Source organism: Gracilinanus agilis, chromosome 4, assembly GCF_016433145.1.
Source record: "Gracilinanus agilis isolate LMUSP501 chromosome 4, AgileGrace, whole genome shotgun sequence".
Lineage (NCBI taxonomy): Eukaryota > Metazoa > Chordata > Mammalia > Didelphimorphia > Didelphidae > Gracilinanus > Gracilinanus agilis.
Genome location: NC_058133.1, coordinates 231,283,225 through 231,355,313, shown reverse-complemented (window position 1 = coordinate 231,355,313; position 72,089 = coordinate 231,283,225).

Genomic DNA, 72,089 nt, shown 5'->3' with positions numbered 1-72,089 from the left:
TGCAGAGGCATATCTCAGTCTGCACCTAGAAGTACAAAAACATCCCTTTTCCGTGCTCCTGTCTAGTCCAGCAGTGTACAAGTAAATAAAAGGGTTTTTTTGTTTGTTTGTTTTGTTTGTCCTCTGGGCTGATTATGCCTGTGTCAATGTGGGTGTGTGCATATGTAAACATAGGGTGTCCACCTATGCTTGCACACATAAATGAGTTTGAGACCACAGAGTGTTGGAATGGGGATAAATTGTGGAAACTGAACTGAGGATTCCCCTCTGAAACTTATTCTTTTACCTCTTAAAGCATATTTTGAGTCTGAAAGTATAAAAGAGTACTTCCTTTTCCTTTCTTTCCCCATTACATTTTCTTCAGATTTTGATTAGGAGACTGAGAAAGTCCATGGAGTTGTAGGACTACAGAAGTCAAAGAGAAAAGCCATGAGTCGCTCCCCCCTCCCCCCAAAAAAAGTGAAGTATACGCTTCAGATGATTGGGAGAAGCATGAAAGGATAGTGCTACTCACTTCCTTCCCCTTGGGCCTCCGCCCACAGTGATGAAGAACTAGTTTTCCTGGAGCAGTTGAGGATTGTCTTCGGATTCAGATAGAGCTTAAAAATTGGGGTAGGAGTTGATTCAAATCCAGACTGGATAGCTGTCTTCAGGAAGACCCAATTCAGGCGGGGCATGGAGAGGGAGGAAAGCGAGGGACAAACTGTTAAAATGTATGTCAGGAAATGGAAGTAAGGGAAGTCTGAGGAAGACTAGTAGAAGTAGAAAGTACATCAGCAAAAAGATTCTCTCATTGGGAAATGAAATGCCTGGTTCTGTGACTTCAGTTGGTGTTTGAATCTGTATAGCATTTACTTTCCTCTGAGCTAGTTCAAGTATAGGTGTAAAAAGTATACATTCTAACATAGTTGAATCCTGGTATATGCTAGTTAGCCTAGAGCATAGGCAAAACTTAATTGCATTGCCATAAACTTCATACCCACATGAGACAGTGGCCAGTGACACTAACTACTGGAGAAACAACTTAACAAAAAGTGTCTCGCCTCCCCTAGGTAAGTCTGATGGAGTGCTGAGAGTCTTGGAAGTCGGATAATAAGGTTTTAAGCCCAACCTTGGATATCTGGGACTACGGCACTATAAATTACTTTAGCCCATATGAGATTCAATCACTTATTCAAAATAGAAGTGAACATACTTCACGCTAATTTGTCGTGTTGTTGTAGGAAGTAGAGAATGCTGCATAGTTGTAAACAAATATTACGGTTCCATCATATCTACAATACTTGTATACGGAGGTGAATGGATAGTTTGTATAGATAATTGTTTGCATATTGTGTCTCATAAGAATGTGAGCTTCTAGAGAGGGTAGGGACGTGGTTTTGCCTCTTTGTATTACTACCAGAGCTTAACATGGAGCTTAGCCTATAGTAAGGGCTTAATAAATACTTGCTATTATGTGGATTCTTTAGAACTGAAGAGTCTGGAAGACCAGGGACTGCCTCACTTACCACTCCTATGGGTGCACCTATGAGTCTCAGAACTATCAAGTAGAGTTCAGTCAGCTAGCCTTAAGCTACCAGAATCCTTCTTGGGAAGGTTGAGGTGAATAAAATGGAAGAGTTGACTGAATGAGAAATGAGCTTCTAGGGAGGACAGCTGAAGGCACTTTCTCAGCTGCCTCCATCTCATCTCTTGCAAACCTTGCAGCCATTCTAGGGGCTTTAATGAGAAGTTCGGCCGGCATTCGCAACACCCCCAGGGAGTTCAAAGCACTCTTATCAGTTCTTCACACTCACCTCTCCGCTCCTCTCTCTCCCCTCCCCTACCAAAGAAATTGGAAATGACTTATTCTACAGACACTATTAGCCACGAAATGAGTCACAAATTGGAGGTCCTTTTCCACTAGTTTTCTTAGGATGCGGAGAACAGAGGCAAAGTTTATACTCTCTCCTCCTTTGAGGTTAGGTAAACAGATTCTGGGTAAGAGTTATCAGTCTACTATCACACAGGATTAATGATAGAAAAGTAATCTACTAAGCTCCTTGGTTAGTAGTTTGCTTTCGTTCCCGCTATCTCTGCAAATGATACCTAGAAGGAGCTTCCCTCGACGGGGAGGGTACCATTCAAATATAGTGTCTTCCCTACAGCTTGAGAGATTGCAGTTAGAGAGAGGTAATGCTTTCCAGGGCAGATTTCAGAATCCTTGAAGGACTCTGATTGCCTCTGGCAAGTGTGAGTGAGTTGGGAGAATCTTCTGAAGAACAAGTAAAAAGAGAGTTAACTTATTTCAGAAGCGTATGGGATTGTCTTCTCATCTCTGACCTAGATAGCCCACTCTGGGGAAAAAGCAACCCCTCCTCCCTATCCAGCACCTTCTTCCTTTCGGTAACACGTTTTCCTTTGGCGGACTGGAGTTTTCCCTGGATCCACGAGGGACCAAGTTTGGGGCTTTTCTCCTTGAAATCTCCCTAGAGAGAGGAACCCTACCAAACATTGGACGCCTGTGACAGAAAATAAGGCGTCCAGCCACAGTCAGGGTGCTGGGGTTCGGGCTGGCTCCGCGCACGCCCAGAAGTTTTGTTGACGGTTCAGAGGCTGCCGGGAAAGGGACAGAGAAGCCGCCAGCTCCAGACTTGCGCAAGCGCTCACTCCCCACATCGGAAACGAAGATCTCTTTCCCAGAAGCTTGTTAGACTTTCTAAGACCATCAAGGTTACCTACCTAGCCCCAGCCCAGAGAGGAAGACAGAGTAGCCACAGTCAGTCAATCAAGCCTGATTTGCTCTAAATCGAACTTAGGGGTTTCTTTTCTCAGTCTAAGTTTGCTTCACCAGCCGTCCTTTGCGAAATCGAATTAAGTGAAAATTGGTACCGTATTTACTCGCGAAATTTCCACCTTTACCCTCATTTTTCGCAGTCTAAAATAGGTAGTGATGGGGATTAAAGGGAGGGTAGAAATTATGCAGTCTTCTGAAACCAAATTCACCTTCACTAATTTGCATTAACCTTTCCATCCCCACTTACATAGAAGTAGTATTGATAGGTCTAGGGTTGCGCAGCAATCGGATGGGAACTGGATCTGTGGATTCACTGAGATAGGGAACTCCCAGGTGAAGAACTAACTAACTACTAACTACTAACGCAGGTTGGCACCTTTAGAGCAACTTATAAGTTTAGATACAGCTAGATGGCCCAGAATGTTGAACTTGAAGTCAGGAAGATAAACTGTCTCATAATCTTACTAGCTGAGTGACCATAGTCAAGTCACTTACCCTCTCTCACCCTCGGTTTCTTCATATGTAAAATGGTGGCAATAATAGCACCTAACTCACTGAGCTGTTGTTGAAGATAAAAGAGATGTCATATGTAAAGGTTTTGTAACTCTTAGAGGACCATATAAATACTAACTACTGAGTTTTACTTAGATTAAATTACTTTCTTAGAGTCACACTGTTAGCATTTGCCAGAGGGTAGAACTTGAATCCCCTTTACTTCTTGGCTCTTAGGCTAGCTGAATTTCCACTGTGCCAATCTGCTCACTCTTCCTGAAAAAGTGAAGCTTAATAACCAAAGATTGTGTTAAGGGGTAGCAATGTGTGTGTGTGTGTGTTTCTGATAGGAGACATGAAGATAATTTCTAAAATGATCGAATGTAATGTTTACACTTGGTTTTTCCTTTCCCTTCAAGTTATAGGTGGTTTACAACTTAAGCACTTCATTCAAGATGAAGAGGGACTAGATAGCAACTGAAATCCTAGATTCAACATTGTAAGTCCTCTCTGGGCTGACACTTCTCACCGAGGCACTGGAAATCCAGAAATCCTAAATCAGAGCATGATAGAACAGGGAGGATGATAAGATAGGGGAAGGATTTCAAAGGAACTAAGTAGGGGTAGAGAAAAGACTATTGCTTTTTTCCTTTCTTCCAGTCTAATTAAGGTCAAAATTGGTTCTTTCTTTAATTTAACCCAATCATCTGTCTTGGTATATCTGCCACCACAGCTGTTTTCAAAAGTGAAGGAGGAGGCAATGGAAGAAGAATCTTAAGAAAATATCTTTTTGGGTGTTCCCCCCTTCCCCTCCTTGATTGCCCTCCACACACACATCCTTTCTCCCTCCCAAGTCTCCTCTATGGACTGGTGGAGTGTAGAAAATACTCTACAAGAAGAAATCATGAATACATTTGGCAAAAGAATTTGTCTGGATCTTTTATACTGGGAGAAAACTTTTAGCAAGACTTGAAACTCACTTCAGACCTGATTAAAAATCGTCTTCATTCTTCAAGGCTGCTGTTAACATGAGTAAAGTGGACTAGCCAAGTAAAGTATTCACACAGTGTGAACATCTTCCCAGAGTCTTCTGGAGCAACCCATTTAGAAAGAGTTATCCTCTCAGAAAGGTAAAGCATTGAGGTTTGTGTAAAAGAAATGGAGCCAGCATAACAACGTAGTACTGATAGCCATGGTCTCTTTTTTGGAATCTACCCCTCCCTCACTCCCACTCCTTTCAAAACCAGTACAGCAAAAGTCCTGAGAAGCGAATTCCAGGAGAGAGAGTAATAGACAATTTTTTAAAAGGGGAGTTGGAGGGGAGATATAGGTTATTTTAGCAAGTAGATAGGATGAACTTCCGAAGCCCTGTGACATGAAAGAAAAGAGAAAAAGAACAGCAAGATAGTGGCATTTTCCTACTCGCCGGAGGGAAGATATTAAAAGGTTTTTTCTCTACTTTCTTCCTTTTTCATCTGTCCGGAAATAGCTCCTCTTTTGAATCCAGTACCTAACGCAGTCAGGGCTAGGAACAAATAAGTACACACACAACGAGGATCATCTTTTTAATCTCTACGGCCAGGTACTCTGGTTTGTGATGACAAATCTCTTGTGCTGCTCGAAACCTTAGCATACGAAGGGAGGCAGTTTCCAAGCCTCGCCCAGGGAACACAAAAACCTAGTCCTTTTACCTTTGAACCAAGAGTCTTCCCTACCTCAGGCTTTCAGGTTCCCAAGCGATTTTCGGTTCCTAGAACTTCAGGAACTCCATTGTCCTAGCTCATCCTTCAACCTAGCTCAGATAACTTCACATCCTTTGACCCTGTCCCTCTGCACACACTGAGAGCTCTTCTCCTAGAATGCGACCCTATCACTTTTGCTACTACGGAGAGCTCCAAAGTACAGTAGCTTTTTAAAAAAGTTAAGCGCCTTAGCTTCTTTGCACTTCCCAGTTTTGTCACAAACCCAAGAACGCCTCATTTCCCCCCCCCCCCTTTATACCGGCCAGTGCCAATAAGTAGAAGAGATTAAAATCGAGAGTTGTTTAGCCGAATTGCCCAGCGATTTGGCTTGTTGATCTCGAATTCTTCTGTTCCTTCTCTTTCCTCTAAGTTTCCAGCAGGAAAACTAGGTTTGGAATCAATCTCTTTATAAGCGTACTAGAGGACCCCTTCCTCTTGAGATCTCGCAAGGCGCTGATGGAAAGATTGTTTCTCTGGTGCCCCTGAATTTGAAAGAGTAGGACTTCTGGGCTAAATCTGGCGCGGGTCCGAAAGAAAGGTCTGGTTTCTGAAGTGCATGTTTCCCACTTCACCTATTATGCCTCTTCTAGGATTCTCCGCATCCAGTCCCGTCCCAACCCCAACTCCAACCCAACAAATACTACCAGGGGGTTGTTTGCTCCAGAGTTGCAAGCAAATTTGTATCAAAACCCGAATAAAAGCAAAAGAACTTCGATGCCGGGATCGAAAGTGAGGAGGCTCGAGACCTTTGGATAGCTCCAGCGGCTCAGTCTACAGAAGATAAAGGGATCAGAGCTCAAATACCAGGATCAGCTGACCCGATAGTCTTAGGCTGTTCCTCGGAGCTCTCTGTCACCCTCTGACCACTCTCCTAGGCAGGCCCTTCAAACCTTACCATTTGGGAAAACTGGGCAGCCGGTCCTTGGTTCCTTCGTAACGAAATGATCTGTTATAACCTTACACGTTTTTATAGGATCCTGTATGTGCCTGGTCGTGTGAATAATGCATTTGAAGAATTCTGTTCTGTGAATGCTCGAGAAGACGTTTCAGAGAATAAACCCCGTATAATTGACACTCCACTGAACTCTTGAGTTCAACGATAAGCCATAGGAGGTATGTACTCCTATAAGGAACCAAATATAGAAGCTAAAATGAATGTATGGGATATGACCATGTAAAGAATTCGCTGATAAGCAGCAAAGAAGTGATGAAATATGAAAGGGGTTCACGGGGACCCTCCCAAGTTCTCCATTCCTACTGATCTAAGAGATCTAGGATTTCTTGCCCATTGTTAACTATGCACCAACTAGTTTCTCTCCCCCAGTGCTAACTCATAGCCTCTGAAACATACCTTGCCCAGTGTCATTCATTGTATCCTATCTTCTAGAATTCACTCATTCAGAAATATGGCAGACTTTCCTTTGATAAGCTATATAGTGGGGCATCAAGTTTTTCTTGGGCCTCAGTGTTCACATAAGGAGAATATAAGAGATCTTGTGACTGGAGCACTTTGAGACAATAGAGACTGTTCTCAAAATGAAGAAATGAATCCCAGGATGGGTTCCAGAATAGAAGAGAGACAATATGATTCAAGTGGTCCTTTACGTTAACTAGAGACTTCCTCTTTGCTTCTTTCCTAGGGCTAGCAAATGAAAGAAACTGTTACACACAAAAACAAGGGAAAGCTCTTCCGCAGGGCATAATCTATTCAAGAGCCTCTTACATTTTGGCAGAGGTTCAGGGTCCAACATGGTTCTCAGCTATGGGTGGGACTGAGCAGATCGATGGGGGGTTGGGAGGGGAAGCCTAAAGCAGTTACCTCAATCCCTCAGCTAGCAAGATCCTACCAGTTAAGAATTAACAAGGCAAAGAAAAGAAACAAAGCAGTCTAAATGAATTACTGGGGAGGATGAGAGGAGGCTGTCCTAGGCCCATAAAAGTTCCAGAATCTCAGCTCTCAGCCAGTATTCATGGGAAATCTTAAGGCTTCAGAGCATATATGCATGCAGAAAAAAAATCACACAAGCGCAGAATATATGTATGCCTTTGGACAGACATACAAAGAGATTCAGGCAACCCATCAGTTTGTATGGCTCTTCCCCACAAGGTTCTCTCTAATCCTTTCACATTCTGTCTGAACAGTGTGATAGATATATAAAGAGGAATTCCATCAGTCTAAGACAGGAAGAATTGAATCTTGCTTGCTTTCTAGGGCACTGAGGATCGTATTCTGACGGGGCAAAAAAAAAGGAGCATCTTGCTACTCTAATGGTCCATATTCTTTAGATCTTTCTAGGATTCAGGAGTATGAGTCTATGGGGGGTGGGGAGAGAAAGTAAGGGGTGAGGAATACTATTCATATTCACCGATTTGCCCTAATTCTGCTGAATATATTCTAAAATGTCAGCAAGAGAATTCAGACATATTGATTGGAACATCAGCACTGGTGAGAATAGAGGAGACATACGCCAGCCATCACATTAAAATGTCCCAACAAACACTGGGGTACTTCCATAGATAATTTCATATATAAGCATTAGCATTTCCCAATCTCTCTCTATCTCTCTGTCTCTCCTCTTCCCTCTCTCTTCTTCTCTCTCTCATTTCTCCTCTCTCTGTCTCTGTCTGCCTGTCTGTCTATTCCTCTACCTCTCCTCTCTTTTCCCAAAGAATACTTTGGACACTTCAATAGGCATGAAAAACACATACTTTAGAAGTGTGGAGAAGGGGTTTAGGCCCTTTATAAGTTTTAATTTCATGATCAGTGTAAGGTTCCACTCCATGACTCAGATTCTCCTGTGACAGCAGAGTTATTTTTGTTGTTGTTTTAAACCACATCAAGGAAGTGCATGCAAGGAGCCCGGAGAATAAGAAGAAAGTGGGAAGAAGGGGGAAGAAACTCTTGGTGGATAGACTATACCTTTGGACCATTAAATCACTGACTAAGAAAATCTTTCCCTAGGAGCCCTCTTTTGACTCCCATCTCTCTGCAAACTGCTGACTGCTAAACCCCAACTCCAGATTAATTCCAGGTACATTCTATAGGTGGCATCATGCTACTGGAAATAGCCTCCTCTGAAGATCAGGAGAAATTGACTTGCTTGCAGTCTGAGCCTCAGCTTCAAAGCTGTCACCAACTTGAATCAAACCCGAAATTCTATCCAAACCTAGAGAAATTTCTGAATCTAGCAGGAAAGAGCATTTCTTTTTACAGGGTTTTTGTTGTTGAAGTAGATCAGACCTGGAGCTGAAAGGGCTGAGGGGAAGGGTTCTTCTGGAGCTGTAAAATTAAATTCTCATTCCCTCAGTCCCTAGGAAATCAATCACTCGGATCTCAAGAAACCATCACAAGGTGGGGACCAGTGCTTGGGGATGGTAGAAGTAGTGAGACTATGGCATTTACAGAAATCTATACAATATTGTAACGCTAGGTCCAACAAGACCCTGGGCCAGTTCTGTAGGACTGAAGACTCAATTCCTGAAGAACAAGTTCAGGAGGTTTTCTGGTCTCGCCTAGGTCGTGCCCTGGCTGTCTTCATCCCTCATCTATGTTTCCAACACTAGCAGAACTATGATGAGGCACACCCATCCTGGAAGCTCTACTCCAACAAGAACTTGGAATCTAGATTCTTTTTGTCTGTCCCCTTTATACTTCCCACATAACAGTGTGGGTGGTAAGGCTGCTTAAGTCCAATCTTACAGTGGGTTGCGTATCCTGCCTGGAAGTAATGAAAGAAACACCTCTTTCTAGAAACAGCTTTAGAACGGTGAGCAAGGCTAGGAACCTTTAAGGCAGGTGAAATAGAAGGATGAGAACCTAGATGTCTCAAATCTAAAATATTAGTCCCTCTAGAAAACCATTCTAGAAAACCAATTTGAGAGTCTTGGGGGGTTAGGGGAAGCTCCTTCACATTCCCCAAACCTGGGATTATTCTTTTTGCTTTCACTCTCCAGGTGGAGTTCCATATGGGAGCCCAGAATCATGAACTCCAGAACCTCTCAGACTGAAGAATATGAGCTAGAAGATAGTTCAGTGGCTTGTGAGCAATATGTTGAAGTCAGGAAAGTGCTGAGAGATCTGTGGATGAATAACAGTAGTAATAAAGCACAATTCGCTGCCTCTAAACTCTCTATTCCCCCAGCGGAGTGTCCCCTAGAAAGGATGGCAGCTGGGACAAAAAAAAATTCCCAGCTGATAAATTCAGCTTCAACCCATATTTACCTTTTAGTTCACATTCACACTCTTCCCAACTCCACCTTCAGCCCAAACCTCCAGAGTCTAAGACCCTGGGAGAGCCGATGTCATTGGGGTTTCACTGGAGAATAAGAGGACTGGGAAGGAAAGGAATCCCAAAGAGATAGGCAACCAGTTGACCTTTCCCAGTGAATTAGATTCACACCATTTTTGGATCAGGATAAGTGAAGTATATGGAGGAAGCCAGAGGAACCCCCAAACACCTGTTTCAAGGGACTCTCTCTTTCCTCTCCCTATTCTTCCCTTTCTGTTTCTCTGGAGCTGATGCCTTTGGTCATTCTCTTATTACTATTTTTTTTTAAAGACATTAGATTTGAATCCCGGTTCATTTGCTTCTGCATCTCAGAAACCTAGAGCGAGAGCGGAAGAAAAAAAAAAAGAGAAACCCAGGCTGTAGTGGCAGATGGTACATTCCTACTGCCACATCTGGGACAAGGCTGGAATTGAGGCTGCCACATCTGGGCAGGAATGGGTTGCTCCTATCCCTACTCCCGCCTCCCTGACCTTTGGGGTCTTGGAGCGTGCTGCGGCCTGGCCTTGGCCTTGGATCCATCAATCCCCTTTTAATTTGTCTTGGGCAAAGGGAGAACAAGGTATATACTGTATTTAGGTTCCTGCCCATATATGGTGATGTGTACCAGCGCCCCACAGAATGGTTACACCATATAAGGCAACAGAGCTGAGCCTGGAGTGAGCTGGTGAGATATTATTGGCTAGTTGGTATCTCAGCAACCAGCTCTCACGAGTGGAAAAGAGCCAGACGTCTTCCTCCACCCACCTCCGTGCCTGCCCCGCTCTTCTTTACACCTCCTTTCCCCTCTTTTTTCTCCTCTCTTTTTCTTCCTTCTCTCTTTCTCCAAACCTACCCCCCCTCCGCCGCCTTTTCATTTGTCTCTTTGCCCCCCCTATCCATTCCAACCCAGCCTCTCCCACTCATTCCCCACGCACTCCCCCTCCCCAAAGCAGGCAGAAAAAGGAGCAGCAAAGGAGCGGGAAGCCCCGGATGGGGGAGGGGACTTTGGGAAAGGATGGAGGAGCGGGGGGGGGGGAAGGGGCGGGGGTTAGTAGCTGCAGCCCAGTAGCAGCTCTGTCGCGCGCGCGCGCGCGCACGCACGCACGCACACACACACACACACACACACACGTATAGTGATCTAGGAACGATTTTTTTCTTTGGTCTCATAGAAGGTGGTTAGAACCATTAGCCGAAGAGAGGAGGAAACCGAATATGGAGGAGGGTGAGAATAGACTAATGGAGGGTTCGAATCTTTCATTAGGTTAGTCAAATTAACATCGACAAGGCTGTCCCTACAGGGTGGGTTTTCTATCTTAGTATTACTACTACTAAATCGATGCTCCTTCTAAAACATCCTTTTTTTTTTTTTTTAACCTGCCAATTGTTGAGGAATCTGGAAGCAAAACTAGGAGCAGGAAAATTAAGTAATGAAAGATTTCCCTTGCTTCCCTGGGGAAAATACTGGAATATTCAGGGAATTAAAGAGGTGGCAGCGCCCAAGTAAGTTCAGCCTCTGACCTTGGGCCCCTTCCGGTTGCCCACCCCGAAGAGTAAGCGTGGGGGGAGGGGAAGTTTTATACTACTGTAGAGCCCCAAAGCTGGGATCTGCGACTCCCTTTAGGATCTTAGAGTCTCACCAGCAAACAGGTTCAGTGAGTGGATGACATTGGACTTTATAGTATGACCCCTATCTTCCCAGACTGTCATACATAGGCGCATGCACGCACGCGTCGGGGAAGAGACTCCGTGTAAATACCTGCACAAGGTCTGGTGTTTCATTTGTCTCTCTCCCTCCTCTTCTCCTCCCCTCCTCGCCTCAACCCCTTACTCCAAAGGCAGCGAGGGACTATCACTCTAGAAACCCTTAAGTACACCGCCAAGGAGGCCAAAGGGTGATCACTTAGAGGAGGTTGTGGGCGAGTTCTCCCCACCTGTCACCACGGGACGCGCTCAGCACTGTCCCCTACTGGGCAGTTTCTCTCTGGTGAGCAGTCCAGTTTGGGGAAGCGTTCAACCTCACAGTCTCAGGTTCGGGATGGATGAAGGATGGTGGGAGGGGTATAAATAACCCTGACCCGCGCCTGGACAACTTTGCTTCTGCCCTCCGACCTTCTTTCTTAATAGCTGACATTTCCCAGGGAACACGAACCAAAGGAGGTGGGGTTCGGAAGCAAGAACAGTCTGCGCTTTTCTGTGTATTTAGTTAGATATGCAGCTTCGTGGCTGTTTCGAAGGAAGGAAGTGCTGTGTGTTGCAGAAACAGCTCCTGCTTGGTGCTAGTGCCGTATCTTTTCTCCCTGACCTTGGCTAAGATTTGCTGCTTCCGTGTTATCCCCGCTAGAAAACGAGATTTCCTTTAATGCATAGGGATACTGGTCAGCAGCTTTCTCCTGTACTGTACTGCCTTTCGTAGGTCTTGGGTGTTTAGCACATGACATGTATCACATGTTTCCTTGAAGCACATATAATATAACATGCATATCCGCAGCCGTGACACATACACACTACTACATCACTTGGTGCTCCAGAAGCTCGCGGCGGCACAAATAGAAACATTCTTTGGGTCAAACACACCCAGATAAGCTTGTTAATGTATATTAATGAAGAACATCAACCTTAGGTTGGTGAGGAACCCAAAGCCGGGTGATTGGCAAGTAGACCTTTCCTCTCCCATCCCGACTCCCGGTCTCGGCACTTTCAAGGACTCAGGGGCCCCTCTTTTTCTCCTTTTGACAATAAGCCCATTTAATCAAATGACTAAAGTCAAATCTGTGATTAGAATTTCTTTGACCCAATCTCAGTGATTTTATGTTTTCTAGACTGATGGAGTAGCTAAGAAGAGTTGAGAACGTATTTGAAGGGAAAGGAGTGAGGAGGAGGAGGAACTTCTTAGATGTAAAATATATACGGGCAAAACAAATATGGATCAACCTCCCACCCCACCCCCCATTTCTCCTATTCAGTCCGACGTTGGATGGAGACCTCAGTGTCTGTGGGAGCAGCGGGCAGGATAGGATGCAATCTGCTTAGTCTGAGATCTAGAACCCTAATCCAGTGAAGAGGTTCCCCAGTCGCATTTTTCGTTTCTACACCATTCTCGCCTGAATCACTCGAGAAATTTTCTCTTCTTCCCAACCGGGTTCTGCCGCCTCCCATGCCATCCCACATCCCCAGCGCCTCCACTCCTTACTCTCCTCCCCGCCCCGCCCCCACCCCCACCCCCAGTCCATGTCCAGCCGATCCTGACGCTGCCTCTAGAGGTTTCCCAATCCAAGGAGAATGGAAGCCTGGAGGAGAATCGGAGTGGGGCCCTCGGGAGGGCCCCCCTCAGGGTTAACTGGGTTTTGAGTTGAGTCCGGGTTGGGAGACAGCGGTGGCTGAGCCTCCCTGCACCTGCTAGAGTACGTGGCACGCTGGGGGCATTCATCCGGATCATCTCCTGAAAGTTCGGGCGCAAATCTTTCGGCATTTTAGACTACGGCAATTATTTTCCCCTGGAAGGAAGTCAGTCTTTGGCTGGATTAGATTCACTCTAATGCATTGATTAAAAATATACATATATTAGATACATTAAAGGAGAGGCAGAATGTGTTTGTCTTCTGGCTTAACACTTAAGTGATCGGTATTTATTTTCTCCTCTGTGACTTTGGATGGGGAAGAGAAAAGGGGGCCTGGGGTGTGTCCGTGTGTTTGTGAAGACTGTGTGTGTGTGTGTGGGGGGGGAGAAGTCAGATGTGCACGCCCCTCAGCCCCCTGCCCTCCCAGATGGCAGGTAAATGCCAACCCCCTTCCCTTTCTAACCGTCCGAGCAGCTCGGCGCGGGGTCTCAGTGTAGGCAGACTCCGATGGGGGCTCAGGCTGGGGGCTGCGCAGGAGCAGCGTGAAGGGGAGCTTTCGCCTCTTCCCCTAAGGCAGCGTGGCGGCTGGCGCAGCTTTGGCAGCCATTTTCTGCAGCTGCCTTAGCTGGGGATCTGCGGAGCGAGGCGGAGGCTGCGGCGTCCACGCCGCCCGAATGGGCCCGCGTCGGGGGTGGGGGGGGGAATTTGGTTAAGGGGGAGGGGAAACTAAGGTAAAGCCAGCAGTCGGAGAGGGGGGTTGGCTCCTGTCTCTTATCCACGGAAGAAGCTGGTGTCCGGCCCCCCACTCTCCCCCTCCCCACTCGGTGCTGCATTGCAGGGGGAGCTGAGCTGCTGCTCCGCGTGGCTAGTGCCTACGATACCACCCTTTCCCCCGCCATTTTGTACTAGGGTTGGTGCTTTCCCAAAGCCGAAATGGAACAGACAAAACCAGCTCCCTCTCGCCCTCCCAGGGGGCGGCCCCTCGCTCCGATTCCTCTCTCCCCAATTCTGTACTAGCGGGCGGTGCCCGGGGTCCCGCGAGGCCCAAGTGCTGGGGCCAAACACATCCCTACCCAGGGGACCAGGGAAAAGCTACAAACCCATCTTCGCCCAATTAGCTCCCCAACCGCGACCCCAAATGTCATGTCCAGGGCCCCCAACCCCAGCGAACCCTAGCCGAACCAGAGAGGCCGCTTCATACACAACGAAGGGGGAACAACAACTTTTGTTCTCCCTTTTGGCTTGGGATGGGTTTGGGAGGCACCTTCATAGTCGGGGCTCCTAGCCAGAAGTCCATCTACCTCGTAGTTTTTCCCTACTGAATCTCCAAGAAAGCAAAGGCGTGTTTGCTGCCCTGAACACCCTCTTGTTTTTCAGGAGCTCTCGGTAACGGATGGGAACAGGTTACTCCATTTTCTAGGACTGCGGTGAGGTTCCCTCAAATTACTTCCCGGGTACTTCAGCTTTTACTTTCGATTTCTCGGCAGGAAACTTCAAGGGGAAGGGGTATGGAGTTGGTGTGTGTGTGTGTGTGTGTGTGTGTGTGTGTGTGTGTGTGTGTGTGTGTGTGTGTACTGCAGTGGTGTGGAGGGAGGGTAGATTGGGTCGGGATTGCCTCCCCATCCCCATTCACGGCTCCCATTCATCCTGGTCGTCAGTCTTGGGGAAGAGCTTGGCCAAGGTGGGAACATGTGGCTATCTCTCCGTTTGTCCACAAAGACTCAATGCTCAGAATCTATTTAGGTCCATTTCTTCCTATGGCATTTCTTTCAGTCTCTAAACGCAGATTTAGGGACAAATCCCAGCCCCTCCAGCCATCCGGGATCGACTCCTGGCCCCATTCCTCAAGGCACCTCCATTATCAACTCTAAGCGAAGGGAGATGGGTTAGAACTTTTACTCATTCAGCAAGAAGTGGGATCTCATTTTGTACATTTACGAAATAGATATACGAATTCTCCAAGACGTCCGTGGATCCCAGACAGAAGCTGAGACCGCACCCTATCCTTTTCCTTACCCACTCTCCCAGTGTTACCCGCTTTCTGTTAAAAACCCAAACCCTACTGGGAGACAGGTTCTAATCACCCCCAGCCGTTCTGAGCCTCCAGGGCTCTGCACTCCAAAGCTAATGATTCCCAGCCCATGTTGATTCTGTGCTTGGCTCTAGAAACCAGTCTGACCACTTCGCTCATTTCCCAAGCCTCAGTCCTTTGGCTTCCCGGCTTTCCAGATTGGGGTGAGACACGGATGGGGGCCCGCCTTGGCTTCACTTGAAATGAAAGGATTTGCCCAGAAGAAGTGGATCAAAGTGGAACGCTTCCAGCCAGCTCCTGGATTTTTAATTCCTCTCTTCTCTCCTCTACGATCCTTCCCACCCACCTTCTCTTTGCGAAAAATAAGTGGCTTTTAACTTAACCCGGAAAGAGCTCTCCTTGACACCATTCCACCGATTGTCAGTCAAACAGCAACATTTATTGAGCACCCAAGAAGCAGAATCCTGGACTAGATGCAAATACGCATATTTAAGTAATTGAATGGCCTTGCCCTAAGAGAGCTTACAGTGTGTTATTGCGAAGACTCTCTACACAGGAAACAGCTTGAGAGCCAACAAAAAGCAACAGAGATCCCTGAAGGAGCTATATTCTTTTATAGTAATCCTCCTAAAAAGTCAAATGATGACCATGTTCAGTTTGGGTCTGTGGCTATTTAAAGGTTTCCAAATTACTGTGTGTTACTAGGTCCCTACAAAAAAATAGAATGAACAACCTTACATTAGGGTGTCAGGTTCTGTACCTGTACTGTGTTGAGGAAATTAACAACCTTCACTACTGATCAATTCTAGAGATTGATGGAAGAAAGTACAATGAAACTATTCTCTCTTCCCTCCCCTTCACTATGAAGCTACTCCCTTGTTTCCCCTCCCCTAGACAATGCTCCCTTTCCTCCATTATGAAGCTCCTCTCTTCCTACCTTCTCCTATGAAGCCACTCTCTCTCTTTCCATCTCCTATAAAGCTATTCCCTCTTCTCCCTCTCCTCCCTTATGAAGCTGCTTCCTCTCCTCCTCTCACCTTTGAAGCTGCTCCTTCCTTTATGTTTCCTTCCTATGAAGCTGCTCCCCTTCATACTTCTTAATCCATAAAAATTCTTCTGCCCTTCCCTTCCCTCTCATGAATCTGGTCTCCCTTCCTTCTCCTTCCTCTATCTCCTTTTCTTCCCTTTTTACTTCCCCCTTCTCTTTTTTTCTCCTCTCCTCTCCCCAATTTTTCCTTCCTACTCATTCTTCTCTTTCTTCTCATCAGTGGAAAGGATTGATAATTTACCCTCATTCTTTGTGTTGTATGTCCAGCATCTAAAAAAGAATATCCTGGTTACTGAAAACAGTAGATGATAATCATGGGATGAAGAAGAATTACTAGGTAGGGAAGATGAACAAGCTCCACAATTCTCTTATTGCAACTGTATAGGTCTGAGCACAGGATGGCAGACCTCGAAAAGATGGGAAATGCCTAGGAAGCTATAACTGATGAAGCAGGAATGAGATAAGGGAGCAGAATGCCTATATAGGAAAAAAAAAAAAAGCTCAAGAGCTAGAAGGACTAGATGAATTCTTTGTGAAGAATGTCCTCCTTTTTAATTTTTCTCTTTCTTCTCCCAATATATCTCTGATGATTTCTTCCCTGGGCACAAATGGTCTGTGTGCTTGGTTCTGCAGAGTCAGCATGCAAGAGCAGGCAGGCTCCTCGTCCAGCAGAGGTGTACACATAGCACGAGTCAGAGAGTCAAATTAATCACAGGCTAGGGACCAGGCATGATAGGATGGATAGATGCTTCCTTCAGCCCACTGTTAACAAACACCCTAGTTCTGGAAACACTCGTTCGTTTTTCTTTTCTAAGGGGATAATCAGAAGTTTATCAATATTATTATCCCTCCTTCCCACTCTACATCACTTCTCAGATTAGTTGACCCCTTTTCTTTGTGGCTACATATCTCTATCCCTCTTCCTCTCTCTTTCCTTCCCTCCCCCTTCTCTCTCTTTCCCCATCTCTCCTTTTCTCCCTCCCTCCTTCCCTCCCTCCACTTCTCTCTCTTTCTCTCCCCCATCTCTCCTTTTCTCTCTCTCTCCTTCTCTCTCCATCCCCCTCCCTCCTTTTTTTCACCTCTCCTCTCCTCTAAAGGCATTTACAAAGCTGGATGCAGTTGTTTTGCTCTTTCCCATGTTTTTCCCTTTCTCCATAGAAGTATTATGTTAAAAAAAATCGGCCAAGACTGAATAACTAAAATTTCCTTCAGCCCAGTTCTAAAGGTTAAAAAAGGAATGGGATGATGTTAAAGTAAAATAATAACTCACTTTCATATAGCAATTTCTTCATGTAGGGAGGCAGTGTAATAGATAACATCCTGGAGTTGGAGTCAGAAAGAACTAAGTTTGAATCTTGATTTAGATGTTTACTAGTTGTATAACCCTGAGCAATTTGACTTCAGTTTCCTCATCTCTAAAATGGAGAGAATAATAGCACCTACCTCCCAGGATTGTAAAGGGCAAGTGAGATTATCTATATAAAGCATTTTTCAAATCTTAAAGCCCTGAATTAAATGTTGGCTATTCTTTATAATGCCCTCATGATGTACTGAAAATATTATTATGCTCATTTGACTAATGAGGAAATTAAAATTCCAACTCATTAAGGTTAAGGATAACATAGAAAGTTACAGGGTAGGGAATTCAAACTCAGTTCTTCCCATTGCCAAGTCCTATGTTCATTTCATCATATTCATTGACTTAAGATACCAGTTCTTTTCATTACATTTTAGGTGGATGGTTGGAAATGCTTTCCCTGAAGGAAGTTGTGGTGGAAGAGAACAAATGGAGGAAAAAAAATTGTGGCTAGATAGTCCTTTGATATATTTCCCTGGCTTTAGTTATCTTTATCCTCATTGTCCAACATTATCTTTATTGGTATCATCAACATAAAGGAAAGTAGTTATTAATCACCTACATATAAATTTTTAAAAAAGCATTATGTATAATGTTCCAAAAGTTTCAGTGTAGTTTTAAAATATACTGTGCTAAGACTCTGGGACATTGAGCATGTGTGTGTGTATATGCTGGGGGTGGTACTATGTTTAGGTACTGTAAACAATGAGTAAAATAAGAGATATGGCTCGTAGAAGCTAATGAGTTAAGTCTAGACACTCATGCTTTCTCAGGCATGGAACTGAAATGACCTGGGTACAAATATTCTTATAATATCAAACCAGACTGTCCTCTACCTTGACCTCTTTGCCTATCTCTACCTCCCGAAGAGATTCCAAGATAAAGACAGGTGACGAGAGCTTTGGATTGAATCTCACCCAGAGAATTTGGTAAAGGGATAGGAGAGTGGGAAATAGATCATAAAGCTGGCACAGAGGTAGGTGATCAATTATCCAGACATCTGCTGGAGTACCCTCTGTCTCTGTTGTCTCTATTTCTATGTCTCTGTCTATTTCTTTCACTGTCTTTCTCACTCTCCTCCTGCCTTCTCCCACCCCACCAAAACAAGAACTACAGCCTTTTGACTTGACTTGCCTGCATGATAATTTCATCCTTTAAAAAGTGGAGGAACCAACAAGAGGAAATTCTGTTCTGGATCTGATTCTCACTAATAGGAAAGAATTACTAGCTAAGGTGGGAAAGATGGGAACCTTGGCAAAAGAAGTGACCGTTCTCTCCTATAGTTAGTGATAGAAAGGAAATCTTACCATAGGTTTAAACATGCCCTAGATTTGAGGAAAACATATTTCAAAGGTTCAGAGAAAAGATAAATTAGATCCCAGGACTAAAATGCTTCAGGGAAAGCTAGCCCAGGTGGGATGGAACATGCTCAAGAGTGAAATTCTCATGACATAAAGGGAAACAATTACAATGAGAAGGAAAGAATGGGACTTGTCTGAAGAGACTGGTGTGAATCCTCAGAGAACTCACCAACCGATTTTGATTTTTAAAATAAATATACAGAAGATTAAGGCAAGGCCAGCTAACAGAAGATGAATGTAAGCATGTGGCATGGCTCTATAAAAATAGTGTCAGGAATGCTAAAGCTTAGAATAAGTTAAGGCTGGCAAGGGAAGCGAAAGACAATAAAAAGAATTTTTAAAGCTATAGGTTGGGGGAGAGACTCAAAGAAAGGACTTTTCTTTAGAGTGGATGGGACTATGATAACTAACAATGAAGTACACAGAACTGTTCACCTCTTCTCATTTTGTTTCTATTTATAACAACAAACTTGTTCTGTTAATAACAGAACAAAAATGACTAACAGAGAGTTGCTATACAAGTTAAATAAGGGAGTATATGTAGTAAGAGAGGATCTAGCTGCAATTGATGAATTCAAGTCACTTGGCCAAGATACATCCTCAGATACTGAAAGAACTAGATGATGAATTAGACACCATTAGTGATATTTGAAAGATTTTGGAAAATGGGAAAGGGCATCATTTTGGAGAGGGCAAATATCTTCATTTTCAAAAAAGTGAGAGAATAGAGCCTGTAAATAACAGATCAATAAGTATGACTTTAATTCCAAGCAAAATACTAGAATGAAAGGGGTCTTTGGCAAATATCTGGAAAGTGAAGAGTGATTGCTGAAATTCAGCATGGCTTCATCAGAAAGCAGATCATGTTAAACTAATCTCATTTCCTTTTTTTTTTTTTTACAAGATTACTAAATCACTATATGAAGAATATGCTGTGGAAATAGTTTACGCAGATTTTATTTTTTAATCTTTTACAAAAAAGATATTAACTGAGAAGGTACAACAAGCAGCACAAACAAATCCCTCTAAACCAGGAGCATGCTCATCCCTAATAGCACCTTATCTTTTGAGAGAATGAGCTGAAACTTTAAGAGGTCGCTTTCAAGTTCATTTCCAAATACTCCAGAGTTGCAGAACACACAGCCTCGAGGTATATTTAAGGACAATGATAAACTGATGAATGTTTAAAGAAGGACAACAAAGATAAGATAGCTTTAAGTCCATGACCTGTGAAGATTAGCTGTAGGAACTTGGCATGTTTCACTTAGAAAAAAGAAAGTTGGGTGAAAAAAGACAGTTGTCTTCAAGAGAATATCAGGGATAAAAGGGTACACTGGGCTCAGCAGCTAGGAAATGAGTATCTTTGCTTCCTGGATCTCAGCTCACTCTTCCAAACCGTCCAACCTCAAAAAGTCATGGTTAACTCAAATACTCTTTCACTTAAGTGCAAGAAAAAAAAAATTGCAAGAATATTCCAAGGACAGAAAAACAAAGCTGCATACTTATGACTGTCTGGGTACGATTTCTTTCCTTCCACCAAGAGGCTTAAAGCAGACCACCTCCAGGAAGGTGGTCTTACCTAGATCTTAGCGAAGATACTTTAGATAAAGTGTCTTATATTCTTGTGGATAAGATGGCAACATGTACTTTAGGTAAAAAAATGATCAAAAGGATTCAGAACTGGTTTAGTGACTGGTCTCAAACAGTAGTAACTAATGGTTCAATGTCAATGGAATACTCAGGGTTCTGTGCTTGGCTCTGCAATGGGTAAAATCTGAAATAACTGAAGAAACAAGTGTTTGAGCTTCCAAGCATATTTATTTATTAATCGATGTTTGTTAACTGCATAAGAAATCAGGACCAGGCCTCCTCCTCAGCTTGATACTGGACTGTGAACACAACAGGAGGAGACAGATTTTTATGCATTAAAAGAAAACAATTAACAGGATACAAACTAGGCCACAAGATTAAGTAATCTGATTTCTAATTGGAGGAAAGATTTTATCAGTGGGACTTTATCAGTGGGGAGGAGGAGAGCAAATACCCTGGAATCAGAAAAAGTGTTGTCCCACTCCCCTTACACATCTATATTCAATTTTTTATTAACCCATAAAAACAGTAAGTGATTGACCAATACAGAGCCAGTTTTCAGATAAGATATATGGATTGCTTGAGATGTATGTGAGAAAACTACTCGAATCAATTTTTGAATCTGACTGTGGTTCTGATCAGCATAATCTAGTTCTACCGTGGCAGAGTCTTCTCTGTGGGCATGTGTACCATCATCTGCCAGAGTTTCTTACTAGAAAAGCCTCTGAGGAACTTAGTCCAAGCTGCACCCTTCCCCTTCTCTAATGCACCTGAGGACATTTCTCCCATCACCCACCCCTCTGCCCAGAAGCCCAATGGGAGTGCTTTCTCCCTCCGATGTCTGGGGTAAGGAGAGTGGCTAAGTGAAGGTTTCTAAAAGTTTCAACATCACTGGCCTAGGTCCTGAGTTAATGATCTTTAAACAACAAGTAGGAATGGTCCAGCTTCCCAAACACACAGGGCTAGGTTCAAACAGTGCAATAGTTTTCATTCATAATTCCCATAATTGAAAAAAAAAAGTTTTCTTATAAAACAGAAATTAGACTAGATACATAAATGAATAGAAAGGGAACTGAGCTAGCTCCAGAATTGAGTCACAAGATATAGTCAATGTGGTTCACCCAATTCCCATAATTTCCCTCAGCCCTATGCTGTTTATTTTTATCAATGCACCAGTGGCATACCTATTAAGTTGTCAGTTGTTGGGGGTACTAGACAGCTCTGTGGATTGAGAGCTAGGCCTCAAGATGGTATATCCTGGGTTCAAATCTGATCTCTGACACTTCCTAGCTTGTGACTCTGGGCAAGTCACAACCCTCAGTGCCTAGCCCATATTGCTTTTCTACCTTGGAACCAATACACAGTTTTGATTCTAAGATGGAAGGTAAGAGTTGATTTTTTTTTTAAATTTGCAGATATCACAAAGCTAAGAATAATAGTTAACAAACTGCATGACAATGTAAGGATTCAAAAGGATCTTGACCAACTAAAACAAAGGCCATAATCTAATAACATGAAATTCAATTAGGGAAAATATAGTCACAGGATTATAGAACTAGTACTAAAATGAATTTCAGAGGTCACCTTGTTCAACCTCTATTTTATACTTGGGCATAAAAAAAAATCAACTCCATAAGTGTAAGATGAGGGCAAAATGGATAGGCAACAGTTGTTAATGAATATGATCTTGGGGTTTTAGTGGACTTCAAGCTCAGTATGAGTCAGCAGGTTGGTGTGGCAGCCAAAAAAAAGCTCATTTGATCTTGGGCTGTATTAAGAAGGTGCAACTTCCAGGAAGTAGCAGGTGATATTTCCTCTACTCTGCCCTCATTAGACTCCATCTGGAGTACTGTATTTACCTGGGTACCATGGTTTAAGAATGATAATGATAAACTGATGAATGCTTCTAGAAGGGCATGACATGAGGATTGGTTGAAGGAACTTGGCTTATTTTACTTAGAAAATAGGAACCTGAGGAGAGACAGGACAGTTGTCTTCAAGTATCTGAGGGGCTGTCATGCCAATCAAGAGGGATTGAACTTGTTTTGTTTGGCCATATGGGACAGAATCAAGAAGTTGCAGAGGCAAAATTAGGTTTGATGGGGGGCAGCTGGGTAGCTCAGTGGATTGAGAGCCAGGCCTAGAGACAGGAGGTCCTAGGTTCAAATCTGGCCTCAGATACTTCCCAGCTGTGTGACCCTGGGCAAGTCACTTGACCCCCATTGCCTACCCTTACCACTCTTCCACCTATAAGTCAATACACAGAAGTTAAGGGTTTAAAAGAAAATAAAAAAAAAAATTAAAAAAAATTAGGTTTGATGACAGGAAAACATCATAACAATTAGAGATGTTGAAAATGGAATAGGCTTTTAACAGACTGGACCACAACTTGATTGATATATTATAGTGGGGATTTCTTTTGTATGTAGGTTGGACTAGATGGATTCTGAGGTCCCTTCCAGTCAAATTCCATGATTCTTTGATGAAAAGCAAGTTCTGCCAGCAGTTGCTAGGACTCTCCAGCTACTTTCTTTTGAGAAATAGTCAAGGGAGAATTGTGCCAAGTATTAGTGATTACTTAAAAAAAGCGGTCTTTATTCACTTACTTATTGAAGGAAACCTCCTTTTCCAATAGTAATTAGTCTTATTTATCTATGATTAATAATTAGCTAGACTTGAGTTCAAATTCACTCTCAGAAACTTACTAGCTATGTAACCCTGGGCAAGTCACTTAATCTCTTTTTGCCTTAATCTACAGGAGAAGGAAATAACAAACCACTCCAGTATTTTTGCCAAGAAAAACCCTATGGACAGTGTTGGTATACTATGTTACATGGGGTCATGAAGGTTGAACACAACTGAAAAATAACAATGTATGATTAAATATAAAAATTAATGAATAAATATAATTTTTCAATAAATGAAGTCAATAATAAACATAAAGACATGTAACTATTTGCAATATTTTAACTATGCTCAGTGTCATAGCCTGTGTTACCTCAAGTAATCAATATATTAGTAATTGACTACTTTTCATTTGTCTAGAAACTCAGTCTTATAACATTCAGTTCACTCAAGATATTGACTATTTTGTGAATCAATATTTTGCTTCAAGAATAGCCTTTATTTTATCTCCTCTTAATTTTTTAAAAATTCACTATATTTTTCAGTTATTTACTAACTTTTTATAGAATTCTCTTTATAACACCACAGTTAAAATTGTTGCAACTAAGAAGGAAGTTCTCCTCACTATATGTGTGTGTGTGTGTGTGTGTGTGTGTGTGTGTGTGTGTGTATTCTCCACAGATTTTTCAGGGATTCCATGTATAAAAATTCCATGTATAAAACCTAAATTTTATCCCTTATCAGATAGGGGAAAGTATTTCATAGTAAGCAGTTTTCTCATCTGCCACTTCAGAAGTTCCAGTACAAACTATTTTTTCCTCAAAATTCAATTTGAGTTTTTGTAATCTTAAAGAAAAAATAACAGCCTCCATTGTAACTGTGAAATAGACATTTTAGATTACACTGGGAAGACTGGGTAGGAAAAATATGCCAAAACTGGAAGGTGACCAATCCTTAGATTATAAAGTACATTGTCAATTTCCCAATACCTAAAGTTAAAAAATTCTGTCCCCTGATACTCCTCTTTAGTGAGGGAAATTCCATTCTTGGAATCTGACCAGTCTATTAAAACCCTGGTGTACTCCCTTGTTCAGGGCTTTTGAGGATAATGGTTCATGTGCATAGAGATGTAGATAAAACTTCAGTATTGTGGAATAATAGTTATAGATATGATCTTCAATTTATGGGTTTAATATAGATGAAATCTTGGACAACCATCTCCTAGATGGAGTTTTCAAAGAGATAGAAGTGTCCATGTGAAAGGAGAAAGGAAGTTAGATATTGAAGTTGATTCCAACTGTTCTCAGAATTTGGGGGGATTGGCCTTTAATTATTCCTAATCTGAAAGATCTTCAAAATGCTGAATTAGATTTCTGAGGTCGGCCTGGGTGTTCAATATGGATAAGGTCTGATATGAAGCTGGAGTGGACCTTGTAGTCTCTTTCCATTTTGTATTTGACCTATATTCCTAAGGATCAACTGGACATAGAGTGCCCTCCAGATATTGAAAATGTTTGGTATGATGGGAAAAGTACTTTGCACTGGGAATCAGGTATCTTGTGGTTATCTCCTAACTCGGTCACTAACCAACTGTGCAATCTTGAGTAGGTTATTTCATATCTGTGGACCTCAATTTCCTAATCTCTTAAAATTATGGGATTGTACTATAGAGTTCTTTTTACCCTAGCATGCTATCATCCTAAACTGAAAACATTTTAAAGACATCTTCATTAACAGACAGTATAATGGGCTGACGTGGGCTCCATCCTGTTCTTATATAGTTTGACTTTTTACAATTGTTCTCTATATTATGAGAATTGTGTAAAGATTCTGAATATTTGGGACAACAACACACCATGTATGCCTTTTGACAAATAGTACTAAATAGATTATTTAAAACATAATGCTCAAAAATTTATGGCTCAGTGGTAAAGCTGGGTGATTGTGGATATAACCAGTTTTGTCTAGAAGGATATCTAATTCAAGTACAGTTGATTTTTTTTTAGTTCTTAAGGTTATTTTCAGCATCATCAATGTTATCTCATTCTTCTTATCTATTTTGATGGGATTGAGATAGAGTCCAAAGACAGGTTGCTATACTGCCATTATAGTACTTTGTACATAGTAGGCACTTAAAAATACTTATTGAACATGTACAAAAATATTTATAGCTGTGCTTTTTGTGGTGGCAAAAATTTGGAAAATGAGAGGATAACCTTTGATTGGGGAATGGCTGAACAAATTGTGGTATCTGTTGCTGATGGAATACTATCATGCTAAAAGGAATAATGAACAGAAGGAATTCCATGTGAACTGGAATGACCTCCAGGAATTGATGCAGAGTGAAAGGAGCAGAATCAGGAGAACGTTGTACACAGAGACTGATACACTGTGGTACAATCAAACATAATGGACTTCTCTACTAGCAGAAATGCAATGATACAGGACAATTCTAAGGGACTTATGCTATCCACATCCAGAGAAAGAACTGTGGGAGTAGAAACACAAAAGAAAAACATTTCCTTGATCACATGGTTCTATGGGGTCATGATTGGGGTTGTAAATTCTAAATGATCTAAATGATCTCTCTATTGCACATATTAATAATATGGAAATAAGTCTTGACCAACGGTACATGTAAAACCCAGTTGAATTGCTTGTTGGCTGTGATGGGGGCAGGGAGGAGGGGAGGGGAAGGATATGAATCATGTAATCATGGGAAAAAATTCTAAACAAACAAATAAATAATTAAAAATGTTTATTGATTGGTTAATTGTTATTCTTTTATGTTTAATGTTCTTCAGACTCTTGCATAGGTGGTTAAAATGCCTTTTTTATCGAATAAAAAGAATTGGTATGTAATCTCGTTTTTTTGTTAGATTCACATAGATTCATTGAAAATATCTTTGGTTCAACTCCAGTAGCAGACAAGAGTACATGGATGATATATATCTCACCCTGTTCCCATATCATTGTAATTTCTTTCATTAGTTCTCTATATTTGCAAAGCTCTTTATTCCATGTAATTTGAAGATTGAGTATTCAGCATATAGCTAATAAAATACACTGTTTTTACATTTTTATGGAACAATGTTATGTTCAGGTAATTATAGGTAACTTGTATCTGTAATAATCCTCCAGCTGTAGTACAGTTTATTTATTGAATCCTTGGGAATATTTTTAGGGTTTAAATTAGCACAAGGATTTCTGATGTTAGTTTATAAAAGTCAGTGAGTTTCTGATACATAAATCTAACCATTTGATTATTTCTTTCTCAACACACCAAGTAGAAACCAAAGGTTTATAACATGCAGTGATATGTGGCACAGTTCCTACCACTTAATTTCATAATCTGCTCTGATCAATGAATATGGACTTCCTTAGGGATAATCTTTTTATAGTCTCTAGTGACAATAAAGCCTTCTTTTTGTACAAATCGACTTAAATTACTCAGATATTTGTTTGATTTGTCAACATGACAATATAGACTGTGAATGCTTGCTACAAAAACATGATATTGGCCTATATTTAGAGAGGTCACTGATATTCTTGCCTTTTTGTTGATAAATATATAATGCATTCTGTTAAGGAAAATGGAACCAGTCCTACATCAATAAAATTCTATTTTTCTTAACAGAATGCAATTAGGGTTCACATTCAGACCAAATTTCTAGTTTTGCAGAAATTATAGTTTTTAAAATTCTTTTTATTATTATGAACTTAAACTGTTGGCACTAGCTTTTAATTGTTGGTTAAAGATACAGACTTTCTAATGTAATGAAGGACTGGTCAATAAGGGCCAAGTCTGACCTATCTACAACAGTCTCTGCCTGCTGCTAACCCATATGAGGGCTTGGTGAGCCTGCTTCTAGAAGTGAATGACATGTAATTGAAAGACCCTGATTTCTCTGGTTCATAGCACTAGTAGGTATGCTGTGATTATTGTCTGTCTGATTACTGAGTGGTGGGGGGGAAAAACTTTTTTTATTGGCTGCTGAGTCAGAATTGGGTGAACATACAAAAGGTCAAAAGAAGCTTTCTTTCCTATTGGCAGTACTGTAAGCTTTCAGACAGAGAGAAAAGTCTAAAGTCCTAATCACCACATCTCAGTTGCTATGTGACCTTGAATACACCGCACCATTGTTTTTCTGTCTCTCTTGTGTTTAATTTTTTGTTCCCTGATGTGAATAAATATAGAAAATGGAATGGACAAGGTTATAACCTTGCAAGCTTTGAAAGGTCAGAATTGCCACCAGAAGTCTAAGAACTGGAGTCCATGACAATGCTTACTGGAAGCTGAGCCCAGTAAGGAGCATGGATCCAAGAAGTGAGCTGCAGGACCTAGCCCAGAAATGGATTAAACATGCCCAACAGCAAGAAAGTGATTCTTTCATCTGCTATACCACACCCAGAATAGGAACTTCATGGGGAGAATGTTTAGTAATATCCACTTGAAGTTAGAGCCCACTTTCCCCCAGGTTCAAGATTGTAGTGGGAAGAGTGCTACAATTCAAGAGATGTTTTTGACCCTTGTTATGTATCTCTTTTCAATAAATATTCCTTTGTAAAAATTAATTGATGTTAATTGGTTAAATGATATTGGGGCACTAATCACTATTGATATTGGTGGAAAAAACTAGAATTTTAGTCTTGAGTTGATAGCAATAAAATCACACAACCCTTCCAGGGCCTAGAACCTATTGTGTGCAAGAATTGGAAGAGTCTTGCTCTACTAGTACATTTTTATTTTCTGAATTTCATTCCATATTTTTCCTTCCTCCCTCCCTCCTTTACTCTTTCCTTCCCTCTCTCTCTCTCTTTCTTCCTCTCCCTCCCTTCCTCTGTCTGTCTGTTTCTATTTCTCTGTCTTTGTCTCTATCTGCCTGTCTGTCTGTCTCTGTCTGTCTTTCTGTCTCTCTCTCTTCTTTCTTTTTCTACCCTAGATACTGCTACAATCTTTCACTGTCTTTTTGCAGGCCTTCAATATTTTTCTGAAGCCATTTTTTTTCCATAGTGGTATTTAACATTCATCCTTAGAAGTATTTCTAGATAGCTCGACCTGCCTTTCAATGATCCTTACTATGGCAACAGCTTCAGCATATATTATTGAGTGAAGGTTCTGAAATGTTTTTTATACTGTTAAATATTGTTGGAGTATACTTTTGTTTATGGTGATTATAGCATATATTTTAAAATAATTCGTTTGTAGCATATTTGGCCTATTAGATTTGTGTTATCACACTCAAAGAAGGTTTTTCAAAATTCCATTCTAATTATGTCCATTTCCTTCTCATCTTTCCCAATTCACAAGCATCTCTTTTCTCTTCCTCCTCTTCTTCCCTCATTAAAAAAGAAAGAAAAACAAATTCTTTTAACAAATATGCATAATCAAGGAAAACAAATCCCCACATTGGTCATATCCAAATATGTATGTCTTATTTTGAAATATCCATTTTACTTCTCAAAATAATTTGCAATAGTGGTTAGAATAAGTAATCAAGAGAAGTGCTTAAAAAGAGAATCTGTGACCTGGAGAAGCAACCAGACTGGGAACAGATAGATTCTGAAGACAAAGATTCTTGGGTGGTTGATGGGGTGGGGGGTGGGGAAGTTGATTGAACCAATGAAAGCTCAGCCCAGTGTCCTAGAATATTGGGAGCATTTCTTAACCTCCTCAGTGAAAGCTGTCTCAAAATGACGAGAGGTAAATTAGAGACATAAAACCACAGTGACTGTTATTTACCTGCATATATACATCCTATACAAAATTAATGGTTCATTCTGCTGGGCAACAGGGAGACTATGGCTAGAGATTAAAGCTGACCTTACCTCCTCAATACCATGTCTAAATGGGCAAGGAAGAGATTTGTACTGTGTTTGAATGAGAGAAATGTTCTTGACACAGCTACAAAGATAGAGGGAATGGCTCAGTATTGACCCATCATTCATCTGATTTAATGAGGTTCTGAATAAAGATCTTTTGGTGCATTGACAATATCAGGATTTAGTTAGCAGCTAAATTAATTCACCAAGCAACTGGAGTTTAGGATGATAATGCAAAATGGCTATTCTCATTTCTGTCTATTTAGTCTGCTAGTGATGGAAGACACAAAGAGATGGTGTGATTGAAAGTGGCAAAGCTGAGCTAGAGATGGAGGAGCATTTCATTTCTCTGGCCAGCTGGGGAGATGACTGAAGGAACGTAGGAGATCTCTTCTAATGTTTGAAATGTCAATATGTTCTCTGCTTGCTGACTTGCCAAGATTTGATCAGATAAAGCCTGTCCATTCCTTCCAATGCATCTTGTATATTTAGGTATTTCAACTATGTTATAAGGGAGGCCAGGCAGCAGTAAACAGCAGTAAATAAACCTAATTGGATATGAATTCCAAGTCTGACATGTTTATCTCATTTCTTCTTTATCTTCTAATTTATTACATTTTTGTTTGTTATTTAGGTTTCAAGAGCTATCCCCTTTGGGCATTGGGTATATTTTGAGACTTCATGGGGAAAAAGTTTCATTTATATATTTTTTTAAACCCTTGTACTTCGGTGTATTGTCTCATAGGTGGAAGATTGGTAAGGGTGGGCAATGGGGGTCAAGTGACTTGCCCAGGGTCACACAGCTGGGAAGTGGCTGAGGCCGGGTTTGAACCTAGGACCTTCTGTCTCTAGGCCTGACTCTCACTCCACTGAGCTACCCAGCTGCCCCTTTCATTTATATTTTGAAGACCACATTCCATTGTGATGAACTGTTAGAAATCTTGCTAAAGGTTAGAATATAAATTAGTATAGCTTCTTCTCTGCCATCACTTTCTCAACTTCCATCACTGGCAGGGTGGTTCTTCAGAGGGTGGCTGAGTACTATTATTTAGGTTCCTAGGGGTAACCTTGAGAGGTTTGGGTTTAAAGTACTGTCACCCAGGAAATCCTACCATCATGTTCTCCATTAATATCAATTAGCTGGACTTCAATTCCCTTTTATAAAAGGCATTTACTGAGAATCTGTGGTATGAATAGTTGGTACAAAACACTCTCCTCTAATGGGTAATGTGTTGTCCTCTTGCATAGGTCCTTGGGGAAAGCAAGGGCAAACTTGCAGTGCAATCATAGAGAGGCACCTGTATGGAGAACACATGCGGCAAAGAGGGATCCTCCCATCTCCTGGACCAAGAAGTCTCTCCCTTTTTGCAAAGTTCTCATGAAGTTCATTGTAGGATATGGAATTGGTGATGGATGAGGAATGCCTATGCTCAACTAAGCTGATTCCTCAAAGAGCATAGGGTTTGTTTTTGTTTTTGTTTTTTTTACAGAACAGGTCCCTGGTCCAGTCTATTCCTCTGATGGGTTATCACTTTTCTGCTGGGCCATGCTTCTCTGTTGCTTCTTTCCCCCTTTTTCTTGAGTTCTAGAAAAGAGGAAGATGTCAGCTGTCTCTCTGAAATCTCTGAAGACTTCACAATGCTCACAAGGTCACTACCTTGACATACTCATCTCAAAATCACTATTCTGTTGTCTTCCAGGGGTAGGACCATAGGATCTCCCAAACTTACAAAATTTCTGCCTGGACACATCTCAGAAGATTCATTCCTCTAAGATCGGGGAAAAAGAAACACCAGATACAGAGGAGACCATGTACTTACACACAGTCACCATCTCTGGGTAGAAAATAAGGCAGCTGTCCTTCCCCTCACCTGGAAGCTCAAAACAGTCCTGTCTCACTTGCAACCACAAAGGGGAAAAAAAGATTCAGAGATGGGTGGGTTGCACTTTTTGTTTGCACACTTAGTTCCAGTTCAGCAATTTCTGAATCATCAGTTCTTCAGGTTTCACAACCAATTAAAAGACTCATCACACAGTACCAACCCTGTTATGGCCAGAAACCAATTCTCCAAAATTTCCCAAATGGTTGGGTTGAAAGCAGGCAGAACATATCTGTGAAAGCTCTAAGAATGAAAGCCCAGCAGGGAATGCCTCTTCATGCTTCAAGGACTGGCTCCCCATTGGCCAGTCTATCCCCATTATTCTAGGATTCTCCCATATTTCCATATTTGAGAGCCTTTATGGTATATTGGAAAGTGAACAGGAATTGGAGTCAAGAGAGGTCTGTGTTTATGCTGTTTCTGTTACTTCTTTATTATATGATGATGGTGAGTCCTTTAGCCTCTTTGTTTTAGTTTTCACATAAAATGGGGAAAATAATATTTTAGTACCTATCTCCCAGGGAGGTTGTAGTAAGGATTGAATGAGATAATACATGTAAGGAGTTTTAAACCTTAAAGGATTGTATCTCTTGCAGCTGTTGTTATTGTGGGGATGGGGCAATGGAATATATGTGAAGAGGACTAAAGCAGCCTATCAGTGCCTGACTGATCCTTAGGTGTCTCTGTGATACTGAGTCAACAGAAGCTATTCCCTTAATAGTGTATAAGAACTGTGGGAAGATCTCTGATTCCTCCTGGTGGTTCTGTGTTTTTTTAAACTCTTACCTTCAGTCTTAGAAGCAACACTGTGTATTGGGTTCCAAGGCAGAAGAGCAGTAAGGGCTAGGCATTTGGGGGTTAAGTGATTTGCCCAGGATCACATAGTTAGCAAGAGTCTGCAGATTGAACTCAAGACCTCCGGGCCTGACTCTCAAACCACTGAGCCACCTAGCTGTCCTCAGTTCTGTGCTCCTTTGAGACTCATCCAGGTCTACTCTCTCTGGGATTTCTCATAAGATGGGAAAGGGGTTCCTCTCCTACAGCAAGCACATAGCCATATGCTTATGTAAACAAGCCTGAGCCAGAACCAATGGTCCTCTGTTGCCTTTTTCTGCCTTGTGTTTCTTCCTCTGAACATGGGTCACAGAAAAACAACCCCAAAAAACAAGGATGTGGATGCTTCTCATGTAATAGGGACTGGCCAAAAAATCCAGCTCCACTGAATATGTATAGAATACTAGTAATGTAGTTCTCTACATGGAAGAAGCTAGGAAACCAGCTTCTGAGAGTTATTAAAAATGTGAAATGGGAGTATTTTGGAGAAACTTTGTAGTACCCCTAATTCTGTAACTTGTTCCTATCTGCTAACCACTCTATGGAGAAGAGCCTCTTTTATTGGCTGCAGTTACTAAACTGGAATTGAGGACACTTTCAAAGAGCCTCTTTTGGCCTAGTTGATCTCTTCCCTCTCCCTTGGTTTGGCTTCATTTCTTTGGCTAACACCTTCACTGACAACATCTGGTGAAAAACAATGTTGTGAGGGAAGAGGCTTTGAGCCTCTGAAGCTGACATGTGGATACCTGAACATGGGTCCCAGGACTGGCTCAATTTTTCTTTGTTTGTTTTTTAAGTGAAGAAATTGGCACTATCATTTTATGAGTTTCGAAAGATCAGAAGAATGAACCTTGGAGCTCAGGTCTCTGGAAGCTGGGCCCTTGCCAGGTTTTGTAGCTTGTCCAGCATATATGTTCTTAGGAAGTAGGAACAACCTTTAGCTATATTGCATTTGAAAGTAAATTTGGTGGGTTCAATGCTATGTGGAACTAATGCTGTCAGAACCCATTCTCCCCTGAGCATGAGGTGTGATGGGGTAATATATACTCAGGTGTTGGGGAAGAGGAAATAGTTTTCTTCTGTTCTTGCTGTATCTTCTTATGAAATACCCCATTGTAAAAGCTAATAGCTATTAATTGGATAAGTAAAACTGGGTCATTGGTCATTCACTGGTGACTAAAAGGGAATACAACTGGTGGGAGCATGAACTAATGGCATTAAAAACATCCTCAGGAATCAACAACTTTAGCAAAGTTGCAGGATACAAAATAAATGCACATAAATCATCAGCATTTCTATATATCTCCAACACATCAGAGCAGAAAGAGAAACACCATTTAAAATCACCCTAGACAATATAAAATACTTGGGAATCTATCTACCAAAACAAACAGAGCAATTATACGAAAACAACTACAAAACACTTTCCAAACAAATAAAACTGGATCTCAACAATTGGAAAGCCATTAATTGCTCATTGGTAGGACAAGCTAACATAATAAAAATGACCATTCTACCCAAATTAATTTACCTATCAAACTACCAAAAAACTTCTTTACTGAATTAGGAAAAACTATAACAAATGATCAAGAATATCAAGGGAAATAATGAAAAAAAATGTGAAGGAAGGGGGCCTAGCAGTACCAGATATTAAACTATACTATAAAGCAGCAGTCATCAAAACAATATGGTACTGGCTAAGAGACAGAAGGGAGGATCAGTGGAATAGACTTGGGTTAATGACATCAGCAAGATAGTGTATGATAAACCCAAAGAGCCCAACTTTCGGGACATGAATCCACTATTTGACAAAAACTGCTGGGAAATTTGGAAAACAATATGGGAGAGATTAGGTTCAGATCAACATCTCACACCCTACACCAAGATAAATTCAGAATGGGTGAATGACTTGAATATAAAGAGAGAAACTATAAATAAGTTAAGTGAACACAAAATAGTATACCTGTCAGATCTCTGGGAAAGGAAAGATTTTAAAACCAAGCAAGAGTTAGAGAAAATTACAAAATGTAAATTAAATGGTTTTGATTATATTAAGCTAAAAAGCTTTTGTACAAACAAAAACAATGTAGTCAAAATCAGAAGGGAAACAACAAATTGGGAAAAAATCTTTATAACAAAAAACTCTGACAGGGGTCTAATTACTCAAATATACAAGGAGTTAAATCAATTGTATAAAAAAAAATCAAGCCATTCCCCAATTGATAAATGGGCAAGAGACATGAATAGGCAATTTTCAGATAAAGAAATCAAAAGTATCAATAAGCACATGAGAAAGTGTTCTAAATCTCTAATAATTAGAGAAATGCAAATCAAAACAACTCTGAGGTATCACCTCACACCTAGCAGATTGGCTAAAATGAAAGAAGGGGAGAGTAATGAATGTTGGAGGGGATGTGGCAAAATTGGGACATTAATGCATTGCTGGTGGAGTTGTGAACTGATCCAACCATTCTGGCTGGCAATTTGGAGCTATGCTCAAAGGGCTATAAAAGAATGCCTGCCCTTTGATCCAGCCATATCATTGTTGGGTTTGTACCCCAAAGAGATCATAGATAAACAGACTTGTACAAAAATATTTATAGCTGCGCTTTTTGTGGTGGCAAAGAACTGGAAAAGGAGGGTATGTCCTTCAATTGGGGAATGGCTGAACAAATTGTGGTATATGCTTGTGATGGAATACTATTGTGCTAAAAGGAATAATAAACTAGAGGAGTTTCAGGTGAACTGGAAAGACCTCCAGGAACTGATGCAAGAGCGAAAGGAGCAGAGCCAGAACATTGTACACAGAGACTGATATACTATGGTAAAATCGAATGTAATGGACTTCTGTACCAGCAGCAATGCAATGACCCAGGACAGCTCTGAGGGATTTATGGTAAAGAACGCTACCCACATTCAGAGGAAGGACTGCAGGAGAGGAAACATATAAGGAAAACAATTGCTTGAACGCATGGGTTGAGGCGGACATGATTGGAGATGTAGACTCGAAGCTACCACACCAATGCAACTATCAACAATTTGGTAATAGGTTTTGATCAATGACACATGATAAAACCAGTGGAAATGTGTGTCGGCCATGGGTGGGGGGTGCAGGGGGGTGAAGGGGAAAGTAGGAGCATGAATCATGTAACCATGTTAAAAATGAATATTAATAAATGTTTAAAAAATTATAAAAAAGAAAGATGCATTAAAAAAAAGAAACATCCTCAGGACTACCCCTAGAATTTTGATGGGAAGATATAGCCAGCCCTGGCTCTGAGATAATGAGTTAGAAAAATAATGACTACCCCAGCATCAGTTTGAGAGTTTAAGAATTCTGGAGCTCCTGAGATGGAGTTAATTCCTTATTAGGAGGCTCTTCCTGCAACCATACCTCTTTTCCAAGGAGAAGACAATTTTTGCCAGGAGAATGAAAGGGTTAAGGAAAGTCCAATCCATCCTGGTTGGCTGAGTGACTTGGACAGTTCAGGTTAGACAGAAATGGGAAATATCTGTTCAGTAGCTCCGGGACTTATAATTGTAGGCAACCAGGGACTTGGGGGTCTTATTTATGACTCAGCTTGGCAAGCACATATTGATCACTACACTGTGTTCTCAGTTTGGGTCACTATTGACATTGAGGCAGAAAAAGGGAGAGAAAACCTCTTTTCTAAAGCAAGAATTCTTAAGGGCTCGTTGCATTACAGACCCCTTTAGCAATCTCCAAAAGTCTGTGGACCTTCTCTTAGAAAAAAATGTTTTTAATACCTAAAAGGGAACCAAATACATCAAAAGATAGTTATAAAAATATTTTTAAAAAACAAATTCACAAACAAGGTTACAAACTTCTCTAAACCCTTACAAGAAATCCAAGAGAGAACTGGCCCAAATGTACCCCAAGGGAGGACAGACTCCTAAAGATGGAGGAGCAAAACTTTTCCATAGCTCTTATGATCATACAGCTGGTGGCACAGTAGATAGGTCTAGGGAAATGCTCATCTGTCAGTTTGTTCTAAGGCAACTCTTTCGAAGTTTAATTGTATTGTATCCTACTCACTGTATTCGTCAGATTAGGAATAATGTCAGGTGGCCAGATAGAACATTTCAGGGGCCGCATCTGGCCCATCACTGGTCTAGAGTCAAGAAAACCTGAGTTCAAATCTAGCTTCAGACACTTACTGGTAGAAAGGGTAGATGAGAGCAATTTATCTCAAAAGTCACAAAGGTGACTGAAGCAGATGAAGTAAAATGATTAAAGCTTGGTTGGACTTCAAAGATGCCAGTTATTTACTGCATCCTAGACCATAACCAGTCATTCTGACTTTTGTCTTGCCACTGGACTTTGTGCAGCTCTATCTCACTTAAATCCAAACTCCTCTCAAGTCAAGACATCATTCCGTGAAACAACTGATCCTTTTTAAAATGAAGAATAAATAAATCAGGAATGGATGGGTTGCCTATGTACTTTGAGCCATTTCCACTCATGCTCCATTGGATGGGTTCCCACAGCATTGTTGTTGTTTTTGTTATCATCATCATTACTATTTTCATAGAGGAAGTTACAGTTTAAACTCCACAACTGTATTCTTTGAGTGAATATCTACCACACTGATAGAGACTAAGGGTGATACAGAATAAGTATCACATATGATCTCTTCTGTCCAGAAAGTATAGTTCAAAAATTACTATAATTTAATTTGGGAAAAAATCTCTAGATTTTCAGAGGAATATCTTATCCCCCAATTCAACTATTTAGCAAGTTCTGTCCATTCTACTGTCTCACATATCTTATCTTTTCTAACATCACCCTAGTTTCAGGCTCTCTTTCTACTGTCATGGACTATTGCAATAGCCTCCTACCTGAAAGAAGCATCAAGGCACAGGGGAAAGAGCATTGGCATTGGATTCCAAGGAGGTGAATTCAAATCCTTCCTAAAGTTACTTTACCCAGGATTCAGAGTTCTCATCTGTACAATGAGGGAGCTGGATTAGATGAGTTGTGAGGTCCTTTCTAGTTCTAGATTCATGACCCTAGTCTTCAAAATGCCACTAGTTTTTCCTGATGCAAACTATTAAAAATTTTTTGTGTATTTTAGAAAAATTTTTCATGGTTACATGATTCATGATCTTTCTCTCCCCCCCATGCCACCCCCCCCATAGCCAATGCACATTTCCACTGGGTTTTACATGTTTCATTGATCAAGACCTATTTCCATATTATTGATAGTTGCACTGGGGTGGTCAGTTAGAGTCTATATTCCAAATCATGTCCTTATCAACCATGTGTTCAAGCAGTTATTTTTCTTCTGTGTTTCTACTCCCATAGTTCTTCCTCTGAATGTGGATAGCGTTCTTTCTCATAAGTCCCTCAGAATTGTCCTGGAGCTGATGCAAACCATTTTGTACATACTTCCATATTAATCTTCCTGAATCTCAGCTTTGGTCTTATCATATACCTATTTCAGAATCTCTCATAGTTCCCTACCCTACATAATATAGTGTAGATGACTTAGGATAACATGAAAAATTCTTTATACTCTGTCCTTCTCCCTTACCTTTTTATCCTTGTTTATCTATCCCACTCATCCTATACTTCAGCCAAACACAATGAGTACATTACACTAAGAGGCCTTTTGATTCTAAGTCTTCATTTTAGTTGTTCTCTTAGAATTCCATATCTATTCAAATCCTACCAATTTTTCAAAATTTTGCCTTAACACTGCCTCTTCTTATGAAGTCTCTCCTGATTTCCTACCCTTGCCCAGCAGGGAGTCCTCTTCTCTTCCTCTGCTGTCATAGAACTTTATGCCCTTTATGTTATAATTAACACACTGCACCTTAGTGTACTTATTGCTATACATTTTCTGCTTTACTGATTCTTCCTGATTACTATACAAGCTGCTCTTTGTGGGCAGAGACCATGTCTTCCTCATCTTCACATTCCCCTTCATGCCCTGCACAGCACCTTACACAAAACAGGTGCTCAAAATATGTTTTTTTAAAAATATTATACTGAATTAAGTTCATTATATTCTTTTGCAGAAGTATAACATGGAATCTGTGTTTTCTGTATGTTTTAAAAGCCCATACTCTGCTTTACTACCCAGTTCACATTGAGAAACCTGAACCTTAGGAGAAAAATATGTTCCTTCCAGCCCACCTTCCCTCCCAGCCACTAACTAACTCTGGAAGACTAATGAAATAAAAATGACTTTTTTTCAGAGCATCTATCAGAATAGTCTTTCCTGGGGGAAACCTTTCTTCAAATATTTGAAGAATTGGGGGCAGCTAGATGATTCAGTAGATAGAGCAACAGGCCTGGAGATGGAAGTTTCTGGTTTAAAATCTGGCCTCAGACATTTCCTAGCTATGTGTCCCCAGGCAAGTCCCTTAACCCCCAGATGCCTAGCCTTTACTTCTCTTCTGCCTTAGAACTAATACTTAGTATCTATTTTAATAGAAGGTGTGTTTAAAAATATATATTTGAAGAATCAAAATAATGACCTATTTTCCCTCTAATAACACTGCTAAACTGCAACATGGAACTGGTTGTAGCACAGCAGAATACATATGGGGCTAGGGGCCAGAAGACTTAAGTGTGAAACTCAGCTTAGCCTCTTACTACCTGTACTGAAAACCTTGAGCAAGTCAATTAACCCTAATGGCCTTCATTTTCCTCATTAGTAAAGTTATCGGCTAAGATTAGATAACCTGTAAACTCCCTTCTTGAAATCAATGAGTCTATCATTTTGGGTTCTTGAAGGCTATGCTAGTGGAATTCAAGTTCTGGCAGGTCTAATCCAGCTGGAAAGGACTGGACTATATATCTATCATACAAGGATAAGTCTCCCTAAGTTTGGTGAAACTCATTGTCGGATAAAATGTTTTTCAGTGATAGCAAATTGTAAAGACATAAAAGAGCCCTGGTCTTCAGAGGGAAAGGGAACATCAGCACAGAAGAAATAATGGATCCTTGAAATACTGAGGAAACCATAAGGCAGAGGAATTAAAGGGGTGAAGCCAAAATGGCTGATTTAGAGGCAGGAATTCATCTGTACTCTCCCAATTTTTTATCCAAATAAAACTTTAGAATAATGCCTCAAACCTAATTCTGGAGTAGCAAAAAAGTCAGGGTGAAACAATTTTCTACCCAAGACAACTTAACAGATAAGAATGAAATGTCTACTTCACCAAAGTGATTGGGTCCAGAGCTCAGTGCTGGCCATGGTTCTGCAATACCAGCAGTATAACTTAGGGGTGACTGCAACATCAGAGGCAGCAGCCACTTTGGGAACACTCAATTCACAGGACAACTGTTCAGAAAACAATTACAGGGGACACTGTGTTGATGCTGGGTTTAGGAACTTTTTGCATTGCTCAGACAAAGTTCAAGGGCAAAGAGGAGTGGCCACAGGGGAGCAGGGGTCCTGATCATAATTCCAGGGCAGAAAAGAGAGCTCGTAGTTGCTCACAAGGTAGGAAGGACCCTGGTGTCAGTTCCAAGGCTGAAAAAAGCACTATAGCTTTGGCTTCAAGAGAACACAGGACCTGGCCACAGTTCCAGGGCCAAGAGGAACATACTAGCAGTTACAAGGGAACAAGACCAGGGCAAAGGTCAGGATAAAAGTGTCTCTTATCTCTCCTTAGAACATATAATATTGGAAGAACCAAAAAGCTACAGATTCCCAGAGATAGCTCTGAAAATATCAGCAAGAAAGGTCTAAAGCTTGAGCAGAATCCAAGTGTAACAAAAAGTTCAAATCAAAAAATAGAATGAAAAAATGAACAGACATCAAAAAATAACCTGACCATAAAAAGTTACTATGGTGATAGGGAAGCTTAAGACAGACTCAGAAGAAATGATATCAAAACAACCTCAAGCAAAGCCTCAAAGAGAAAAATGTGAATCAGACATAAGCCCAATAAGAATTCCTGGAAGAGCTCCAAAAGGTCTTTAAAAATTAAATAAGACATGTAGAGGAAGAATTGGGAAAGGAAATAAAAGTGATGCAAAAAATTATGAAAACAGAATCAATAGGTTGGTAAAAAGAGGCACAAAAAACATTGAAGAAAATAACAGCTTAAAACCCAGAGCTAACCAAATAGTAAAAGAGACACAAGAATCCACTGAAAAGGAGAGCTTCTTAAAAAGCAGAAGTTCCTAAGTAGAAAAAGAGGTAAAAAAAATTCACTGAAGAAAACATCTTAAAAAGTTGAATTGGTTAAATGGGAAAAGAGGTACAAAGGCTCACTGAGAAAACAGTTACTGAAAAATAGAACTGGGCAAATGGAAGCTGACTCCATTAGACATCAAGAAACAATAAAACAAAATTGAAGGAATGAAAAAATAGAAGAAAATGTGAAATATCTCATGAAAAAACAATTAACCTGGAAAATAGATTGAAGAGAGATAATATAAGAATTTTTGGATTACTGTAAATCCAGGATGAAAAAAGAGCATAGACGTTGTATTTCAAGAAATTGTCAAAGAAAACTGCCTGATATCCTAGAACCAAAGGGTAAAATAAAAATTGAAAGGATCTATGGTTGCTGCCTGAAAGAGATCACCAAATGAAAATCCCAGGAATATTATAGTCAAATTCAAGAGCTTCCAAGTCAAGGAGAAAATATTGCAAGCTTACAGAAAGAAATAATTAAAATATCATGAAGCCATAGATGTGATCCACAAAATTTAGCAGCTTCAACATTAAAGGATCAGGGACTTGGAATATGATATTCTGAGAAGGGGGGGCAAGGTAAATAGGATTACAACCAAGAATAACCTACCCAGCAGAACTGAGTGTAATCCTATAATCCTACAAAACTATTTAATGAAATAGAGGACTTTTCAGCACTCCTGATGAAAAGGCCAGAACTGAATAGAAAATCTGACTTGCAAATACAAGACTCTAGAGAAGGTAAACATAAAAGAGAAATCATAAGAAATTCAACATGATTAAATTATTTACATTTCTATACAGACAGATGATACCTATAACTCATGAGAATTTTATCATTACAGGAGTTAGAAGGAACATATACAGACAAAAGGCACAAGTGTGAGCTGACTATGATGGAATGACTTAAAAAAAATAAAGTTAAGGGGTGAGAAAGGCATGCAGCAGAAGTGGAAAAGGAAAGGTAGAGTGGGGGAAATTACATAAGAGAGGCATGAAAGAAAGAGCTTTTACAGTGGAGGGGAAGATGGAGAGATGCACAACTCTTGCTTTCACTGGAATTGGCTCAATGAAGGAATAATATACATATTCTTTCTAGTATAGAAATCTATTTTAAAAGGGAGAAGAGAAAGGAATGATAAAAGGGAGGATGAATTAAGGGGAACAATAGTCAAAAGCAAAATAGATTTTTGAGAAGGGACAAGGTAAAAAGAAAGAAAGAGAAGGATAATGAGGGGGAAAATAGGATAGAGAGAAACACACAGTAGTATACTACAATATAATAATCAAAACTATGAATATGAATGGGATAGGATGAACTCATATACATAAAATGAAAGCAGATAGCAGAATGGATTAAAGACTAGAATCCAGCAATATGTTGTTTACAAGAAACATACTCAAACAGAGAGTCATACATAGAGTAAAAATAAATGGTTGGAGTAGAATCTATTATGCTTAAACTGATGTTAAAAAAAAGCATTGGTAGCAATTGCAATCTCAAACAATACAAAAGCAAAAATAGACCTAATTAAAAGGGATAAGCAAGAAAACTATATCTTGCTAAAATAAACACCGTAGAAAAGGAAGTAATATTAATACTAAAGATATAAGCACCAAATGACTTAGCAACTAAATCTGTAAAGGAAAAGGTAAATAGGAGGAAATAGACAATAACATTATACTAATGGAGGACCTCAACTTTTCCCTCTTAGAACAAGATAATTCTAACCACAAAATAAACAAGAAAAAAAGTTAAAGAGAAAAACAGGATTTTAGAAAAGCTAGATATGATAGAACTCTGGAGAAAACTAAATGGGAATAGAAAAGCATATATTTAATTTTCAGTTGTACATGAAACTTTCACAAAAAGTGACCATGTATTAGAGAATTAAAACCTTACAAATTTAGAAAAGCAAATATTTTAAATACACTCTTTTTAGACTATTCTAAATAAAAATGAATAAAAGGCCTTGGAAGCATAGATTAAAATTCACTGAAAACTAAGTAATATAATCCTTAAGATTGAATGGGTCAAAGAAATCAGAGAAACAATAAATAACTTAATTAAAGAGAATAACTATAATGAGAAAATATACTAAAATTTGTAGGATACAGATAAAGTATTACTTAGGGGAAAATTTATATCTCTAAACACTTATGTCAATAAAACAAAGAAAGAACAGTTAAATTGGGCATGCAATTAAAAAAAAACCAGGAAAAGAACAAATTAAAACTTCTCAATTAAAACTCAAAATCCTAAAAACAAAAGGAGAGATTAGTTTTAAATGAAAGTTTTAAAAAGTTGAACTAATAAATAAAACTAAGAGCTGGTCTTATGAAATAGCCAATAAAATAGACAAACTATTATTTAATTTGATTTAAAAAAGAAAAATAGATTATCAATATTAAAAATGAAAAGAGTGAATTCATCACTATTAAAGATGAAATTAAAACAATTATTAGAAGCTATTTTGCCCAATTATATGCCAATAAATCTAACAATCTGAGTGACATGGATGAATATTTATAAAAATAAAAGTTACCCAGATTGACAGAAAAGGAAATAGGATACTTAAGTAACTCTATCTTAGAAAAAGAAATTAAACGAGGCATATATGAGCTCCCTACAAAAAGTCCTGAGGACCAGATGTATTCATAACTGAATTCTACTAAATATTTAAAGAACAACTAATTCCAATACTAAATAAATGATTTGGAAAAATAGGCAAAGTAGCTTACCAAATTCCTTTTATGATATAAATATGGTGCTGATACTTAAACCAGGAAGAACAAAAACAGAAGGGGAAAAAACATAGGCCTATTTCCTTAATAAATATTAATGCAAAAATTTAAATTAAATGCTTAGCAAGAAGATTATAATACTTTATCACAAAGATGATACACTGTGACCAGGTGATATTTATACCAGGAAGGAAGACTGGTCCAATTTTGGAGTATAATTGACTGCATCAATAATAAAACCAACAAAAATCATATGATTACTTCAATAGATGTAGAAAAAGCTTTTGACAAAATACAATACCCATTCCTATTAAAACACTAGAAATCATGGAAATAAATGAAGCTTTTCTTAAAATGATAAGTAGTATTTATCTAAAAACTAAGCCTAAGTATTATCTGTAAAGAGGATAAGCTAGAAGCCTTTCCTTTAGGATTAGGGGAGTGAAATAAGGACGGTCATTCCCAACACTATTATTCAATTTTATACTAGAAATGTTAGCTATATCAATAACAGAAGATAAAGAAATTGAAGGAATTAGAATTAGCAATGAGGAAATAAGATCATCACTCTTGGCAGATAATAAAATGGTATACTTGGGGAATCCTAGAGAACCAACTGAAGAACTAGTTCAAATAATTAACTTCAGCAAAGGTGCAGGATATAAAATAAATCCATATAAAGCATCAACTAGAAAAAAATAACAATAATTCATCTGGAAGAACCAAAGGTCAAGAATATCAAGAGAATCAATAAAAAAAAGTGAAGGAATGTAGCCTAGTAGTGCCAGATCTCAAATTCTATCATCAAAACAATCTAACTGGATAAGATAGAATGGTGAAACAGTGGAATAGATTTAGGTAAATGACCATAATATCTATTGTTCCATTAACCCAAAGATCCAAGCTTTTGTGACAAGAACTCATTAAACAAAAACTGTGGGGAAAATTAGAAAGCTATTCAGAAGAAACTAGGTATAGCCCAACATCTTATTCTGTATACCAAGATAAGGTCAAAATGAGCACATAATTTAGATATAAAGGGTGTTACCCTAAGGAAATTAGGGGAGCAGGTAAATTTTACCTGTCAGATCTATGGATAAACTAAGAAATCATGACCAAAGATAGAGAGGATTATGGGATATAAAATGGATAGTTTTGATTACATTAAATTAAAAAGGGTTTGCATTATTGGAAACTAAAAGGAGGAATAGCTGAACAAATTGTGAAATATGATAATGATGGAATGTTATTGTGCTATAAGCAATGATGAACAGGATGATTTCAGAAAGAGCTAGAAAGACTTATGTGAACTGATGCAGAGTGAAATAAGGAGAACTAGGAAATCATTATTGTGGAACCATCAAATGTGACAGACTTTGCTATTAACAGCAATACAATGATCCAGGACAATTCTGAAGACTTATGTAAAAGAATGCTATCTCCAGAGAAAGAACTATTAGAGTAGAAATGCATATGAAAACATGATTTATGACTTGTTCATTTGGGTATATGATTTGGGGTTTTGGTTCTATAAGATTATTCGCTTACAAAAATGAATAATATGGAAATATGTTTTGTGTGATAAAACATATATGAACTAGATTGAATTGCTTGTCAGCTCTGGGAGGGGGGAAGAAAGAGGGGAAGGAAACAATGAATTGTTTTTAATTACTTGCTAAAATTAAATTGTTTTAATTAAATTGTTTTTAATTACTTGCTAAAAAAAGAAAAAGGGTTTGCATAAACAAAACCACTCTTTGGAAAGAAAGCAGGAAACTGTGGGGAGGAGGAGTTAACAAGTTTCTCTGATAAAGGTTTCCTTTTTCAAATATGTAGAGAACTCAGTCAAATTTATAAAAATACAAGGCATTCCCCAACTGATAAATGGTCAAAGGATATGAGCGAGCAGTTTTCAGAAAAAGGAATCAAATCTGTCCAAAGACATTTTAAAAATGCTCTGAATCACTACTGATTAGAGAAATGCACATCAAAATAACACTGACATACCACCTCATATCTATCAAATTAGCTAATATGACAGACAAGGAAAATGGCAAGTGGTGGAGGGTACATGGAACAATTGGGACACCAATGTACTATTGAGTTGTGAACTGGTCTAATCATTCTGGAGAGCAATTTGCCCTAGCAATACCATTACTAGATCTGTATCTCAAAGTGACCAAAGAAATAAGAAATGGACCTAAAAATACAAAAATATTTATAAAAGGTCTTTTTATGGTGGCAAAGGATTGGAAATCAAAGGGGATACCCATCAATTAGGCATTGGCTGAAGAAGTTGGGATATAGTGATATTTGTTGTATTACATGAAGTAACTAGCAGGATGCTTTCAGAAAAACCTGGGAAGACTTGTATGAACCAAGGCAAAGTGAAGTGACCCAAATCAGGAGAATACTGTACACAGTTAACAGCAACATTGTAAGGAATAATCAACTGTGAAAGACTTACCTATTCTGATCATGACAATGACCCAAGTCAATTCCAAAGGACTTAACATGAAAAATGTTATCTAGTTCTAGAGAAAGAACTAATGCAGTGATGGGCAAACTTTTTAAAGAGGGGGCCAAAGGAAAGGAAATGATCATCTGTCAGTCTGTTTCTAAGGCAACTCTTTCAAAGTTTCATTGTACTGTATCCTATGCATTGTATTCGTCAGATTAGGAATAATGTCGAGCAGCTGGATAGAACATTTCAGGGGGCTGCATCTGGCCCTCCGGCTGTAATTTGCCCTTCACCGAACTAATGGAGTCTGAATACAGATCAAATACTTTAAAAAAACTTTATTTTTTTTTCTTATTGGTTGGGGGTGGGGTCTGTGTTTTCTTTTGCAACATGGCTAATATGGAAATGTTTTGCATGACTTCATACACTCTATATAAAAATATTTGCCTTTTCAAGGAGGAGGAAGGAGATGAAGGAGGAAGAGATTTTGGAACTCAGAACTTTACAAAATGAATTTTTAAAACTTTTACATGTAACTGAGAAAAAATAAAGTAGAACAATTTTCAAAAAGAAAGACAAATTAAACTTTTTCTGCTTACCACTAAGAACAGAATTATGATCAGTGCGGTAAAATTTAAAAAGATTTCTGCTTAGTATTAAGAAGAGCTTCCTAATAATTAGAATCATCCAGCAGTACTTAAGGAAATAGTGAGTTCTCTGCCACTGAAAGTATTCATGTTAAAGCTGGGCAACCAATTGTCTGGGATGTTGTAGAGGGGTTTCATACTTTAGATGGGTCTACATGATCCCTGAGGTCCCTTACTCTAGGATTCTTTGATTTGACTGTGAGAGACTAAGTGTTGAAGATATGCCAAATAGCTTAAGAAATGTTTTCTGCCTTCAAAGAGCTTGAGGAAACGACATGACCACAAGTTAGGAAACATCATGGCAGTGAGTGGCTAGGCCAGACTGAATTATAAACAAATTTGGTTCCTTCTGGTTTTGTTCCTGGCATAGCTTTCTCACTTGAATTTTTTTTATCACCCCAGTGTCCTTATTCTGTTGTTGAAAGGTGAATATACTGGAAAATGGAATAGAATCAGAAAGGGTTTAATCAAAAGACTCAGCAATTCACTCCTCATTCTTCCAAAAAATTACAAAAGTTCTGAAATTGTTGAAGGATATGAACAAAGTTCTCAAAAAAATTGTAAAAAACATATTAACAATCATATAAAAGAATGCTCCAAATTATGAATGAAAAGAGAAATGTAAATCAAACCAAATCTGAGGTTTTACCTCATACCCAGAAAACTGGCAGAGATGACAAAAGATAGAAATAGATAGTATTGGAAGGGTTGTGAAAAAATAAACACAACTGGTCCAAAAATTCTGGAAAGAAATTTGGATTTGTACCAAGAAAGCAACTAAAATGTTCACATTTTTTGTCTTTTACATATAGACATATATGTTAGGCATAATTGGCACATAGACATTGAACAAGGAATTCAATGATAAAAAGAAAGATCATACCCCCCCCCCAAATATTTATAGCATAAAATATTTATAACTGTATAGTAGCAAAGACCAGAAGCAAATCAGATGTTTATTAATTGGAAAATGGTTAAATAAGTTGTGATGTATGGATGTAACAGAATGTTATTGTGCTATAAGAAAAAATGGATATGATGAATATGAAAAGTATAGGATAATTTATCTGAACTAAAACAAAATAAATTAAATAGAACCAGGAAAACAATATATACAATGACTATAATAATATGAAAACAAAAGAAATGGAAGTTGAATGCTGTGAAATTAACACCAATCTTGGCCCCCAAATTAGAAATGTAACTATATCTTTCCTTCCATCTTTGCTTGCATAGAGGTGGTAGGGAAACCCTAAAATTTTAACACTGTAACATGTCAGACTTTATCAATGTATTGGATAATTTTGCTGTACTTTTCCCCTCCTCTGTTTTATTTTTCATTATAAGAATGAGGATTTTGGAGGGGGGATAGAAAAGAACACTTGGGAAATATTGATGATGTAAAAACAAAAGATGTTAAAATTTATTTTAAAAAACCTTAAATATTCCATAGTTTTTACCTTTGATTTAGAGATATAAGGCTAGCATCAATTCAGGCAGGTTTGGTGATTTAGATTAGGGATTGGATGAAATAAGAAACTCATAGATCATCTAACAGTAAAAAGAAGTTTATTTAGCTATAGCATAGAAAGGACATTCAGCAGGGATATAGCATCTATTCATTTGGATGTAGCTTCTTGGTTAGCCATCCTGATGTGTCATTCAGAATTGTGTCTCAGTCTTAAGGGAAGGGCTCATGATTCTTCGTGACCTTGCCTTTATACTTAGGCCACAAGGAAGTGACAGAGACAGACAAATAGAGAGACAGAGAGAGGGAGACAGAGATGGAGAAAGAGAGACGGAGAGAGACAGAATTTAAAAATTAGTATGAGGTTCAATTGTGGTCTCGCCAGAGGAAGCCTAAAGGTTTGGGTTCTGGTGTATCTGCTTTAAGGAACTTTGTATGCCAAAGTTTCTTTACCATCCCTCCCTTTACCCACTAAATCTGCCTTTAAAATTTATTTATATGTGTTTTTCATGTTTTTCATTCCAAATTCACTTTGTGATGATTTCCCAAAGCACAGGAATTTCTAATTATGGCTCTGAGAATGCCTCTGTTTCAAATCTTAGGCTAAAATTACAATATTAGTCTAATGTTAGACAATTTTGCTGGGTGAATTTTTCTTCTCTTTAAATGTCTTTTAATAAATACCTAAATAATGGCAATAAGGAAAATTAAACATAAGTGGTTAGAAGATGAAGGTAGTGATGAGTGTCAGGGATTAAATAAGACTTCCCAAGATCCCAGATCTGAGAATTCTATTGTTTAGTGTAGGAGAAAGAGGTGGCATTAAGGCAGAGATTCCATTTTTTTTTCCAGCAAGGTTCCATATTTTTCAACTAGAAAGAATCTCTTCCTTCTCTGAGGTCCCATAATACTTAGTACATTATGCCTTGTATTCTCCTTTACTAACGTGCAAGCTTCTCAAGGTCAGGAATGATCATATTCACCCTTATATTTCCCTTAATACCTAATGCCTTTCACATACAATGGGTGCTTGGTTAATGTGTCATGACTAAAACTGACCAACATCCAAAATGTCTAGCCATCTTTCCACACCTGAGAGTACATAGACTTCACAGGGTCCACATCTAGACACAAGAGCAGAGGTTTGTTGTGGCTTGGCTAGAGCTGAATAAATGCCATTAAACTGATGTGGCTGAGCTAGTTCAAAGGCTTGAGGTCAGTATGTTTCATTACCACTGGGGGATATATCTTCATCTTTCTTTACTTGGTGGAGAAATCACCAGGGGATTGGAGAAAACTCAGGCACTACACTGATAAAGGCAGAGTTAAGAGTCTTTCTTCACTCTTCTAACTAGGCCTGAAATTACAATCTTATCTATCAAAGAAAAAAATTGAAAACTCAGAAAGTAATGCATTATCCCACCTCCTTATAGTACTGAAATCTGAATGATATAGTTGTTTTTCTTACTAATTCATCAATTTTTATAGTCAATGAACCAGGAAAGGATACCTTCTTTTAGAAACAAAATTTCTTCTTTTTGTGGGATGACCTAGTGAAAATGATGCTCTTATTTTGCCCCTCTGGGCTTCAATTTTTTCATCAGTAAAATGAAGAGCCTGGGTGATTGGCAATATAGTAGAGTAGTTATCTTCCATAAACCTTTCCAACCTAAGAACATCAAAAGTAAAAAAAAAAGTGCCAAAGATAGACAATTTAAAGCTGAATTAACACTAGAAGACAGAAACTCTACTTGAGGTAAAAGTCTTAGAAACAAAATGAATATTTAAAACTCCTACTCACTCACCCTACACCCAGATTACCCCAAATGCCAAGCCCAACCAAAACACCCTTACCAGCTAGTGTTTTCAAGTCTAATGGTGAGGGTCCATACCTAATTGCCCCAAAGTAATGACTCAATTTCATTCCTTCCCACTCCATAAAAGGAAGAGTCATTGGTTCTGACTATTCACATAAAAGAAATAGTGCAAAAGGATAAGGGGAAAACATGAGGTAGATAGCTAAAAGAGGATTTATGCTGGAAGGAAAAAGTACTAAAACCTTAGCTGGGGTCAGTTCTCTGCCTGTGGCTTAGGACAGAAAATGAGATGGACTCCAAATGCCCTAATCTGAGAAGACTGAGGACATCCAGCCTCAGGGGTCTGTGTGAGAGAAAGAGGAATATAATAATAGAAAGTGGAGGGGAATAGATTGAATAAAGAAACAAGCCAAGAAGGTATATATATCCATGATGATAAACCTATGGCACATGTGCCAGAAAGGACATTCAGAGCCCTTCCTGTGGGCATACCTGCAGTTGCCCACCAGAGTTTGTTATTAGAAAGCCAGAGAGACTGGGGTGGAGCTGTCCCCTTCCCCCTCTTCATGTGCCTGAGGACATTCCTTACTTCACCCACTTCTCTGCCCAGCAGCCAATGGGAGTGCTTCCTCCCTCCCCTATTTGGGGAATGAGGGAGATGGTGAGGGAGGGGAGAAGGGGGCAGAGAATGGGGCACAATACTTAGTCTGTGGGGTGGGGCCTGACACTCCATCCCTAAAAGGTTCACCATCACTGGTCTAGGTCCTAAGCAGCTAAAACAACAGTGAAACTCATAATGACAGAAGGGAAAAATAAAGGGAAAAAATTTTTAAAGTCCAAGACACATTTGAACAAAAATATTAGGAAAGAAAATTAACCTCAAATTTCTAATGAAAAAGAAAATTACTCAAATTGTCCCCAAATCAGGAAATGATAGAAATTCCAGAATGGTTCAAAAAAAGAAAAAAATTAAAGGTGATATTAGAATAGAAATTAGATTGAAATTGAAGTTTTAAAGGGAAAAAAAAGACATATTACTCCCTCTAGAATGCTCCCAACTCAACCGCAGGTTGCATCCCTTGAGCAGTCAGTATCCTCAGTGAGTAAAGGTGAGCTATAAAGATAAGATAACCTAGCCCTAGTAGTAAATAATCATGGTAACAGCAGGGGATAAAGTTAGTCTGTTCTGGGAGAAGGAAAGGCTATAAGCATTACTATAATGTCTGCTGTGGGGTAAGTGCTTTTTTTAAATAAATGTCTTCTCATTTGATCTTTACAACAACCTTGCAAGGTAGCTGTCATCACTATCTCCATTTTACAACTGAAGAAAGTAAGGCAAACAGAAGGTAAGCGACTTGCCCAGGATCACATATCATAACATAAAATAACTGAGACTAAGTTTAAAGCAAGTCTTCCTGACTTTAGGCTCTTTGCTTTTATCCACTAGATTACTAGCTGCCTCCTGACTCAGGATTATAGAGTCACTCCTACTTATACAACCGTGGTTACTTCATCAATTTATGTTTCTGAGAGTGTGGCATAGCAAAATACTACACACACACACACACACACACACACACACACACACACACACACACACGCTCCTCACTCTCACTCACCCAATATATCCAATCTGTTGCCAAATCTTGTCATTTCTCCTTCATAACATCTCCCCTACACATCCCCTTTCCTATACTCACATGCCCATCACCCTAGTTTGATCTCTCATCATCTCACACCTTGACCACTGAAAATAAATTTTATTTTTGTCTTGCCATTTCAAGTCTCCCTGCCATTCCAAATCATTTCCCACGTAGTTGCCAAAGTAATTTTAACTATAGGAAAATAAATTATCTGTACTATATTTCATTTTCTTTCTTCTTTTTTCATTTGAGATCTCTTCCACAAAATGACTAATACAGAAACATTTTTTATGTGATTACACATGCAAAATCTATGTCAGATTGCTTACCATTTTGGGAAGGAGGAAGCACAGTGAGGAAGGGAGGGATCAGAAGAAGGGAGAGAATCTGGAACTCAAAACTTAAAAAAAAAGAATGTTTTAAATTGTTTTTACATGTAATAGGGGAAACAATTATTTTATAATAATAATTCAATAACAATCATTGTTCTTATCTTTAAGAATAAAGCATATGTCTGTCCATATCACTCCCTCCTCCTCTTCACAAAACTCTCTATGATTCCAAGAGCAAATATTTGAGGCTATATTTGAACCCAGGACCTCATGTCTCTACGCTTGGCTCTCAATCCACTGAACTACCCAGTTCCTCCCTTTAGTAGTCTTCAAAGATATAGTTTCAAATGATATCTTTTGTAGGAGGCTTTTCTGATCTTCCACTCTACAGCCACTTGAACCTTTCTAAATTTGCTTCCTTTCTACTCTGTATATACATAATTATTTGTATGTTGTCTTCCCAAATCATATGCAAACTCCTTGAAAATAGAGACAGTTTTTTGTGTTTTGGTTTTCTTTTCATTTACACTACTTAGCCAAGTGTCTGACACAGTAAGCATTTAATAAAGGAATACGGTGGCCCAAAGGCTAGAGAGGAAGTCTCAGATTCAAAAGTGGTCTCAGATACTTCCTAGCTCTGGGAAAGTCACTTAACCCAGTGCCTAGCCTTTTCTGCCTTAGTATCAATATTGATTCTAAGATGGAAGGTAAGGGTTTGTTGTTTTTTTAAAGAAAGAAAAACAGGAAGAAGTTTTTTTTTTAATGCAGTAAAGGTAGAAATAAGGAACTGTATTAAGTAAATAAAAACTTCTTGGAAAAAGGTATTATTAGATAATATTCTTTAAGCTAACATAGGAGATGGAGAAAGAAGATTTTATTTTAATCACAGTTTTTTTCTGTTCAAGTTTTCCAAGGAGAACATTATTTATTTATTAATTTGGACAGGGAAAAGGGTGAAAGGGGAGGTGGATGTGTATAAGGAAATAAATTTTTTATTTTTATTTTTAATTATATATATGTAACATGATAATATAATATATATGATTTGTTATAAATATGTAATAAATTATAATAAATATGCTTATCCAAGAGAAACAAATTCTCATATTAGCTATGTCCAAAAGTCTTTGGCTTTACATATTTGTGCTTTTCTCCTCCTGCCTTCTGTTCTAACCATATATTTTGACAATCAGCTTTTTTGTAATATAGTTGGGAAGAGGGAAATTAGTCCTTAAAGTTGAGAGTGAAGCCTAAAAGTATTGGACTATAACGGCTTAAACATAGTTCTCCACTGGAAGAGAAGAGAGTCTACTTCACAATGTTTTCTTTCTTTGGGATATGTTTTTTAGCAGTTAAGTTTTTGGCTACAAAATCAATAGATGGTTGTAAGATGGTAATAAATAGACTAGAATTCTTTTACAACTTAGATACAGAGGAAACAGTTATAATATGGGCTATTTGATATCAGGATTTTATACTATAAATTTATGTATTATGGTATAATGGTATATGGAGAGAATGTTAGACTGGGAGTTAGGACCTGAATTAAGTCCTAGATCTATTCATGGTTCTGTGACAATGGACAAGCAATAGCTCGTATTTATAGGATGCTTTAAGATTTTTTTAAAGCTTTACATGTTATCACATTTTATCCCTTCTGCATTTTAACTATTTGTGTTGATATTCTTTTTTGTTTCTAGAGTCTAAGCTCCATAAGGGTAGGGACCATGTCATATCTATATTATCTTCCCAATGGATAAATGATTACATATTTTTATTTATTAAAAGAGCTGATGCACAAAGTACATTGTCAGGTTAGAGCGGATTTAGCGGCATACAACTTCAAAATATTGGTTTTACTTTCATTTATGAGATCATTCTAGCTAGAACATTCAAGTAATGGTTGGTGAACATTTAGATGGGGAAACTGATTACAAAGATAGCATGCTTTCAAAAACAGGTGATTTTACATTATTTCTTTTTTTTACAGGATTACTAAACTAGTAGAGGAATAAATTGTAGATATAATTTGTCTCAATTTTAGGAAAGCTTTTGATAAATTAGATTATTCTTGTGGAGATGCCTAGATGAGATGATAATGCAATAAGATGGATTCAGAATTGGTTACATGACACATCTCAAACGGTAGCTGTTAACAGTTCAACTCCAGCATAAAAGGTCTCAAATGTCATGGCCCTGTGCTAACAATTTTTGATTAACATAGAAACATATCAAGGCCTGCTTTTTTCTCTTCAAAAAATTAAGATAAATATTTCTACAGGTTTAACCCTTTTAATTTTATCTGAAAAAAAAAACAACAACTTTATCAATACTTAAACTGAGAATCAATTAGATGGAACTCATAAGTGCTGAGCCTGGAGTCAGGAAGACTCATCTTCATGAATTCAAAGGTCTTAGACCCTTACTAGCTGAGTGACCCTAGGCAAGTCACTTAACTCTGTTTGTTTCAGTTTCCTCATCTCTAAAATGATCTGGAAAAGGAAATAACAAGCTATTCTAATATCTATGCCAAGAAAATCCCAAATGGGTTCATGAAGAGTCAGACAAAGCTAAAATAACTAAAAGACAATCAAAATGGGGGGGAAGGGCAGCTGAGTGGCTCAGTGGATTGAGAACCAGGCCTAGAGACCTATGTTCAAATCTGGCCTCAGACACTTCCCAGCAGTGTGACCCTGGGCAAGTCACAGAAATACATTTTTAAATGAAGAAAGAAAGAAATTTAAAATGTACATAACTACAAGAAACTTTAGATAGAACATGAAGCCCTTAGTTGGTGGTAATAGACTGCCCAAAATTTTAATTTAAGCAAAACTAGTCACAGGGACAAAGTACTGACTTAAAAGAAAGGATAAAAATGAATATAGGGGACAGCTGGGTGGCTCAGTGGATTGAGAGCCAAGTCTAGAGACAGGAGGTCCTAGGTTCAAATCTGGCTTCAGACACTTCCCAGCTGTGTGACCCTGGGCAAGTCACTTAACCCCCATTGCCTAGCCTTTACCACTCTTCTGCCTTGGAACCAATACACAGTATTGACTCCAAGATGGAAGATAAGGGTTAAAAAAGATTGAATATAAATTAAATAAGTGGAGAGAAATAAAAACCTAACTATCATAATCTTAAATGTGAATGGATAAAACAACCAGGCAGAATAGATAAAAAAAATAAAACTTAATTTCCTACATTCTAGAAATACCTTTAAAAATAATCATATAGAATTTTAAAATTAAGGAATTGGAATACATGATTTCCAAGATCCCTTCTAGAAATATAGTACTATTATTTTAATGCTAATAGGCCAGTCCTTACATTCCAAGGAAGAACATTTTTTTCTGCAGTGTTCTACTATAGAATTAATATTGATTACTGTTTTTGTGACCATGAATACTGTTCTATGTATTTCTTTGGTATAACATTTTTTAAATCAGTATTTTAGATTCCATTATAAATGACATTCTTATTAAATTTGCAGATGACACAAAGCTCAAAGCAGTAGCTTACACATTGGATGAAAGAGCTAGGCTCTATTTGAGAAAGATATAGGGTTTTTGGTAGACTATAAGCACTATCTGAGTCAATAGAATAATACAAGAGGCCAAAAAGCTGGTGCCACTTTAGGCAGTTTTGAGAGAGCCAAAGTGTCCAGGTTTAGAGAGTTAATAATTATGCTTTATTCCTCCTTGGGTAGATCATACCTGAATCTTGTGTTCAATTCTGAGTATTGCATTTGAGAGAAAATATTGATAAGCTTGAGTCCTATAAAAAGACAACCAGGATGATGAAGGACCTCGAGTCCATGACAAAGGAAAATGAATTGAAGCAATGAGGAATGTGTTTGACTGAAGATGAAAAGGTTTAGGGAATACGTTAGCAGTCTCCACTATTTAAAGGGTTGGATTACAGAAGAATCAAACCCGTTCTTTGCCATCCCAAAGGGAAGAATCAGGACAAATCAATCTTTAAAATTTATCAAGACCCTATTATGTGTCAGGTACTAGGCTGGGCTCTGAGAATACAACCATAAAGAATGAAACAATTCCTTATCCTAAAGAGTTTTCTTCTGTTAGAGACAAAAAATAAATATAAGTATCTACAAATGAAAATTAAGAGAATAAATACAAAGTAATTAAATACAGGATAGTTAAGTAGATCCCAAAAGGCCTTGAAGGGGGGGGGGTGCTCCAACCTGAAGGAAGAGAAGGAATTTATGAGGTTGAGTTAAGAAGGGAACACATTCTAGGCTTGGGGAATGATGGCCAGAACAAAGGCATAGAAATGGGAAATAAGATGTGTGAGGAATAGAGAATTCTATGATAGGAAGTAATGAATGCTAAGGCTGGAAAGTGACTGGCCTATGTTGTGAAGGGTCTTAAAAGCTAAACAAAGGAGATTATATTTTATTTTAGAGCAAATAGGTAGGCACTGGAATTGACTAAGGGAAGAGGGGTGATATGGTCGGATCTGAGCTTAAGTTAAATCAATTTGGAGTTGTACAGAGGAGTAGGAAGAGATGTGAGACAGGAAGACCAATTAGGAGGCCAATATAATAGCCTAAATGTAAGCTGATGAGAGCCTGAACTAAAGGTGATGGCTGGGTGAGGAGAGAGAAGGGACTGGATACAAGAAATGCTATGGAAGTAGAAATATAAGATTTGTCAACTAATTGGATATGTGGAATAATGGGAAAGTGAGGGAATCAAGGATAACAAAATGCAAAAATTAGGACCCTGGAAGAATGGTGGTACTTTTAGTACTAATAGGGAGTTTGGAATAATTAGTAGTTTTAGAGTTCTGATTGGATCTGTTGAGGTTAAGATATATCTGCAACATTTATTTTAAATGTTTAATAGGCAGTTATTGATAGAGAACTGAAGTTCTGTTGAGAGACTGATCCTGCATTTTTGTGAATCAATTTCATAGAGATGACAAACTCTTGGGAACTGGTGGTCACCAAGAAAAAGTTTAGAGAGAGAAGAGAAGAGGGCCTAGGGCAGAGTTCTGAGAACACCTACAATTGAGACCATGATATGGATGATTTCTTTGTAAAGGCTGATCATTAAGCAGTGAAATGGAATTCTGGCACTAACAGTTAAATGGAGGCTGGTATCTAAATGTAGAGAGAGCACAGTTAGCTAGTGGAGGGCTTAAGTCTATGGCATGTAGAAAGAGGCACCTCAAACTTGTTAAGTTACCTTAACACCCTGAGAGGAAAATGTAGCTGACCTGGTTCTGGGAGAGTAAGTCAGAGTTATCTCTTGCTACAGAAAAAATCAGTTGTAACATTGGTGACAATAATTTCTGTGGAATGGCAAGGTCAGAAGCCAGACTGCAAATAAGAGGTAGCTTTTTCTGTGTATTTGGCTAAGAAAAAAAGGAGACATGTAGATAATAATTTGAGGAGATGATAAGTTTTGGCACATTTTTTTAAGGACAGGGGAAATGATGGCATAATTGAAGACAGCAGGGAAATAGTAAATAGACATGGAAAGGTTGAAGATTAGAGACAGAGAGGGCATGATAGAGTTGGCAACTTGGTGGGGAAGATGGGAGGAGTGGGATCCAAGATCCATGTAGAGGAGTTGAGTGGAAGTTGAAGAGAGTGAATTGACCATTAATGCACCATTACCAGAGATATGAATTGGTTTAGCCATTCTGGAAAGGAATTTGGATAGCTGCTCTTTTTGTAGTGGTCAAAAGCTGGAGATTAAAGAGGTATCCTCCTAATAGGGAATGGCCAAACAAATTATGCCAAATACATATAACAGAATATTATTGTCACAAGAAATAATGAAATGGAAATTTGCAGAGGAAATAGGTAAAAAACCTTTATGAATTGATGCAGAGTGAAGTGAGCAGAACTCAAAAACTTATACAGTGAAAATGAAATTATGAAATATAGCAACTTTGAGAGACTTTAGAACTCCTAGAGTCCCTAACATTAAAGGTGAAACATGGTATCCATCTCCTGCCAGAGAAATAATGGACTTAAAATGCAGAATGAGACATAAATTTTGGGTAAGAGCCAATGTGAAAATTTCTTTTGGGGACTATGCATATTTGTTATAAGAGTTTTCTTCCCCCCTCCCTTTTTTGTTATTTTTCATTGTAGGGGGGATGAAAATAAGGAAGTAAGTGCAGTAGACAAATACTTTTTTTAAAGAGGCAATTTAGGCTTAGTGTAAAGAAAAACTTACTAACAATTAGAGATATCAAAAAATGGATAGGGATTTCTCCTTCATTGGAGGCCTCCAAGAAGAGAACAGATGGCCAGTTATGTTTATTGTGGAAATTATTTAACTTCTTATGGTTTTAGTTTCCTCATCTATAAAGTAGGGAATAATAGCACCTACCTTCCAAGGCTGTTTTGATGATCAAATGAGATAATGATTGAAAAGCACTTACCACAGTATCTGGCACATAGAAGGCACTATATAAATGTTAGCTGTTATTATATGATTCTTTTACAAGGGGGGATTGACTAGATAATGTGTGAGTTCTTTTCAAATTTAGTTTTTATGATTCTTTTTTTCTGTGGCGAAAGTTAGGATACTGGGTTCTTTAGAGGGACTCTGGCACTTAACATTAGCTTGGTATATGGTGAGCACTTAATAAATGCTTTTTGAGTTGTGAGATATGATTGTCATGAAATCTTATTGTGCCATTAAGAAATGATGAACAAGATGATCACAAAAACACCTGAAAAGACTTATATGAAGTGATGCAAAGTGAAGTTAGCAGAACCAGGAGAAAGTTGTACACAATAACAGTAATCAAGTACAATAACCAATAGTGAATGACTTAACTATTATCAGCAGTGCAAGGATCCAGGACAACTCTAAGGGACTCAGAACAAAAAAGGCTATCTACCAACAAAGAAGAAGCTGATAGTCTGAATTTAGATTGAAGCATGGCATTCTTCACTTTATTTCTTCCATAAATTTTTCTCTAGGGTAAGCTATATGGGCCTTTTTTCATAATATGTATCTATGATACATATTATAATATGTAATAATTTGTATCTATGATAACATGTATAACTATAACTTATATCATATTACCTTCCATCTTGGGGAGGGGAAAGAGATGGGAGAAAAGGAGAGAATGTGGATTGCAAAATGTCAGAAAATGATTATTAAAAACTGTATTAACATATAATTTGGAAAAAATAATAAATGCTTTTTGACTTGACTACCTTGGCATATATTCTCAGCATGACCTTTTGGAGGAAATTAGAGATTGGTATCCTCTATGTCAAGGATGAAATGAGGGTTAAAAGGAAGATGTCAATGTTGTCTGGGCTAATTTTCTTGTCAAGAACAGATAAAAATCATCTCAGCTCTTAAGGAAATATTATTATGATCATATCTACTGAGGAAGTAAACATAGTCACTGGTTCTAATCCAGGCCCTGCTTATATATAATCAAACAGTTTGGTTATGGAACTATAAAACATTAGTGTTGGAAGATATAAAGCTTAGAGAAATTAACTGACTTGCACATGGCCACAAAGATTTGTAGTAGTAGAGCTGAAATTTGAACTTTGTTTTCTTGACATTGTCTCCTGGAAAGGACATTATATAGAAGATCCAAAGATTTTGACTATGACAAGTTGTCTCTAAAGGTAAGGAAAGAACTAGGAGAAACATTTATTTAATGATAACATTATAAAGAAAAGCAACTTCAAAGATATTTAACTGATGTTACCTTTTCCAGAATAGTTCTTCCTCTCGCCTTGGTGATCTCCAACTACTCCAACTCTTTTTGTGGGGAAGTAAATCTGATGCTACATACCATGGCTGATGAAGTGGGGGAAATCCTCTCCTCCATCCCTTATAGAAGTCACACCTCATACCTGCCTGAGTCTTGACTACTTCTCAGACTTCGGCTCTAGATGGTTTGGTTTTTTATACCTACATCCAAGGAGTATGATTGATTCTTTTTGCCAATTCTTATTTGGCACCTTTTCCCACTGGCTAAGACTATAATCCTTCAAACTAATTAAGAAACTTTTGTATATTTTATAAGAAAACTCCTTCATACTACCTTTATACCAGCAATGGAGTTAGCATGTCATAGGAGTCATGTCTACTCCATGTTTACAGGCTAGTTTTTCCACAAAAAGATATTAAAACTTATCTCAAATTTAATTAGCCTAGGGGACTATTGACATAGCTTTCTGGTTAACTACACACAAAAGCCAGTGCATGAGGAGAGAGAGGTTCCTCCCTTAGGCTTGACACATTGTTCTGGTCTGTACCATCATGGTAAATGCTGATGAAAGTTAGCCATACCAGCTGAACCAGTGCTGTACCACTGCTGAATATTTTTCTCCAAGTCTTTACAAGTAAACTTCCTTTTGTTAACTGTTAGATAGATGGTCTCTGAGTATCTCATTAATTCCAGTCCTAATCCTGAACTTGCTGGCCTTAGTTAGGCCTGTCTGACCTAGAACCTTTGGAGTTAGTTGGAAAGATTGGGTTGCAATGACCTCATGGCTGACTTCATTGTTGAAACTGAGGAATGGCAATGAAGAGGACATAAAAGTCTTGAACTCTCTGGATCTTGTGCTTTTGGTTCTAAGTTGAGAGGGTCCTCCACTGATCCTGGACAAAATACATGAATGTGCTCTGGGCCTTTAAGAATCTAGTTCCAGCATGATAAATGTTTTAAAATGGTTTTTGTTGTTGTTGAATTTTTGTATTTGGCTGTGATAGTGATCTCCAGGCCCACCAGCTGTCATAGGCTTGGATTCTCCCCAAATATTGTTAATTCAGGGATTGAATAAGATCTGTGCTGAATGATCTTCTTAGAGTTTTTATATGGTATTTAGCAGACCATTAGGACTCATTAGTGCAAGGCACTAGGGAAGGAACTTGAGAGGAAAGTGCCTAGTTTTTCTCCAGGACGCCAGAGACCTACCCAGAATTAGGGATATGGACAAATATACCTAATGTACCCTAGTTGATTTTCTGAACATGGCAGGAGGAGAGTGTTAGAGATTTGTGTAAAAGGAGAGACAGTTTCCAGTGTCGCTAGAAAACTCTGAATTCTAACTCTTTTTTCTGGCTAGAACTTCCTATGAGGGGTGGATGAAGAATGGCAGAATGAGCCACAGGGCAGGGTACCAGGTTCCCTCTCCTGTTTTGGCAGAAATGGCAACAATTGGAGCACAAGTCTTGACCTAGATGAGCCTGAGACTCATGGACTACCTCTTGTGCTTTGTGGGTCTTTCCTGGAACTCAGGTGAGTGAACATCAGTCCTGAAATGGACCGATAGCCTTGAAGGCAGTGCTTTGCTGGGCATGGGGTGGCAGTAGCTTTATATAGAAAAAGAGTAGGCAATACTTTTAGTTGGGCATCTGGTAGCAGCAATAACTTTCATCACTAGCATAGTAGGGTAGCAGCAATACTCTGGCCTGGCACAGGTGGACAGTAGAGCACTGGTCACAGAATCTATAGTGGAAGAAATATCTGCCATGTAGGATAGGTTTTCCTTAAAAGATATTGAGAAGGGGCAGCTGGCTAGCTCTGTGGGTTGAGAGTCAGGTCTAGAGACAGGAGGTCCTAGGTTCAAATCCGGCCTTAGACACTTCCTAGCTGTGTGACCCTGGGCAAGTCACTTGACCCCCATTGCCCACCCTTTACCACTCTTCCACATAGGAGCCAATACACAGAAGTTAAGGGTTAAAAAAAAAGATATTGAGAGTCCTGGATACTTACTTAGCTTGGGGGACTAAGGCCTCAGACATTAACAAAGCTTCTTGTACAGAAGCCAGTAAAGGAAGTATCATTAGTGTCTCTGGCAGACAAGTATAGGCAACACAAAGGTGGAGAAACTATACTATACCCTCTAAGAATATTCCCTCCATATTATGGTTAAGTAAAAAATTTTTTTGCTAATGGCTAGACTATAAGTGTCTCATTTCATTTCAGTTTTGAGTTTGGTTGCATCAGATCACCTTGAGCCAGGATTGGACCTTGAGCCAGAGGGACAGAAACAGTGATTGGGGCAGGCATTACTTTTCTTTGGTATGAGTGTGGCGTAAAAGGGCGATTGATAGGAGGCATTTTTCAGAATCCAGAAATAGTGGCAAAGGCCCTGGAAGCATAGAACAATGGAATGGGCATTATAGAGAGTGATATAAGCAACAGCAGGATAGGCTAAAGCATGGGCAGCCGAAACTGATAAAGCCCCTCCACATTGCTGCCAGCATAGCAGTAAATGAATAACTGTCCCAGGGGGAATTTGGAGGTGCAATGGAGAGATACTTTGCTTTTTGGGGATGGGGGAAAATGAAACTGTCTATCCAACCCTTTAAGTAAAGAAGGATGTTTCCTCAGCAGATGTCTCCATAAGGGAAAAGTTTTGGTAGTTTCATGGGGCTCCTAGGGAGGGGAAGGTCCTGGTTCATATGCAAGGGAACATTGAGTAAGTAGTGATATAGAGTAATTCCCTTGCACCTGGACAGGCTGCTATAATAGTCTGCAACACTTTACTACAGAAAACCCTAATAATGACCATACCAAAAATTTCATCACTTGTGCTCTGACTCTGAAGTTCCTGGTGCTGTCCCAGCTCAATATTGCCACTTTACATGGGATACTCATTGGAAAATACAAAGATCTGGCATTATCCATCATATTGAATGGATCGTGATGATCTGGGATTTGCTCAATCCAAAGGTGTGTGACAAAGCCTTAAATGTTTTGGGGTTGTTTTCCATACTTGGTCGCTCCTTTTGGGAGCTATCACACTGCCTGTTATCTCTTTTGCTGCTGTTGGGTTTTTTTTGCACTAAACTTTTTTCTCAGTGTTACTTTTTTATTTTTAAACCCTTACTTTGTATCTTAGAATTGATACTAAGTATTGGTTCCAAGGCAGAGAAGCAGTAATGGCTAGGCAATGGGCGTTTAGTGACTTGCCCAGCATCACACAAGCTAGGAAATGTCTGGGTTCACATTTGAACCCAGGACTTCCTGTCTCTAGACTTGACTCTCTATCCACTGAGGCACCTAGCTGCCCCTCTAGTGTTATTTTTGCATGCTTCTTATTTCCTAAGATGAAGGTTATACAGTTTAATGGGGGACTCAATAAAAATCCAGCCCCTATGAGCCTGCCCAGAATGTTTTATTGATGTCACCTCTGCATGGATTTTGGAACATGCACAGGTATCATTTCAAGTCTGCTTACTACATGAAAAAGAGGAGCCTTTATGCCTACAAAAAAATTCACTATTTGGTTTGCTCCTCTTTCCTTTCTGGTTGTGATGAAGGATAGACATGCTATATAAGTCTCTGGGTGATGAGACAGCAATCAGACAATTTTTCTTTTTCTTTTCTTTTTAAATCCTTAAGTGACTTGTCCAGGGTCATACAGCTGGAAAGTGTCTTGGGCAAAATTTGAACTCAAGTCCTCCTGTCTCCAGGCCTGGCACTCTATCCACTGAGCCAGCTAGCTGCTCCTCAGACAATCTTTCAACCTGAGACCCAACACCTTTGCTTTTTGACTCTTTTCCTTTGTTCTTTTCTGTTCTTTGATAAGAGTATTGAGTATACTACAACCTTATAAGTCTTATGTCATTGGGAGAGCAAGCTGCCAGAGTTGTAAAAGGTAGAACTTATGCCAGATTTTGTAGACAGCTAATCCTTTTGAGCCCTTAATATCCTGCATATTTTATTCTGCATAGAAGTGTACTCAAGGCAGCCAAAGACTCATGTATCAACTGGGTTCCATTCAGAAGGTAACTTGATTGGGTAAAGGCTTTGTAGTGATTGGATTAAGTTTGAGCTCACTCTCCTTAGGGACTGATGTGTTTTAAGAGAGAATGTGCCTCAAGTTTGAGGGAATGGTTAGTATTCCTATTCCTATATCTCCTCAATGCTTATCTCTTTGTAAAAGTTAATAAATGATGTAGTATTCATTAAAAAATAGATTGATTAAAGAAATGGAGGAATTCCATGTGAACTGGAATGACCTCCAGGAAGCAATGCAGAGCAAAAGGAGCAGAACCAGAAGAACATTGTACACAGAGACTGATACATTATGGTACAATCGAATGTAATAGACTTTTCTACCAGCAGCAGTGCAACGATCCAGGACAATCCAGAGAACTTGTAAGAAAGAATGATATCCCCACATCCAGAGAAAGAACTGTGGGAGTAGAAATCCAGAAGAAAAACATATGATCAACATGGGAGGATGGGAATATAATTAGGGATATTGACTCAAAATGAGCACCCTAGTGCAAATATCAATAACATAGAAATAGTTATTGATCAATGACACATGTAAAACCCAGTGGAATTGTGTGTTGGCTATGGGAGGGGGTGGGAGGAGAGGAGGGATAGAACATGAATCCTATAACTATGGAAAAATGTTCTAAATTAATTAATTAAAAAACAAGCATTGAAACTAAAAAAAAGTGATCAATCACTTAGTGCGATGGGGATATGATTAGGGTTTTGATGTTAAAGGATTGCTCTACAGCAAATACAAATAACATAGAAATATGCTTTGAACAATGATACATGTATAACCCAGTGGAACTGCTTGTTGGCTTTGGGAGTGGGGGAGAAAAGACTGGGAGAGGGGAGATTAAGACATGTAACCATGGAAAAATATTCTAAATAAAAAATAGATTGATTGATGGAAGTTTAAATAAAGAAGAATCAGAAACAACGTAACTCAACAGCCCAGTGTTTGATAAAGTGGGAAGCCTCAATTACTTAAGAAGAATTTATCCTTATTGATAAAAACTCCTGGGACAATTGGAAAGCAGTCTGGCAAAAGTTAGGCTTAGACTAACACCTTATGCCACATCCCACAATATATTCCAAGTACATATGGAACCTTAATATTAATGATCAGACTATAGAAAAAATCAGAAAAGAAGTAGCTCTCAAACCTCTCAAATCTATGGGTAAGAGACAAATTTTTAACCAAACGTGAGGTGATTACACAAAGATAAAATAGATACCTGATTATATAAAATTGAAAAGTTTCTGCACAGAAAAAAAATAACACACTTAAGAAGGAAAGTGATTAATAGGAAAAATTTCTCTAAGAGTTTTATAGTGTTGAAATAACTAACAACTTTGGCAAAGTTGCAGGATATAGAATAAACCCACATAAACAATCAGCAATTCAATATATTACCAACAAAGTCCATCTTCAAGTAATAGAAAGATAAATTCCTTTTTAAAATAACTGCAGATAATATAAAAATGCTATCACCAAGACAAATTCAGGAACTATATGAAAACAATTACAAAACACTTTTCACACAAATAAAGCCAGATCTAAACAACTGGAAAAATATCAATTGCTCATGAATAGGCTGAGCCAACATAATAAAAATGACAATTTCTAACTAAATTAATTAACTTATTCAGTGCCATACATTGCAATCAAGTTACCAAAAACAACTTTATAGAGCTAGAAAAAATAATAACAAAACTCATTTGGAAGAACAAGAAGTCAAGATTATCAAAGGAATAAGTAAAAAATGTGAAGTTTTATGTTGAAGATGCATAAATAACCAAAAAAAGATATATGACTGAAAGCTATTCCTCAACAAAATATATGAACAAACAGTTTTCATAGGAAGAATTGCAATGTATTTACAACCACAGGAAAGAATACCCCTAATCACTAATCATAAGAGAAATGCAAGTCAAAGCAACTTTGAGGTTTCACCTTGTACCTTGCAAATTGGCAAGATGGCCAAAAAATAGTTCAAAGTTGGAGAGACTGGAATGATAGGCACACTAATATGTTGGTGGTGAATCTGTGAAATGGTGTAACCGTTTTGGAAATTGATTTGTAATTATGCAAATAAAGTGACTTATATGTCCATATCCTTTGAATCAGAGACTCCATTACTGAATTTATAACCCAAGAAAGCTGTTGATAAGAAGAAAGTACCCTTATACCTACACATATTTATATATAGCAGCAATTTTTCATGTAGTAAAAAAATTGGAAACAAAAGAGATGTCCATTGATTGGAGAATGACTAAACAAATTATGGTATCTGAATGTAATGGAATATTACTGTGCTAAAAGAAATTATGTATGTGATAAATATAGAAAAGTATGGGAATATCTACATGAACTGATAAAGAGTGAAGTAAACAGCCCAGAAAGTAATATACACAATTAGTACAACAATGTAAATGGAAAAAATAGCCACACATCAAAAAATCAAAAGTGAATGTAACAAAATTATAATTACAAAGCATAACTCAAATGAGAAGATATCAAAAAACAACCCCAACCCACTCCTTTGTGGTATGGGAAGGTCCATGCACATTGCACATATTTTTGGACTTTTTCAATGGATCAATCATTTGTGCTGAAATTTTTTTTCCTTCTAAATTAAAAAAAATACTATTTTTAAAAGAAAGAAAAAAACAAAAAAAATACTGGGATGACTCTTGAGAGGAAGAGGGGGAAGAATACTGGAGATAATGTAAGGAAGATAAACCATTAGAAAAACCATTCAGGGGTATCCTTTGAACCTTAAGGGATACAATGTAGCTGAATGTTAGCTCTAATAGCTAACATTGCCATTTAAGTTGTAAAAAGTCCTCTAGAAGGCTTTGGAGACATTGCTTTCAAGGGATGGTGTCTTTTTGGAACCACATTTACCTAGGTAGGCTAGGAAAGTATTTTCTTTTCTTTTTAAAAATCCTTATCTTCTATCTTAGAATTAATATTATGTATGGGTTCTAAGGTAGAAGAGTGGTAAAGGCAGTGGTAAACGCCAGAGTCACACAGCTAAGAGTGTCTGAAGCCATATTTGAACCTAGGACCTCCCTTCTCCAGTCCTGACTCTCTAGCCATTGAGTTACCTAGTTGCCTAGAAAGATTTTTCTTAAAAAGTATTAAAACAATTTTTGAACCTTAACTGGTTCAAGGGGCAAAAGGTACCATTGATGTAGCTTCCTGGTCTCTTAAGTACAAAAGCAAAGGGCATGAGGAGTTGAACACTCCTTCCTTCAGCTTACCATGTATTTCTCACCTTCATCAACATGCCAAATACTGAGGCAAGGAAGCATTACTCATCTGAATCAATCCCTGCTGAATAGCTTTTCCATGCTTTTGCTTCCTGTCCTGAATCTGATCTATCTTTGAGTTCTGGATGTTTATGAATCAGAGAAAATAGTGAACAATGTGAGAGATGCCAGTCGTGAAGTCTGATAGAATCAAAATTATTCAGTGCACCAATCTGCACACTTACTCATCTCTCTAAAAACATTCATATAACTTCTGTAATCCAGCCTCCTCCAGGGAACCTTGATAGAATAATTAGATGACAATCAATGGCCTCCCTGCCAAAATTTAGAGTCATCAGTTTCTCCATTAATTGAGAAGAGTTGCCAGGTCTAGAGTCATGAAGACCTGAATTCAAATATGGCCTCAGACACTTACTTGCTTTGTGACCCTGGGCAAATCACAACTTCTGCTTGCTTCAATTTCCTCATCTGTTAAATAGAGTAAAATAGCACCTATCTTCCATAGTTGTTATGAGGATCAAACGAGACAATTCTTAGCACAGTCTAGTATATAGGAAGAACATATAAATGTCAGTTATGGTTATTACTGTTGTTCTTGTTATTATCCATTCTTATGATGCCATTATCTTTATCATCCACTTAAATTACATTTACTCCCTTGACATAGATTGACTAAATTTATTGTTTGCTAAGAATCACAAATGCCAGAACTTGAAGGAACTTTAGAGATTCCAGAGATTCTATTCTACATCCCTCATTTACAGATAAAGAAACTAAGGCCTAAGGTTTGGAATGGATTCTCTTACAGGCATTTTCTTTGCCAGCTTCTAGAAGACACATACATTTATCTGAACAAAGCACTTAGTTTAATCTCCTAGAAAAGATTTTTTTATGATGGTGGTAGTGATAATGATAATGATAATGGTGATGATGATGATGATGGTGATGATATTTGGTCAGGAATTATTGTGGCGACCTGAGAGTGTTAAACATACTATTTTTGAAAACTTATACTAAGGGGACTGTCTGAAGCAGTAGTGAACAATGAGAAACCAGATACCATGGTATTAGTGAAGAATTTCTTAGATGAAACAGGAAAGGAAGGAAATCCAGGGAGGTTTACATTGCACCTGGCACAGGTTAAAAGAATCCAGGGTCAATTGTTGGCAATATTAAACTCCAGGGTTCTCTGGAAAGAAGCCTTTGCTTCTGAAGTAGATGAGAGAAGGTGTTTTTTTTTTTTGTTTGTTTTTGTTTTTGTTTTGTTTTGTTTTTTGCTTTTTTTGCCAAGGGAAGTTACCTTTAGGAACACAGAGCTAGAGCTGGAAGGGACCTCAGAAGACAACTAGTCCAACCCCCTCATTTTACACATGAGGAAACTGAAACCCATAAAGCTTATATGACTGCACAAAGTCACACAGGTACTAAGCATAAACTCGAGCTCTCTGAATCCAAAGACAGTGTTCTCTCACAATGTTTTGTTTCAACCCCCTCTCTCCAAACACCTTGAAGAACTTTTTTTTTCAACAAAACCCTATCCCAAAACACACATACTGAGCCAAAACACACATACTGAAACTGAAGATGTCTAAATAAAGTATATAACAAGTATAAAACTAAAGGAGAGTCAGGCCTAGCGTCAGGAGAACCTGGGTTCAAAGCTGGCCTCACACACTTCCTAGTTGTGTGACCCTGGGAAAGTCATTTAACCAACCCTGTTTGTTTAGCCCTTGCCCTTCTATCTTAAAGTTACTACTAAAATAGAAAGTAAAGGTTTTTAAAAAAATAAATGATGCATTTTTTTTATATTTTGACTATAGTCCTCTATGTATATATAGCTATATACTCATATCCATAGAACCCATATCCACCTACAAAATTATAAAACAAAATTATATATAAAAAGGCAAATGGTATAGGTGAAATATATGCTATGTACCATAAGGACAAATATGAAAATTAAAACACATATCCCCTAGGAATGTGTACTTCATAGTCAGTTTCCCCAAATATTCTTAAGGCCTATTCCCCTAAATTCTATTACCAACAATTTAGTATCTTCTAAACTTTTTAATGATATCCAGCATTGAAATGCTAGCTTTACAGTCTACAAAATTCTTTTAAAATATTATCTTGTTTGATCTTCACAATAACCCTCAGAGATAGGTACTATTTCATATTATTCCCATTTTAGAGTTAAGGAAACTAAAGCAGAGGTTTGCCCAGGGTAACACAATAAGTGTCAGAAGTGGGATTTGAACTCGAGTCTTTCTGAATTTATAGTGAGTGTTCTATCTACCACAACACTCAGCTATCTCAATAATATGATCAGGCCCCAATTGAAAAAACAAAAACAAAAACAAAAACAACATTCTCTTTGGAATTAGAGGACCTGGACTTAAAACCTGGCTCTGCCCTAATTAAGCTGTATAACCTTGAGAAAGTAATTTAATATCTGTGCTTCTCACTTTTCTTATCTGTAAAGGAAGGGGGTTGGGCTAGATGATCTAAATAGTCTCTTCCAGCTCTGTGGTTCTGTTGTTCAGTCATTTCATTGGGTCTGACTCTTCATGATCCCAGCTGGGGGTTTTCTTGGCGAAGATACTGGAATGGTTTGCCATTTCCTTCTCTGGCTCATTTTATAGATGAGGAATGGAGGCAAACAGGTTTAAGTGACTTGCCCAGGGTCACACAGTAAGTGTCTGAGGCCAGATTTGAACTCAGGAAGATGAGTCTTCCTGATTCTAGGTTTAGCATTCTACCCCTGCACCACCTAGCTCTGAGTGGAAAGGAAAAACTGAACACATTAATTTGTTGTTCAGAAGTATTCGATGGATCCCTACTGCCTCTGGGCTGAGAAAAAATCCCATCTGTTTGACACTGAACATCCTTTACAATCTGGTTCTACCTTATCATTCTAGATGGATTTCATATTACTTGCTCTCCTGTATTACTTTTCCAGGCAAAAATGATATCTTTGCTCTTCCCTGTACCTAGGGAAGTTCCCTGTTTGTGTGCCTGGGTACAGGCTGTACTCCATTCCTGGCCTCTTTGAATCCTAATTTCCTCAGTTCAATTCTCACTTTTTTTAAAACTCTTAACTTCTATGTATTGGCTCCTTGGTGGAAGAGTGGTAAGGGTGGGCAATGGGGGGTCAAGTGACTTGCCCAGGGTCACACAGCTAGGAAGTGTCTGAGGCCAGATTTGAACCTAGGACCTCTCATCTCTAGGCCTGACTCTCAATCCACTGAGCTACCCAGCTGCCCCAATTCTCACTTTTTAAAAGAGACTCTCCCCTAGATTTTTCATGGTGGACCCCTATCGGTAATTTTTTCCCCCTGGTAAATATCTTGGCTGGTGGAAGGAGTATAACAGTGACTCTGGTATAGTTGCTTCAGTCAAGGTGAGGACCAAATTCAGAACAGGGAAAGTTGGAGCTTGCACAAGTATAGGAAAGGGTTGAGTGAGTGATTATTGGGCTTTAATGAGTGTGATTGTTAGAAATAAATTCCACAATTAGCTCTAGAGGGAAGAGTGGGATGCTACTCATTTTTCCATCCTCCTATTGGCTGATTAGAGTTAAGCCCTGGTCTCCATTTTGGGGACCACTGTCCTACTATGTCCTCTTCACTCCTCACATTTTGTTGTGAGCTTAGCAGGTGCTGAATTTTCCTGTGGGGATCAAGGGCACGGAACTCCCCAAAATATTTGGTTGTCTTCTTTTGCTTTGGTATGACTCAGTTATGAAAGGATTTGCTACTTTATGGCAGTGTAGCAAATGCTTTTGAGTGATACATTGGTCTTTCCCCACCTTGTAACATCTTCTGGGAGCAGGATGTTGCTTCAAATAAAGAACAGAGAGGGTTTTTGGCTTAGTCTTATTTGCTTCAGCACTTTAAGTAGCATCATGCAACTCCAAAGGTTTCAGTGAGGGTGGGAGTTGGGTGGGGATGTGACTGCAAAGAACTGAACTTTCTCTAACTCAATGATGGTGACTATGTCCTTGAGGCTACTAATTCATGGGGCAGCTAGTTCAGGGCAATTCATCCAGGCAAACTTTCACCTGACAGTTTTCTTCCTTTGCACTTGTTTTTAGGTCAACAAGTATCTAGTCCAAGACAGGTAGGTCCAGCTTGGACGTAACCTTGTGAGTTCAAGAGGTCAGGAGTTATTGGTTCCCATACAAATGGAACTGAATGGTGGCAGGAGAATATTCTTTGACAGCTACTCTTTAAGAGGATGGCCACCAACAGTAGGAATGGCTAAAACCTGGCCATATTACTAACAGACATGTACAAAGAGTTTGGACTGTACAGACTGAAATATAAAATGATCAATTAATTGTTCTTTTTGGAAGAGGTGTAATTATCAGTCTTCCAACATATTGTAATGGTATTTGCAGTTTAAGTCTTAAATCTTATTTTATATCATTCACTTAATGCTTTCTGTGAATCTTTTATGCTTACTATTTCTTTTATGTATAAGCTGGCATTTTACATATCATACCTAGTTAATATAGTACAACAAATGCTTTTTCATTCCCCACTCACCATTTGGTGAAATCCTAAATGTGAGCCATTACAAAAGCTATTTGTAAAAGGCTTTTTAAACTTTAAAGCATTATATAAATGTTAGCTATTGCTGTTGTTATTGTTGTTAATTATAGTTATTATTATTGTTATTGTTATTTTTATGACCCTTCCTTGTGACTAATCTTCTCAGTCTTACTCAAACTCTCAGGTCAAGTATATAGAGGGTGAGTGCTACCTTAGCTGGAATGCAGTGAATAGCTACTCCTACTATCCCTGGGCTTCCCATTAGCAATCAGACATTGGACTAACTTTTTTTTAAAGCCTTACCATCTGTCTGAGAATTGATACTAAGTATTGATTCCAAGTCAGAAGAGCAGTAAGGGCTAGGCAATGAGATTAAATGACTTGTCCAGAGTCACACAGCTAGAAAGTGTCTGAAGCTAGGTCTCATGATCTCTGTCTCTTGGCATGGTGCTCTATCCACTGAGCCATCTAGCTGCCCCTGACTTAATTTTTAAAGAAGACATTCTCTAAAATGGCATATTTATAATTTTATAAAAATGGTTTTTAAAACATCTCCTCCCCCTGCAAATAAAAACCTAGGACATATTCTCCTAAAAATACATATGGGTACAATAGACCCAAATTTAGAGTACAATAGTGGTGAGGTTTTTATAATGGATGCATGGGTGACAAAGGAGTGCTTGCCACTCACAATGCTGGAAGTCTTCTTTCTCTTTGTAGAGTGCTCATAAAGCCCCTCTTGGTGAACCCAACTACTGCTTGGCGAGATTTTCTGAGTTTTCTTTTGTCTTATATCTACAGCCAGTTCTCTTCTCTATTGTGAGAGACATAACATAAGCTGTCTCCTCCCTCAGGTAGGAAGACCAAATCTGGCCTCAGACACATATTAGCTGTGTGAACCTGAGCAAATCACTTAACCCTATTTGCCTCAGTTTCCTCATCTTTAAAATGAATTGGAGAAGGAAATGGCAAACCACTCCAATGTCTTTACCAAGAAAACCCCAAATGGAGTCATGAAGACTTGGATACTACTGAAAATGACTAAACAACCTCCTTCAGGTAAGAGTCTCTCTGTGCTTGTCTTTCAGTGTGTTTCTCTACTCTTGGCTACATGCCTTGTCTCTAGAAGTGGATCCCAATCCAAACCATTTGCCTGGGTATACAGAATAGGGAGTAGGCATAATGCTTTGTAGTCCCTATCGGCTAAGTATTTTATTCCTTAAGATATTTTGCATATCTATCTACCTCTATAAACATGTATATAAAAAATAAAAGTATATGTCAACACAATGGGTATAAATACATATATATATATATATACACTCATATACATACACACATGTCTATGTGTAGTGGATCTTTTCACCAAATCCACAAGGAACAGTAAATTCAAGAGGGGGTTGCCCCTTAGAATGGATACCTGCTCTGTGTCTTCTCCTTTCTCTTGAAATCCATTTTTCCTGGGGATGTGGCAAAAAAAAACAAACAAAAAAACAATCCTGCTGAATATGTATACATTATATATCTATGTACTTATTTTCCCACAGTGGAATGTAAACTGCTTGAGGATACAATTGTTAGTTTTTTTTTGTCTTTGTTTCCTTAGCATCTAGAAAAGTATCTGATACTTAATGAATAGGTCATTAATAAACTCTTGCTTACTTGAGCCAACCTTATAATAATAGCTAGCATTTACATAGCACTTTAAGGTCTGCAAAGTGCTTTACAGCACAACAATCTTAGGTCATGAATGCTTTAAAAAAAAACTGAGGTAGACAAAAGTTAGGTGACTTGCCCAGGCTCACAGAACTAGTAAGTGTCTGAGGCAGGATTTAAACTCAGATCTTTCTGTCTCCAGGCCTAGCACTCTATCTACTTTACCACCTAGCTGCCTACCAGGCCAGTCTGGCTTGTTCATTTACATAATTTGAACTTGTCTGTAGGAGAAGGGAGTTGCTGTGGCCTGAACCCTGGGAAATGCTGACTAGTACCTTGGTGTCTTGAGGATTTCTCAATTTGCTTTGGGGAGGTTATTCCA